Below are 62,711 nucleotides of genomic sequence, written 5' to 3' on the forward strand. Positions count from 1 at the left end.
TTACAGTAGTGTGATGTCGCGGCACATGAGATGCACTTGGCCTTTCATGGACAATGGCCCTGTGCTCTAGTTTCCTTGGCATGCGTGCTTCTCACTTGCCTCCTCATATTTCCCAGTAGGAAGCCAGTGGCCCTCCAGTGAACATCTCTGTGTATCTCTCCCGTCCCCAAACCCCACCCCGTTTACACCCTTAGAACTGGTGTGAAAAGGAGAAATGGTTTTCTTTTAAAGATGAGCATACAGGCTCTCCAAACGGCTTCTATTAGTTGAACAGAAGCCTGAAGATCTGAGTTTAATCACTGGAACCTACGAAGAGACTCCCACAATTGACCTCTTATCTTCATGTGTGCACCATTCATGATGTTAGTGGTTTCCAAGTTAAAGTATAGCCTTGGCTACATATGAAAGTATAGGCCAGCAAGATTCTAACATAAAGATTTATTTATTATTATATGAGTACATTGTAGCTGTCTTCAGACACACCAGAAGAGGGCATCAGATCCCATTAGAGATGGTTGTGAGCCACCATGTGGTTGCTGAGAATTGAACTCAGGACCTCTGGAAGAGCAATCAGTGCTCTTAACTACTGAGCCATCTCTCCAGCCCTCTAATATATTTATTTAACTGGAGGAAAGAAAAGCACATTGCAGGGTTTTGTTTGTTTTTATTGTGCTTGTTTTGTTTGGTTTTGCAGCACTGGGGATCACTCCAGGACCTCAAACATGCTAGGCAAGTTCTGTCCACCACATAAGCCCAACTCTTGGCCTGTTGAAGGAGGCTCTTACTGTGTAGCCCAGGCTAGCCTGGAACTTGCCCTCTTACTGCCTGTTGAGGTAGGCTCTTACTGTGTAGCCCAGGCTAGCCTGGAACTTGCCCTCTTACTGCCTGTTGAGGTAGGCTCTTACTGTGTAGCCCAGGCTAGCCTGGAACTTGCCCTCTTACTGCCTGTTGAGGTAGGCTCTTACTGTGTAGCCCAGGCTAGCCTGGAACTTGCCCTCTTACTGCCTGTTGAGGTAGGCTCTTACTGTGTAGCCCAGGCTAGCCTGGAACTTGTCCTCTTACTGCCTGTTGAGGTAGGCTCTTACTGTGTAAGAGCAAGAGCCAGTCCTACACACAATAACTAAGAACACATAACATCCTGTGTCTTCGTCTTTGTTTTTTCATTTGACAATATGTAACTAATAAATCCAACTTTAACCCATCATTCTAGCTCCCTACTATTCTCAGGGATAAAGACATCACAATTTATTCAGCCATCCCTTTGCTGAAGGGCATTTAGGTGTGTCTAATTTTCTGCCTCTGTGCCCATACCAGCAAGAACCACTTCAAATGTACAGACCTGTGTATTGATGCCTCTGTTTCCCTGAGATATAGCCCCCAGCAGGAACTGTTTAAACAAAGTAGGTTGGAACATGGTTTATTGCAAAAATAAAAATGTACACGGAGATGGCACACAGTCAGAGAAGCTCAGCCAATGAGGCAGGGTGTGGTTGAACGTGCTTTAATCTCAGTGCTTGAGAGACTGAGGCAGGAGGAAGGATCGAGCCCAGCCCGAGCTCCAGAACAAGACCTTGTCTCACAAGAAAACAAAAATGAAAACTCAAAAACACCCTCAGAAAATGGCAATGATGCCTGACTATGGGGGCACCTAGCAGTCTTTGATGGAAGTGTTTCCTAGCACCTGGAAGGCTCTTGTCACTGAAAGAGAATTCATAAGCAAAGAACAGAAGACAGAACCCGGCCCACAGCTTGGGAGTTGCTCTTACAAAGCGTGTTTTCTCTTCTTGCTTGCTAGATTGGAAGGAAAGCAGGGTTATTTGAGGAACTATTAATGGCCACTGAGTCCTGACCCTGACAGCTACTCACTTTGAAGGGACTATGTATGTGGTATAGGACTAACGAATGAGGACTGGGAGTTCAAAGCCCGCAGGAGAATTCAGGCTGAGCTGAAGTGGGGAGCATGTGTGTCTCCATAAGCAGAATCCTAGATGGCTATGGTGATGATGTGATCCCAGCATTCGGCTGGCAGAGGCAAGAGGAAGTAAGAGTGCAAGTTCCATGGGGTTGGGGATTTAGCTCAGTGGTAGAGCGCTTACCTAGGAAGCGTAAGGCCCTGGGTTCGGTCCCCAGCTCCGAAAAAAAGAACTAAAAAAAAAAAAAAAAAAGAACCAATCTCAGCAGGCTAATGTGGTAGACAGAACTTGCCTAGCATACTTGAGGTCTTGCAGTGACCCTAGGTGCTGCAAAAAACTGCAATAGGCTTTTCTTTCCTCCTACTTAAAAAAAATTATTTTAGAAACAGAATCTTGTTAGCCTATATTTTCTTATTTAGCCAAGGCTACTCTCAATTTAGGAACCTTCAGTCCCCTGACAGCTGGATTACAGGCCTGAACTAACATACCCAGCTATAATATGCTTTTAGTCAGCCTGGTTTATATTTCATAATTATTTTGTTTTGAGCAGAGTCTTATGTAGCCAAGGCTGTCTTCAAAGATAATTTGTTGCTAAGGATAGCCCCGGGCTTCTGATCCTCTTGGCTCTGTCTCCCGAGTGTAGGAATCACAAGCATGTTCCAACATTCCATTTTGTCTGGTTGATGAGGGGCTGGAGATCAGACCCAGGGCTTTGTCCCTGCTTGACTAGTCCGGTTGACTCAGCTAACCTCTAACCCAAAAACCTGAGTTCAAGGGTCTCCCTAATTGTGCCAGCTTGAGGCTAGAGACGTGAAACCACGGATGGGTCTATTTAAGGCACTGAAAGAGCACTACGTGAAGAGGCAAAGGTTCTGCCAACCTCAAAGCCACCTCCTTGCAGGACGTAAAGCTAGCAAAGCTCATGTTGCCCGCACGAGAACGCTATTCTCACGTTAGCGTTATTTGTATCTCTCCTTCCTGAATTCATGCTGTACGGATGCAGCGCCATTTTCCTGCACACTGCAGTCACCAGGAAAGAACACAATATCACTTCAAAGATACTGGCTTTGCAGTGAATAGTCGCGGTGTGGACCTCAGAGCACAGTCATCAACAAAAAAAGTAACAGACTCGTGTCGGTCGCTGGCTCTGTCACAGCGGTGGCTTAGCGGATTTCAGCAACTGGGAAAACAGAAATAGAGCTACCTTGGTTTTCAAGGTGGCACAGACAAGCCGAACCCTGTGTTTTCTCCCTTTCCTGCCATCGCTCCTTCACACCTGTTCACAGGAATCTGGCTACATTTTGGGGGATTCCTGTCAGTCAATTTCTGTCACTAAAATGCTAAAGGAACTGGTACATCCATAGGTAAATGCATTTATGTCCATTGTTTACATTCTGGCACAGCTCCACACTGTGGATGGACTTCGGATTTCCTAGTGGGCGTTTGCATTCTGTAAATGTGGCATGGTTGTGGCAGTCACCGTGTAGTTAGAGTGTGGGGATTGGTCCTCCCAAGCTCTTCTTCTCTGTAGGCTGTAAGTGCGATGAATCGTTATGGCTCCAGATGCTAATGTCCACATGTTTCCATGGAGAAGACATGATGTGTTTGCAAGCCTGGTTGGTGTTTATGAAGATCTGCTAGGTGTCAATCATAACTGCCCAGAGCTGGTAATGCTATGGGAAAGATGCCACCCTGTGCAAGGCGTACAAATGGAAGACTACATCGTTAATGTTTCCCCTCACCCCTGCCTCAAGAAAGACACAGAACCCCTGGGTTGTTGAGTTTCAGACTTCTGTGTGGTCTGGGGGAGCCACGGGGGGGGGGGGAGTTGGAGGGGGTTGGCTTGGTTGACAGTGTGTACCTGTAGTGTGAGAGAATAAGCAGAGAGGAAAAGGAAACCTTGAGATTGAAACTGCCTGTAAAAAAAATCCATTTCCCTCTAGATCCTGTTTTCAACATGAGGAGGGTTAAAAAACAGATTGTGATTTAAGCAGGTGACTGAGACAGAAATACAGTGAAGAGCTTGGATCTCCCTTCATCTTCTGCTCAGTTTACTGGTTCATAAAGGAAAATGGGATATATTCATTCATTCATTCATTCATTCATTCATTCATTCACTCTCTCTCTAGCTCTGTTTTGAGACAGGGTTTCTTTGTGTCACCCTGGCTGTCCTGGCATTCACTCTGTAGACCAGGCTGCCTCTGCCTCCTGAGTGCTGGGATTAAAGGCCTGTGCCACCATCTCTTAGCCCATGATTTTTCTCTTATTCCTTCCTTTACAGAAAACTGACCTTTCGAAAATTCTATCTAAGTTATGTGAATAATCAGAGATGAGTTATTTGATTTCCAAACTATAGATTTCATGTAAACAGCCTGGGTTTCTAATATGGGAGTCATAACAAATATTGTGTAATGTTCAGGAAGTTTTATTTACTGAGGAATTCATTTATTGCACACAGTATAATATTCCCATTTCATCAATAAAATTTGAGGCACCTGGGCCCAGTGACCCTGACTCAGTGGGTAAAAATGTTTGGTCGTAAGCCCAGTGACCTAAGTCTGACTCATAAAACCCACATGGTAGGAGAGAGTGGATTACAGCTGCCACATGTTGCCGTGGCACACACATACAGACAGTAAAAGGGGAAAAATGTAAGGCATTGTAAGGGAATTAGGAGTAGAAAAGGTGGGAGAGAGGTTATTGTCTAGCACCTTTACCTACTGAACCATCCTGCCAGCATGGCAGATCTGTTGCATTCACCATCATATATTAATATGTTTAGGTTTTGTTTGTTTTGTTTTGGGACAGTTTGACTATGTGGTGCTGCCAGGCCTTGGACTCACTATGTAGACCAGCCTAAATTCGAACTTACAGCGATCTTGCCACTGTGTCTAGAGACTTTGCCATTAAAGGTGTCTGCTACCCCATCTGGCCAAAGAGATTTAAGGGTGCAATTTATGGCTGGAGAGATGGCTCAGCAGTTAAGAGCACTGGCTGGTCTTCCAGAGATCCTGAGTTCAGTTCCCAGCAACCACATAGAGGCTCACAACCATCTGTAATGAGATCTGATGTCCTCTTCTCTACATATAGATGTACAGGCAGATGGAATACTTATTTACATAAAACGGATAAATAAGTCTTGTTTTGTTTTGTTTTGTTTTTTCTTTTTTTCGGAGCTGGGGACCGAACCCAGGGCCTTGCGCTTGCTAGGCAAGCGCTCTACCACTGAGCTAAATCCCCAACCCCGGATAAATAAGTCTTAAAAGAAATGAGGTTTATTTTGTATTTTATATTTTTTTCTTATTTTTCCTGGTTCTGTGGATTAAATCTAGAGATTCACACATGCTACAAAAGGTGTCTATCACCACACATACCTTTTTGGCATTCAAAACCAGAGCCTTGTGCATGCTAAGTATCCCTTCTACAATATACAACATCTCCAGCCCTTTTAAGTCTTAATTTTAGGAACTAGAGAGATGACTCAACAGGTAAGAGCACTGTCTACTCTTCTAGAGGACCAGGGTTTGGTTCCTAGCATTCACTGGTTTGAAAATGTCTGTAACTCCACTTCCAAGGGATGTGATACCCTCTTCTGACCTCCTTGGCATCAGGCATGCACATGGTGCACGTGTATACAGGGAGGCAAAAACAATCATGCACTTAAGATACAGTTAAAAAAAAATCTAGCCTAGTGCTGGTAGTCGATACCTTTAATCCCAGCACTTAGGAGGCAGAGGCAGGTGGATCTCTGTGAGTTCTAGGAAAACCTGGTCTACAGAGAGAGATCTTGTCTTAAGCAAACATAATCTTTTAAAAATTAAGTGTTTTTAAAAATATTTAGGGGTTGGAGAGATGGCTCAGCCGTTAAGAGCACCGGCTGCTTTTCCAGAGGTCCTGAGTTCAAATTCCAGCAATCACATGGTGGCTCACAACAATCTCTAATGGGTTGCCCTCTTCTGGTGTGCCTGAAGACAGCTACAGTGCACTCATATATAATAAATAAATAAATCTAAAAAAAAAAATCCCTCATACTTCTGGGTGTGGGGGCTTAGCCTGCGATGTCAGTACTTGGAAGGAAGATTATGAGTTGGCTTTACAGTGAGACCGTTTCAAATAGACACTTTGTATTTACCATCTTTTGTGAGGATTTATTTAATGTGTATGACGTTTTTGCCTGCATTCATGTTCGTATACCATTTTTATTCCTGTGGGATCCTCTGGGTGGGTGTTGGGAATCGAACCCAGATCCTATGCAAGAAAAACAAATGCTCTTAACTGCTGAGCTATGTTGAGCTTATGACCTAAGTTTATCTCTTCAGTTTTGAGGGTTTAAAGGAGGTTGGTTGGTTTTCCTGGTACTGGGGTGTAAGCTTATCCACAGTAGGCGACCACAGTACCATTGAACTATGTCAGTAACCTGTAGTGTTCAATGTTTCGATTCTGTTCTAATTTTTTAACTTCAGAGATAATAAGAAATATACTGACGTTGCTGCAGCCCCAGAGTTTAGAAATATTGATAGTTAAGTGTTTCATCATCCAGCTATCTCCTAGAAACTGATATGTTGAATTTCCTAATTATTCTATGTAGTTAGGATACTCTTTTTTATTTTCCATCACCAAAGAATTTACTAGCACAACCAGCGTCAAGCGATGTGCTAGTGTGTTATCATATAAATGCTCAAGGGACAACTTCTAATGGTGAAAGTCGGGAAAATAAATGGGCCTTGATGAAGTGTACCTTCTTTTGTCTGTTCCCAGGAAAGTTTATTTCAGGCATTTCCACTGCCAGAATGCTTAGCACTAACAGCTTACCCCCTCCGTTTTATTTTACAGGGTCTCTTCATCTTCCAGATATATGGGGTGTACAACCTAGAGGTAAGTCTGCTTGGAGAAGCTCAAGGCTGACAGAGTGAATGAGAGAAATGACAGGTTTCTTATCTTGATAACTGTAGAACAAAGTTGGCTTTCACATGAGTGTCGCACTGCCCTTCATGCTTGGACTGGCTTATGCGCATCCAGCTTACTATTAAACACTGACGCCCTGAATGCAGGGACAGCGTCATTTCTCACTGGCATTCACTAATACTTTATTACCGCCTGAAGTTTTCGAATTTTCAGTGTTCAACGCTTAGCTATACTTGATAGTTTCAGAAAACAATTTAAATGGGGTTAGGAAGACACAATGCCTCATGAGACTACTCATAAAATACAGTTTTAAGGTTTCCAGGCAGGCTCAGAGAGGCCTGTGTTGGTAAATAATAATCTTTATGACTTTATTTGCGAAGTTTCTCAGAGAAGCTATTTAATTATAAGAAGTTATCTCTAGAGGCACCATGAGAAAATGGGCATGTGATTTCTTTAAGAAAACACACTAGGTAAATAACTATTCTCCAGATCCTTTTATTAAAATGTCTGTGATGTGTAAGTATTCCTAGAAAAGTTGCTGGTTTAGATTTTTGCATGCTCGCTGTGAATGCCTTTTATACATTATTAGGCACTAAATAAATATCTATTTGGTTTCGTCGGTAGAACTTTTAATTTCACGATTTTACCTAATTCCCCCCAACTGAATAAAGAGCAATTTTGCAAGATTCTAGGCATTATATGGGGGGGGGGAGGGGGTATATATATCCTAGCAGAGATTTTAGAAGGGAACTATGGTCAATATTATACAAATGAGGCTAGTTAGCATCCAACGTGATAAGCAAATTCAGACAACTGAGACAGTATGTGGCATTTAAATACCATCTGATGGGAAGTGTGTGTGGGCGTGTTTTACAGGGCTGCTGCACCTGGGATTACACGTGGTTTCCCTTTGCTGTAGCCTTCAGGTAGGCTGGCAGTGAAACAATTTTCTGCAGCCGTACCTCCTTTATGGCAGTCTCAAAGGCTCCTTCAGTAAACGCAAAGACAAGCGTTATTGCTGTCCCCATTCTGAAAGGAAGGAGTAAAAGCTATCTGTAATCAATACAATATTGTTACAAGTTTAAAGCTTTCAGACAGAATCAAAAGTACCTTAAGGAATCCTTTTCTAGGTCTGATTTTGATTCAATACTTGGATTGCAAACACTAAAGTGAATCAAATCCCAATGTTGAGTCCTCAGTTTCTCCACCTTCTCCAACTCCTTTCTCTGAGGCTCCCACGCCACGCTGCAACACGCTCTCCCGGCGTCCCCCGACTTCCCGCCCCTTGAGTTCCACCTCCCGAGCGACTTTTCCCCAGAAACCCTCAGCCACTTTCTGCTCCTAGGCAGAGCCACCAATCACGTCCCCTCGCTGCGGAAGACCCTCCGCTGTCCGTCTCTTAAGTCCCCGCCCCTCCCGCCTAGCCCCCAGCAGCTCCGCCCAACCGCCCCCTTGATTGACAGGTCTGCCAGGCGGAAACTGAGGCGCAGGCGCACTGAGCTCGCAGAGCTCTCCTCTGGTCCGGTCGAGGAGTTCCCGGCAGACACCGCGCCGCGGCTGCGCAGAAGTGGGGAGGCTTTTAATTCCATTGTGGAGAGGACGGCGTTATTTTTATTAACTGGAGGCGACGGCGGCTGCGGCGGCGGCGGAACCCGTAAGTGTGGCCGGCGGGCCAGGGCGGGCGCGGGGGCGGCCAGGAAGGCCGCGGGGTCGAGCGCGCCGGGCCGGAGGCGGCAGGGCTGCGGACGGGCGCCGGGCGCGGTGAGGGCTGGGCGGCGGCGCGGCGGGTCCCAAACGCTGCGGTGGTCCCGGCCCGGGGCCCGGCCCTACCGCCGTTCCCCCTCTTCCCTCCTCTCCCTCCTCTCCGCAGCCAGGCCTCCTCCGGGGTATGAAAATCGGCAGCGGGTTCCTCAGCGGCGGCGGCGGTCCCGGCAGTAGCGGTGGTAGCGGCTCCAGCGGCAGCTCCGGCAGCGGCGGCAGCAGGAGAGCTGAGATGGAGCCCACCTTCCCCCAGAGTATGGTTATGTTCAACCACCGGCTCCCCCCGGTCACCAGCTTCACCCGGCCTGCGGGGACGGCCGCCCCTCCCCCGCAGTGCGTGTTATCCTCCTCTACCTCCGCAGCCCCGGCCGCTGAGCCCCCCCCTCCACCAGCCCCGGACATGACTTTCAAGAAGGAGCCGGCGGCGTCAGCCGCGGCCTTCCCTTCGCAGAGGACCTCCTGGGGATTCTTGCAGTCCTTGGTGAGCATCAAGCAGGAGAAACCTGCGGATCCTGAGGAGCAGCAGTCCCACCACCATCATCACCACCACCACTATGGGGGGCTGTTCGCTGGGGCTGAAGAGAGATCACCAGGCCTAGGAGGAGGGGAAGGGGGGAGCCACGGCGTCATCCAAGACCTCAGTATTCTCCACCAGCATGTCCAGCAGCAACCAGCCCAGCATCACCGCGATGTATTACTGAGCAGCAGCGGTAGCAGGACTGATGACCATGGCAACGAGGAGCCAAAGCAGGACACTAACGTCAAAAAGGCAAAGAGGCCAAAGCCAGAATCTCAGGGAATCAAAGCCAAGAGGAAGCCAAGTGCATCTTCCAAACCTTTGGTTGGAGAGGGAGAAGGTGCCGTCCTGTCCCCAAGTCAGAAACCTCATATCTGTGATCACTGTAGTGCTGCTTTCAGGAGCTCCTACCACCTGCGGAGACATGTCCTCATTCACACAGGAGAAAGGCCGTTCCAGTGCAGCCAGTGTAGTATGGGTTTCATTCAGAAATACCTACTGCAGAGACACGAGAAAATTCACAGCAGAGAGAAGCCCTTTGGGTGCGATCAGTGCAGCATGAAGTTTATTCAGAAGTACCATATGGAGAGACACAAGAGGACACATAGTGGAGAAAAGCCATATAAGTGTGACACTTGCCAACAGTATTTTTCAAGGACTGACAGATTGTTGAAGCACAGGCGCACGTGTGGTGAAGCCATAGCAAAAGGGGCCGCTAGTGCAGAACCTGGGTCATCAAACCATAATAATATGGGTAATCTGGCTGTGTTGTCTCAGGGAAATACAAGTTCTTCACGGAGAAAATCGAAGTCAAAAAGCATAGCTGTTGAAAATAAGGAACACAAGACTGGCAAAACAAACGAATCACAGATGTCAAACAATATAAACATGCAGAGTTACTCAGTAGAAATGCCTACTGTGTCCACCAGTGGCGGCATCATCGGCACGGGGCTCGATGAGCTACAGAAAAGGGTGCCAAAACTGATCTTTAAGAAAGGAAGCAGAAAGAATACAGATAAAAGCTACCTTAATTTTGTGTCACCGTTACCAGATGTAGCTGGGCAGAAATCCTTGTCTGGTAAACCAAGTGGCTCGCTTGGCATCGTATCGAACAATAGCGTGGAGACCATTAGTCTTCTCCAAAGTGCAAGCGGCAAACCAGGCCCGATAAGTAGTAATTATGATGATGCCATGCAGTTCTCAAAGAAGAGAAGATACTTACCAACTGCCAGCAGCAACAGTGCCTTTTCTATCAATGTAGGACACATGGTCTCCCAGCAGTCAGTCATTCAGTCTGCAGGGGTCAGTGTTTTGGACAATGAGGCGCCATTGTCACTTATTGACTCCTCAGCTCTAAATGCTGAAATTAAGTCTTGTCACGACAAGTCTGGAATTCCTGATGAGGTTCTACAAAGTATTTTGGATCAGTACTCTAGCAAGTCAGAACCACAGAAGGAGGATCCCTTCAACTTAACAGAACCACGAGTGGATTTACACACCTCAGGAGAACACTCTGAATTGGTTCAAGAAGAGCATTTGAGCCCAGGCACCCAGACACCTTCAAATGACAAAGCAAGCGTGTTGCAGGAGTACTCCAAATACCTCCAGCAGGCTTTTGAGAAGTCCACGAATGCAGGTTTTACCCTCGGACATGGTTTCCAGTTTGTCAGCTTATCTTCACCTCTCCACAACCACACTTTGTTTCCAGAAAAACAGATATACACTACATCTCCTTTGGAGTGTGGTTTTGGCCAATCTGTTACCTCAGTGTTGCCATCTTCATTGCCAAAGCCTCCTTTTGGGATGTTGTTTGGATCTCAACCAGGTCTTTATTTATCTGCTTTGGATGCTACACATCAGCAGTTGACACCTTCCCAGGAGCTGGATGATCTGATAGATTCTCAGAAGAACTTAGAGACATCATCAGCCTTCCAGTCCTCATCTCAGAAATTGACTAGCCAGAAGGAACAACAGAAAAATTTAGAGTCCTCAACAAGCTTTCAGATTCCATCTCAGGAGTTAGCTAGCCAGATTGATCCTCAGAAAGACATAGAGCCTAGAACAACGTACCAGATTGAGAACTTTGCACAAGCATTCGGTTCTCAGTTTAAGTCGGGCAGCAGGGTGCCAATGACCTTTATCACTAACTCTAATGGAGAAGTGGACCATAGAGTAAGGACTTCAGTGTCAGATTTCTCAGGGTATACAAATATGATGTCTGATGTAAGTGAGCCATGTAGTACAAGAGTAAAGACACCCACCAGCCAGAGTTACAGGTAAGGTCTCGAGAGTGACCAGGCTGGGAGTCTAATGTAATTTTGTTTTATTTTGAGAACACTGCCATTGGAATGTTTCTACACGATCCTATTAAGAATAATGTAATGCCCTTTCAATGCAACTTTTCATATTTAGTTTATTTTGTTAGTGTGATTTTAGCTCTGTTTGTATTATGATTTTTAATCAAAATCAATAGATTAAAAATAGTTTGACATTCAAAGTGACAATGTTTAGCAATCAAATTTACATGTACAGATTGTCAGGGAATAGCCCAAAAGTTTTAAATGCAAAAACAAAAAAATTTTAAAAAAGCAAAAAAAGTACAGAAAAAAAAGAAAAGAAAAAAGGAAAAAAAAAAGAAACTTTGTTGCTAGGATTAAGGTTATTCTAATTGCTTTACTCTCAGGAAAGTGTAATAACGCATGGGAATTCTGTACGTTATCACCGTAATGGAATATCCAATTTACAAATAGTATGATACACATTTCATTGTTTAAGTTAAGGGATCTTAAACATTTCAAATTGCTCTTTCTGGGCTGATAGAATATACATTTCATCATTTAAGTAAGGGATCGAAAACATTTCAAGTGCTATCTCCATCTGGGCTGATCCAAAATTCTGAGATTGTTGGCTACCTATATTTTGTTGCAGCTTTTTAATGTACTCCAAACTTCCAAACCCAGATTCATTCCAGCTTGGTAGAACAAATATTCTTAGATCTTTGATCAAAGCCTGGAATGGTAGCTTTAATAAAAGAAGAGGAAAAAACACCCTCTTTATCCACCCGTAATGAGGCTGTAATTCCATTAAGTGATTCTGTGAATGTCTATCTAGTACAGTGTTAAAACCCAAGTGGTTGGTTGGTTTCAGTATTAGTAAGTTCAATTCACATAATCTATTGAAATTTGGGGTATGCATTATTCATTATACATGGCCAAAAGCATTCTCTCATTCATGCAATTACGTACCACCTTCACTTCTGGTTTTTGGTACTTGTTCTTAACTTCCTCTTAAAGTTCTGGGCCTTCTTGTTCCTTCTCCCTGTCTTGATGGTTTCAATTTTAGAGTGATTTATCATCTAGTAGATGATTGATTATGCATTTTATATGTCTTATGGCATTCAAATACTAAACAATAGGGTGAACATCCCTGACTTTTTTTTTAAACCCAATATAGACTTCCATGTACAAGCTATAGATGTCAAAGGGTTGTAATCCCACCTGGTGGCATAGCTTGTGTAACAGATAAGAGTGTATATTTAGTAATGACATCAGAACTCTTTGTGAAATTGCAGCCTTTAATGTACATTTTGAAGGGGTGTATTAGTCAGTATTGTACAGGGATCTTGTAAAGTCATCAAAACTTGCTATGAACGCTAATTGCCATTTGCAGCTACTGATATGCAGTGGCTCTGCTCTAAACCACTCTTTAGCAATTGTATTTTTTTCCTGATTATATTTTTTAATGTACTTTGATGTTTATGCTGATGAGTTTTATGTACTTTTGGTGGTGTTTAGTCTTATGAACTCTTCTGACGTCAGGAAAGTACCACTGGTAGTTTGCAGTCTCATTGTGTAACCAGCCTACCACAGGCTTCCATGTATAATAAAGTAATTAATACTGTGCAAGTGTAAAACACTTCTGTTATAAAAGCAGTGTTTGGAAAATAAGAAATTATTAAAAATGGTTACAAAATACTAGTTAATTCCCTTTTCCCACCTCCCACCTTTTAGCTTTAGTTAGCTAAAGGGTACCAACTTGTCATTGAAAGATTTTTAGAAAAGTGTTTAATTCTTTTAATACACTCAGTACTAAAATGTCTGTATGTCTTATTAAGTGCAGTAAGTTCTATTGGGTACAGAGACAAGTGTGATCAAAGATGGAGAGGACCTTTACCCCTGTATCTCTTAAGCTGTATGATTTCTCTCTCTCTTTTGTTTTATACAGGTTTTGAATTTCTTTAACTTTTATTGTGTGTACTGAATACTACATATGTATTATTCTGATTGTTTGCTCTAGTTTACTACCAATAAAAGTCCTGTTAATCACAACATTGAAGAAAGGAGATATCACTTAGTCTCTGTGGATCACATTTCGTAAAATATTCACGTTAATGCTATAAATTGTAATTTAGGAGCTTGCATTTTTATTGTATTTATAATGTATTGTCTTTCTAGGTTTATTTAAATGCATTGAATATTTTGTTTGAGGTGCACAATAATATAAAGAATAGAAATCTAATGTAAATTACATTATGTTGAAACTAGACTAACCCTCCTAAATATTAGGGAGATTATTTATAGAGATTTTATTTAAAATCATATCGATAATTTTTTGGCTTAAGGTGTTATATATCCTTTTGCCTCAAAGGGTTATAATAAAATTACAGAATGATGGATTAAAATGGTCTTGAGCATTTTTAGTTTAAAAAAAAAAGCTAAATTGTAGTTAAAAGGTTAAGAAATTGAGATCATAGGTTAATTAGAAGGAAAGGTGAGATCGTGATATAGATGTAGTAAAGGTGTTTGAAGTAACTTAAAAGACAGAAGCTGACCGTGATGACACGTGCCATTTGTCCCAGGACTAAGGAGGCAAAGGCAGGTGAATCTCAAGGCCACACTGACCTACAGAGTAGGTTTCAAGCCAGCCACAGCACAGTGAAACCTTACCTTGTCTTAAAAAAATTTCTTTTTTAACTTCTCTTGATGTTAAAGAAAACTGCTTTGAGATTTAAGTCTACAAATATTGATGGAATAGGAGTGAGAACACAGAAGGGTAGACTACAGATTGTATATGTGCACTATACGTAATTGGTAGTAAATGTACGCATGGGCCTGTTCATTAGAACATAGTATAGTTTGTCTCCCCATAGTTACTCCCACACTTGCTTGTTTCATGGAGTCAAGTGCCTAAGGGAAGTTTCTTGCAGTCTGCTATGACTCCAGTTACTTGATCCTCTGAACAGCTTGTTTCTCCAGAGTAGCTGAAGCAGATAAGAATTTTCAAAACCCACTTGCCTGCCTTTTGTTTTGTTTTTTGTTTTTTGTTTTTTTTTATGGACAGTATATGAATTGATTAACATCCTTTGTTTTTAAGACATCATAGAGTTTGGCCTATGAATACAGGTAGTCCAGTGGATAGAGGTCTTGCCCAAAGCCTGTGGGTTGGTTCCATTTCTAGTACCAAGTAAGCCAGCTTCTCTGGACTCCTGTAATAAGCACTAACGAGGTGGAGGCATCCAGATCTGAAGTTAAGGGTTGTCTCTGGCAATGTATGAGGTTTGAGGCCAGCCCAGGCTACTTGAGACGCTTGTCTCCAAAAGAAAAAAGGCACTGGGGATGAAGTAGTGATGCTGTGGGTCTCTGTTGCACTATGTAAATTCAGGATAGCCATGCTTTTCAGCAGTTATGACCAATAATGTGTGAGGTAGTGTTTAAGTAATGCAAACATGCTATAAACGTCTACCTCAGATTTTATGTATTGCACTAATTAGGGAGATGTTCTTGTCCATTTTAATATCGTTTTCATCCCTGATAGTCAGCATTTTATAATTATCGTTTGTATAGTGACCTTTAAGCCTGGCTGGGTGGCAGTATGAGCAGCTAACCTCATGAAGATGTGTGCTGCCCTTAGCCTCTGATCTCATAGGTTCTTGTTAAACACAAGAGCTTAAGAAAGAAGGCAACTTTTCAACTACAAACTATTTTTAGAGTAAGCCATCTAAAGGCTATCATTTTCTGAGTTAAGTGATCTTTGTGTTCTCTGCTGATACATAGCGATAGGATTTGATTCTCACAACAGTGCGGGACTGCTTGAGTTGTGACAGGGTCCTTGAGGTGTCCGCAATGTCATGGAGCTCCCTGATTGAGGAGAGAAGGATCTGGGCAGTTGGTTACCTGCTTGGACCCTCTGGGGTGCTAGAGTTCCTGATGGGAGATTGAACCTTAGAATTCTGTTGCCTTGCCCTTAATTTAAAAAACAAAACTAAGGAATTTGAGACAACTTAGTTTTAATGAAGTCACTATCTTTATGAAGATATACACTTTCAAAATTATGTTTTCTTTTATTGCTTAAAATATATTATCTAAATGTGAGTGACCTACTAAGGTTCTAAATTCTTTATAGCTTATGCAGTGAAATGCTACCTGACCGTTCTGGGTTCACAGATTGGTGGAGCCCACACTTGGTAGAGCCAGTGCCTCACTAAGAGCACATTAGTAGGAATACATCTGTACTTAATTTACAAGTCAGTCGGTAAGCATAGATCTTACCGACACATAGTAAGAATCTCTTCCTTAAAAGATGCCTATATACCTAAATTTTATAGTACAAAGAAAAAGTTAATGCCTGAGATGTATCCAGTACAAATTTCTTCATCTGCAGCTTATTTCCTCACCATCTGGGGAAAGCATTGAGGTTATATAAAGCCTTGGAGTTCAGTGATAGGCCGATAGGCTGGTTAAAGAGTAAGCTGTAGAACTTGGAGTTTCCTGCACACTTGCTCATAACTACCTTGCAAATGCTCAGGCTTGACTCTTTTCCATCAACATGAATGTTAGCAAGATATTAGCCATTTATGAAGGTTCTTTAGTTGTACAAAACAGTTTGTGGAGATGTACAGACAGCAAGCAAGCACAGCCAGCCCATACCTTTTTATGTAATGAGTAAGACTACTCAACATAGTCCATGTATGATTTGCTGGGCTAAAGTGTACTGTGCGAGAGAAGACTTGAAGAGCATGCTGTTTTGAAATGGGTCATTCTTAGGACGTATAATGAGGTAGCTACGAGGAAAGTTGATGACTTAGACCTTGTACTCCCAAGGAGAAGATTTGTATTTTCTCTGTTTATAGAGAATAAAGGAAGAGTGGGTAAAGGTTTTATATTAAGTGGTATCTCCTAAAATTAAAAAAAGGAACAGGTTTTGAAGGAGCAAAGGAAATAGAAAATGTTACCATAAAATTAGTAGGGGAATTTATCCGAAAGGGTGAAGGGGATCTTTGGAAATTCGTTCTCTGTCATTCTTTCAGTTCAGACGAATTGTGGTACTTTGGTTTGTTATGAACTTTAGTACTATTGTGGAATAATTAATAAATAACTCTTCAGAGACAGCTGTGGTGAACTTCTGTTTACATTCCTGATCTAGAAAAAAAGGACTAACCTTTGTGTTTATATATTCAATCTGTTCTTTAGTAACTTATGACACAACTTCCAGTGGTTGGTAAGAATTTTAAAGTAATTTATTTTTACCAGGTCGGTCAAAAGTATTGATTATATATGACCAAATAGATATGCATAGAATTTAAGAATTATGATTACAAACTTTTAATCCATATCTCTACCCACAAAAAAAGCAGTTTACAAGTATACTGTATAAAGGCATAGTAAGTTATGACAATGATTTTGAGTGGTTACAAAAACCTGTAATGCCTTGACTATTTTAGTTTTGTCTTGACAAATGTTTTTAAATTTTAATTTGTGACTAGTTCATTTGTGTATTTAACTGTTTACTTTGTGGTTACTGGAGATTGAACCAGGGTCTAACACTGAAGTTGCCAAATGTTCTACCAATGACCTATATCCCCAGGTGTATTCTACTTAAAAAAAAAAAAAAAGGCGTCATAAAAGAATTATTCATTGGAAAACCAAAGTGTAACACGGGATCTAATAGTAGCATACACCTTTTGTCCCATTACTCAGGAACTAGAGGCAGGTGCATCTTTGTGAGTTTGAGGCTAGCCTGGTCTGCATAGTGAGTTCTAGAAAAGCCAGAGTTATGTTGTGAGACTTTCTCAAAAGAAGAAAAAATGTTTTGCATTGTTTAAAGTCCCAAAAGTGTTATTTTCAGGATTAAATTTTAGGGTGGATTGCAAAATTAAGATTAGCAGTATCACCATTTTGTTTGGTCATGTGAAATCTTGCCTTTTTCCTACAAGAAAGCCATGAGCAAGCATTTGAGAGTTCCTTTTTCATAGTTAGTGAGAACTGCACATAGGTGTCATTGTGAGTTCCCTTCAATAGCCAACTGATTGGTTTATGAATTGAGCTGGAAAGCCTTTCTAAGGATCTTAGTGTCCGACTTAGTGACCCAGAACAACTAAATGCATGGTGTGGGTTAGATAACTTGAGAAGTCTTAGTGCATAACAGCTTTAACTGGTCTTCACATGGGTTTCTACTTTTAGTATAAGACTTCCTGCAAGGCATGGTACCTCGTGCCACAGCACTGAGAAGGGCCACACGGGACTGCTGTGAATTTGAGGCTAGCCTAGTTTACAGTGGTTACCCTGCCTCACAACAACAAAAGTATAGCATTTCATTCTGCATCTTAAAATTGAGTTAGGAAAGAGTATTGTTTGTAAGCAATTTTAATTTTTAGATTTGGGGGATAGTACATGAATTCTTTAAGTGTTGAATTGTCTCAGATAAACCCCACTAAGTGCTCGTGTCTTCCTCAGCCGTGTTTGCTGTGGTTGCTTATGTGTATCCTGATCATCTTCCCTGCTAGTTTGGTCTTTAAAGGTTTGTTCTAGAAAATTTGTATGCGGTTATCCAAAGTCATTCCATCATAGTGTTTCCAGTGGCCGCCTATTTTTAATTTAAGAATAGGTTCTGGCCACACTTAATGCAATACTTTTCTGAAACATTTGTTGAGACAGATTTGTCTCAATGTGGCCAGGTTAAAAGGCTCCCAGGTGTGCGATGAGAGGGCTGTACTAGAGGCCCTGGAGTGGCCTGTACGTTCAGTACATTGCCATCTCTTCATTTTGTCTCCTCTTTGATCCCATTAACCCTAAATTAGCTGGACGTGGTGATCCAACACCCATAGTCCCAGCACTAGAGAGGCTAAGGCAGGAAGTGAGTTCAAGGCTATCCTGAGCTACACGGACTCTGTGTATCAATAATAATAATGAGAATACTTTTGCCTTTGAAGTCTGTCAACTCATTCACAAATATAAGTCTTCTGCCACGTGCAAGTAAAGTTTACAGAGATGAGTTATATAATGAAACAATGTCAAGACTTCAATTATGGAAGTAACCAGATTCTCGAGTAAGAAATAGACATCCATTTTATAATTTGGTAAGAAAGGATCTCTTTGGATTATGTTGTCACTCATCCGGCCGAGCCAATTGCTCCATCTGGAGCTACAGAGCAAAATCACCTCAGAGGAGCTCGAAAGTAGTTTGTTAAAATTGTTCAGCACCGAAATAGCTTTTGGAACTTGGGCTGAATGTGAGACAGAAATCCAAATGTATATATAGAACTGCCTTTGATCAGTGATGGCTTATCCACCCCGGTGAGCAGTGATTCAGATGAGTTTATTATCTCACTTCCCCAAGGTAGAACGCGATTCCCGAGGACCCAATATACTTTCTAGTGGGTTTTCAGACGGGACCGTGCAGGACGGTGGGGACATGGCTCACAGTAATGAGATTAATGTGCTTAGCTGTTGGGGCTGTGGTAAGAAAGGGAAGTTGGCCTGTCAGTAGCACACCAGCCACTGCGCAAACCTGACGTGAGTTTTGGAAAAGCTCCTCTCTGATGAGTGTGCAGGGAACTGTGCCTCATCGGAGCGACTGCTCCCCTCCCCCGTTCACATTAGTTATGAACAGTGTCTGGTTTCTCTCGGTTTCAAGAGAAACCACGTCTTCCCAGAGGCTTTCAGGTGTTCAGCATTTTGGGTTTATAGTAAAATGTGAATCAAAAGAACAGGCTTTTCAAGAAAACAAGTGTTTTGTCTACATTTGCTATGTAGACCAGAACAGGCTGGCCTTGAACTCTACCTTCTAGAGCATATATAGCATGTGTGTGTGTGTGTGTGTGTGTGTGGCATGTATATAGCATATACAGTTAGATCCGAATTCTGGGCTTAATAGAATTTCTATTCCAGGATGAAATTAAATAATTTATAGATATTAAGGGAGAGGGAGAGAGAAAGGTGTTAAATTGGGCACCAGGGAGGCTGAGGCAAGAGAATTTTGAATTTGAAACCAGTGTGAAGTACACAGTGAGACCTCCCCCTTGTTAGAAAAAAGTCTCTTTGAGCAGAGTGAAAGAAATGAGAAAGTTGACTCGTACTTTGGAAATGCTGTAACTCTATACATACATTCTGTAAACGTTAATTTATGTGAGGCCCGTCAGTGTATGGCACTCATAAAAACGTTAAATTCTTAAATAGGACATTACTTTTTACGTTAGAGGTAGTTGGAAATACTGTACGGTAAAGAAGCCATAGATAAAGCTTGAGCCCACTGGTTTGGTGGCAGTTTGTCTACCCGGGAGTGCTGGGCAGTCCTGGCTGAACTCTTAGTGGACAGCGATTATGTGCTAATAGGTTCTATTGGGGAGGGCAGGGGAAACTTCTTTGAGTAGATGGGCAGCGTTAAAAAGGTGAGCAGTGGGGCTGGGGATTTAGCTCAGTGGTAGAGCGCTTACCTAGGAAGCACAAGGCCCTGGGTTCGGTCCCCAGCTCCGAAAAAAAAAAAAAAAAAAAAAAAAAAAAAAAAAAAAAAAGGTGAGCAGTTAGGGAACTGGTGCTGTGGAAGGGTGTGTGTGTCTCAGTGGTAGAACGCTTACCTGCTAAGCAGAAGCTCTAGTGTCTGCTCTCCAGCACTAGGGAGTTTAAAATAACAAAAAGGCTGGGTGTGGTGACGCACACCTGGAACCCCAGCCTTCAGGGATGGAGATGGGAGAGCGAGCGAGCCTTAGGTCACAGGCCATGCTGTCTCAGAAGCAGGGAGGGACAAGAGTGATTAGAGTTTATACCATGAGACTCCTTGGGGTCTGGGTAGGGAAATGGCTCAGTTGGGAAAGCTCCTCCAGCACGAGAACCTGAGTTTCAACAGCCAGCACCCATGTAAAGACAAGCATGAGACTGGTTGTCTGAAATCCCAGCGGCTCTATAGTGTAAGTGCTGTGCTGCAGGCCCAGGGAGAGAGTACAGAGCAATGGAGGGAGACAGCTGACACTGACCTCTGACCTCTATATACTGTACCGCATGCATATGCCACATACACATGTGCACACACAGGAGTAAAAACAGGCTTCCGTACACACACACACACACACACGCACACACACGAAGAAAGACCCACTACTTGGGCCTGCCCGTTTAGATCACCGAGTTTTCAAGCTCACTTTGGTATTACTCTGTCATTACTGTGTGAGTTAATTGAAAGAATATATTGGCACAGTGGGAGAACTTAGGGTTTTTGTTTTTGTGACTTTTCCTTTGTTTTGTTTTGTTTTGTTTTGTTTTTCAGACAGTTTTGCTATATAGGTCTGGCTGTCCTAGACCAGGTTGGTCTCAAACTCCGAGATCTGACTGCCTCTGCCTCTGGAGTACTGAGATCAAAGACTGTGTGCCACCACACCCAGTGTCCTACATGTTTAGATAAATATTTGTAACCAAACTTCGTTTAAAGATTTGTTTGTATTTTTTTTTTCCTTTTTTTGGTTCTTTTTTTCGGAGCTGGGGACCGAACCCAGAGCCTTGTGCTTGCTAGGCAAGCGCTCTACCACTGAGCTAAATCCCCAGCCCCTGTTTGTATTTTTAAATTATGTCTGTGTGTATGCAGTACGTGCGTTTGAGTTTGAGTGCCTGCGGAGACCAGAGGTGCTCAGACCCCTGGAACTGAAGTTACAGGCTCTTGGGAGCCACCCCAGGTGGGTCCTGGAAACTGAACTCAGTCCTTCCAAAGAGCAGCAAGTGCTCTTAACCACTGAGCTTACCTCCCCAGCCTCAAACCTTATTTATAATCGTTTATATTTAGAGTTAGTCTTTTAAAAATTAGACAAACTATAATTGCTTAGTATTTCTTATCCCAAGGTTCTTCCTTTAAAGAAGTAATCGTCTCACTCGGAGACGGGTCTGATTTTGTAGGCATTGTGGAGAGACAACTATAGCATGCAGCAGTGACAAGGGGGTTGAGTCATAAATCCCAGCCTCATGCCAACAGGAGCTTCCGCCATTGGCTGAGGCGGGAAGAGTCGGGTGCATCTGACTCAGACCCTAGCCCATTGGTTAGAGAGTCTCAGAGCTGTGAGAACCTAAGGAACTCCCAGACTGAGAGGGCATCTATCGATAGACTGAGCCTGAAGAACAGGCTGCTTGTCGGGGATATAACTGTCCATTGGACATCCACTCTGCTGGTGTTACCTCATTAACTCTGCAGACAAAGGTAAAGACGAAGACAGACAGGGATGAACACAGTGGGTTAGGAAACTCTTGAGCAGAGAATCACCAGAAATGATGGTGCTAGACTGCAAATATGCTTGGCTTTGAGCTCCATTGCTTCCCACAGTACTCAGGATCTAGTCGGGCACCAACCTTCAGTGCCAGGTTTAGAAAGAACACAAGCCTCAGGGCACCAGTGTCGCTCTGCTCGTGCCTCTGCAACGGTTTAAGTCACATGATTCTGAAAAAACGATGCGTCTGTTCGTTTGTCTAAAAATGTTATTATGATAGGGATTTTGTGCACACATGCTCGTCTGTCTGTGTGTCTGTGTGTGTATGTACATGTACATGTGTACCTCAGTGTGCGTGGATAGAGGTCAGAAGACAACCTGTGGACTTGGTTCTTTCCTTCCCTGTGTAGCTTCTACAAATGGGATGCAGGTTGCTGGGCTTTGCAGCAACTGCCTTTACCCTCTGAGCCATCTTGCCGGCCTTGGCTGTTTTTATCACCACGTGCATTAATAAAAAAAATTATAAACACACATGTCTGCTTGCTTTTCAGGACTTCTGCGACCACGGGAGCCGAGAACAGTGTGACAGGTTAGGCTTAGAGCCCAGGAAATGCTAACTGCCGGTGTTACATTAAAGCAGTTGGCCAGCAGAACTAGGCTGACTGAACGCTTGGGAGTGAAGCTCCTATTTTTATTTACTCCTTTTATAGGATCCAACTCTGTCCCACTGGTGATTCTTTTGTTGAACAGATGCTGTGGTATTCAGCCATTTGCAACTTTCACTGTGTATGCTTTGCAATGCTAATGGCTGGAATTTGCAAGCTGGAAAACACTTTGTTGCAGAAAAAATAATTTATAGTATCCATGATAGAGCACAAGCACACCCAGAATCCCAGCATTTGAGAGTTGAAGCCAGAGGATTGCCCAAAGTTCAAAGTTCAAGGCCATTCTGGACTACAAATATCTGACTAAACAGTGTGAGAAACTCTGTCTCAGGAACAAAAAAAAAAAATAGATTTTTCCTCCATCTTCATAATGCCACGGATATTTTTGTAGTGTCTATGGAAAGATGGATGTAAGGAAATTTAGCATAAATGTTGTCTTCCTCAATTTGCTTCCTCCAAATGTAACAGTAAAACACTTGCTGCTTACTATCCTGTTACAGGGCTTTATTCTTGTTTAATGTGTGTTAGTAAGTAGATGACAAGAAGTAGAGCTTCCTGAGTCGTGATAGCCTGTTCTCTGACGACAGAGGCAAGTACAGCTCTGTGAGTTTGAGGCTAACCTGGTCTATACAGCAAGTTCAAGACAGCCAGGGCTGGATAGTAAGACTTTTTTTTTTTTTTTAAAGTAGTTTTATGTGTCTTCAGAATGAAAGAAAACTTAGAAAGTAGCCAGGCTAGGACCTAGCTTAGGTAGGAAGATACTTGCCTAGCATGTGCAGGGGCCTGGCTTTCACTGACAGCACTGAAAATGACTTTTTAAAAAAAAAATTCAAAGACAGGGCCTAGAGGTGTGGCTCATTTGGCGAATGCTTGAACAGAGCATGAAGCCCTGGGTTTGGTCCCTGCACACCACACACCAGAAGCTACCACACTCAGGAGGTGGGGAAAAGACAATCAGAAATTAAATGCCATACTCTGCTACATAGGCAGTGTGACAGCAGTCAGGGCTACCTGAGACACACACACACACACACACACACACACACACACACACACACACACACACACACACACGGGGGGGGGAGGTGAAGGAGGAGGAAGAATTAGAATATTTTTAAAGGTTTTAATAAGAGAGCCACATGACTGCTCAACTTTTTCCAAAAAAAGCCCTCCTCTACCCACTGAGACATCTCCCCAACACTTTTATTTTGAGAAAGGGTTTCAGTATGTAACCCCAAACAGACCTGAAACTCACTTCACTACATAGCTCAGGCTAGCCCAAACTTCTTCAAATCTTGCCTGTACCACCGTGGCTGATGGGAGTTGACCTTGGTATCATAAATACATGAGTCTCAAGCAGGTGGTATTCCTGACAATGAACACTTCTGCGTGAAAGCCTGTAATCTATTGTTATTAAGAAAAGACTCACACTTTTATTTTAAGGTGTTGATACTTTTTAGCATGTTTTGTACAGGATGAAGATTGAATATAATTTTATGGAGCACATTTAGTCCGTTGTGGGGACCTCACACTTTCTAACACATTGTCAGTAACTATTTAGTGTTTTCCTGCAGATTTCAGGATTTTAAAAGGGTAATTAGGACCTACCTGGTGGCCCAGGTCTGTAATCACAGCCACAGGGGAGGCTGAGATAGGGAGATCAAAAGTTCAAGGCTAGTCAAGGCAACTTAATGAGGTCCTGTTTTAAAATAAAAATTGAACAGGCTGGCAGTGTAGCTCAGTGTCCTAGTGCTTGCCGATATGTACAAGGCCTGCATTCAGCTCCCAGTACCAGGAAAATCGACATGAGCTTCAGCATTCAGCATCAGAAGATGGATAATGAATGAATGGGACTTAGAGTAAGCGGTGGTTTGCTTGGTTAGTTGGCTGGTCGGCTTTTGGTTTTTTGTTTTGTTTTTGAGAGGGTTTCTCTCTGTAGCCCAGGCTGTCCTGGCACTTGCTTTGTAGACCATGCTGGCCTCGAACTCGAGGAGATCCGCCTATCTGTCTCAGCCTCTAAATGCTGAGATTAAAGGCATGCACCACCACTGCCTGGCCTGTTAGCTTGTTTTAAGGTAGTGTGGCCCAGGCTAGCGTCAGACTCCACTCAGACTCCATCCAGTTCCTTCCTCGTCGTTGCTGGAATTCTAGGCATGTACCACTTGATATTCCATACTTCAGACCTTCTGTGTGGATGAGCAGACCTTGACATCAGCCAACCGCGTTGTAGAACTAAACTAACAGTCATAAGGCCACGACTCATACCCCCTCTTTGTAGGACCATATTTCCTTTATGCACAAGTCAATGGCTAGGTAAAGACAGGGAAAGGTCTGACGTTGTGATTTGACTTTTCCACACAGGAATAACTCTGCTTTCAGGGTCTCCATTTTAAAAATATGACATCACTCCATAACTGTATTTATTGAGTGCCAGGTACTGTTAGCTGCCCATAGCAATAAAGAGTCAGATGGGTGGGGGATAGTCTAATACATTATCTCTGTATTTAACACACATTCAAACACTGTGCACGTGTGTGTGTGTGTGTGTGTGTGTGTGTGTGTGTGTGTGTGTGATGCATATAATGAAATTGTACAAAAAAAAAGATTGAAAAAGATTTTCTTCCTCTCAAGTTTTTAAGTAAGGTCTGTGACAAAGAATGGCTTAAGGTGGTAGTGTCCACCTTTAATCTCGAACTTTGGAGGCAGAGGCCAGTGAATCTTTGACTTCTAGGGTAGCCTGGTTTACATATAGAGCTTCAGGCCAGCCTAGGCTACACTGTGAGACCGTCTCTAAAAAGCAAAACAACAACATAATAATAATAAAATAAAATAAAATAAAAAACCCTAAATGAATAGATAGAATTTTAAAGTGGGTGAAACAGGTGTTAAGAGAGGTGAGGACACCGAGGTCTATGCAGCCGGAACTCGCCTTAGTTTAGAATTGCGGAGACTTGAAATACATGAAGGAGTTAGGCAAGCCAAGAGCATACAGAAGACAAGGATCAAAGCCAGGAAGGCAGCATGGGATGAGAGGGCCCTGGTCCCACCGACTCCCCCAACCTTTTACCATCGCTCCGTCCCTAGAATATGTCTGCAGTTGGTTCTGTCACTATGTGGGAGCAAACCAGCATTCTCTCGCTTTCATACTGTTTGAACGTCCTAACTGTCCTCATTTATATCTCACACTGCAATCCATTCCGCTCTGAATCCCTCGCAAACTGCAGCCAGCCCCGGCAGCTGCCACCCCCCCTGGGCGTAGCAGCCACCCTTCCTGTGAGGCCTGCACAGCCACTCCTAGATGGCCCCTCTCAGCCTCCATCCTACTCTTCCTATCCCCACAGGAAGGCAAGCCCAGGGACACCTGGGAACACCGCATCTGTTTGTCTTGTTCATGGCCATGCCAGTGGCATTTGCACAGTGGCACTGGCTCATGGGAGAAGGTACTCCACGTCTGTCAGTGTGGAGAACAGCCTCTTACTGGACAGTGAGGAGAGGAGCTTGAAGGAGTGCCAGCGGCCAGCTGTGGTTGTAGGAAGTGAGTACCAGAGCACACAGAGGAAGCATTAAATGGAAATGATTGTGGCTAGAAGTAGGGAAGCCCAGAGGGTCTGAGGTTTGTGGTAGAAGCTGGCTATTGAGCTGTAGCATTGCAGGTAGACTGAAAACAAAGAGCTGGAGTCGCGTTAAACAGGGCGCTGTCAGCACTCCCGGGAATCTGGGCATCTGCTCTAAGTCGGTTACTCTTTCTAGAAATACTTGGTTAGAGAACTTAGTATTTTCTTCTTTGCTTTTTGAAATAGCGTTATCATTTAGTTCAGGATGGCCTAGAATTTGCTATGAAGTCCATGCTGGCCTCAAACTTGTGATCCTCCTGCCTCTGTTTCCTAAATGCCTACATCTCAAGTCTGTACCACTAAGCCTGCTACTACATAGAGATTTAAGGTGAGTACTGGTGGTATAGTGGCAGGCATAGCTGCCTTCCAGAGGAAATGTGATTTCTAATTGTAGGAGGGAAAGAATAGTTTACTATTGATATCGTGGAATGCTTTTTCTGTGAGCTGCACAGTAAAGAAAGACACTTAAATCACCCAGAATGTACACCGTAAACTTACCAAGCTGTTACAGAAATGTTATGTCTGTTATTAACGTCTGATACAATTTATCCTATTTTAACTTTAGTATTGGCTAAAATTCACTAGAAAATAGCTTATAGCTTGAAATTCACAGTTGGAGGTGCTGAAGAGTCCAAACAAGAGAAGGGATGATACGATAAGGTCTTGACTTTGCCCTTTCAAGACCTGACGAGTGTACATGCGTGCATGCGTGCGCGAGTGTGTGTGTGTGTGTGTGTGTGTGTGTGCTGTGTGTGTGTGTGTGTGTGTGTGTGCTGGGATTGGAGCCCAGACCTTGTAGATACTTAGCAAGCTCTCTCTACTACTGGATTGTACTCCCAGCTCATTCTGTATTTTATTTTCAAACAAGGTTTCACCAAGTTACCCAGGCTGGCCTTGAATATGTAATTCTCCTGTAGTCCTGTAGTCTAATCCCTAGTAGCTGAGATGATAATCCCAACCCCCACCATCATCAACCTAATCCTTTCTAGAGAGAGGAAAACAAAATCAGACCTTTCATTTGGGACTCTAGTTTTTAACGTCAGTCCTTAGAACAAGGTCTTAATATTGTTTAATGAGGAAGCAAATAAATTCAGGTTCTGTCCCAATTCCTTTTCCTTCCTCTGTTTCCAAATGTCTGACAGTTACAAGGGGTGGTGAAAGGGAGTAAATGATGGACTCCTTATTGTCTGCCAGTGTTCTTCATTGTCTTTTTGTTTTTGTTGTCTCTGTGTAGCTCTCCTTGTCCTGGAACTCTCTCTATAGTCCAGGCTGGTCTTGAACTCAGAGATGTGCCTGTCGAAGAGTACAAGAACACATCAGCATGTGCCACCACCGCCTGGAATTTGTCTTGAGGGAGGTGTCTCTGTCATAGACAGGCCTTCAATCCAAAAGCTATTTTAATTATCCTTTTTCTCTGTTTGAGACATAGCCTAGTCTAGTGCTGCCTTCTAGCCAAGGATGACCTTGAGCTGTTTGTTTGTTTGTTTGTTTTATGCATATGAGTACACTATTGATATCTTCAGACACACCAGAAGAGGGCATTACCATGTGCTTTGCTGGGAATTGAACTCAGGACTTCTGAAAGAGCAGTCACTGCTCTTAACCACTGAGCCGTCTCTCCCATCCAACCCTGAACTTCTGATCCTCCTGCCTCTGCCTAAATACCATGGAGACTTCGATGCTGGGGCCCACACCCAGCAAATGCTCTATCAATCTTAGCTACCACCAAGGCTCTACCTCTTCTTTGAGAAGGGCATCTTTTTTTTTTTTTTAAGATTTATTCATTTATTACATATAAGTACACTGTAGCTGTCTTCAGATACACCAGAAGAGGGTATCGGATCTCTTTACAGATGGTTGTGAGCCACCATGTGGTTGCTGGGAATTGAACTCAGGACCTCGGGAAGAGCAGTCAGTGCTCTTAACCATTGAGCCATCTCTCCAGCCGAGAAGGGCATCTTTTAAGTATTTTCATAAAACTATGGGACAACATTTAGAATAAAGACATTTTAAATTCTAGTCCTTTTAATGCACAATTCCCACTAACAGTAAAAGTTAACATGCTAGAGACAAATGCCCAGAATTATTAGATTAGGATTTAGTGTCATTGTTATACGGAAAAACAAGACTCAATGGCTACAGACATGTTTCTGCTTCTGTTGTGTTTATTAAGGAATTGGAGCCTGACAAGGTAGCCCACACCCAGAATTCCAACTCTTGGGAGTCGAGGGCTACAAACATGAAGCCAGTGAACTACAGGCCAACCAGGGCTGCCTGGTGAGCCTACATCTTAAAAACAAACAGAAACAAAGCCTGGGGTGTGCTGTGCAGCGAGTCAGGCCCGGGAGTACTGCTCCCCGCCTATAATGCCAGTATTCAGAAGACAGGCAGGTAAACTGAGCCTCTGCTACATAAGAAGTCCAGCCTGGGCCAGGTAGCAAGACCTTGTCTCAAAAATAGACAAAAATCCTTTATTTGGAATGTGTATATGGAAGTACTCATCCTGCTTCTACCTCGTTAATAACTATGTCCTCCGTGTGTGTGGTGTGTTTGTGTTCACGTGGGGGCTTCGGGGGTTGTGCGTGTGTACTTTAGTGCATGTAGAAGCATGACGTTGACCTCAGGTGGATTTCTGGGTTATTCAACACCTTGTGTTTTGAGACTGGGTCTTTCATGGAGCCCAGAAAGCACTGATTTAGCTACCCTGACTGGCCAGTAAGCCCAGGAGATCGTCACCTCCCCAGTGCTGGAATCGCAGGCGCACGCCCACACCTGACTTTTCTTTGAGTGATGGGAATCAGAATTTATGCCCTCCACTGAGTGTTTACTCCCCCATCCGCTTTTTTCAGTTCTTTGAAACAGGGTCTCTCTATGTAGCCTGGCTGTCCTAGAACTCACTCTGTAGCCCAGGATTGCCTTAATCTCACAGAGATCCGCCTGCCTCTGCCTCCTGAGTGCTGGCGTTTTCTTATGTTTATAAGTGTTTTCCTTTTGTTAGTTGACTCTGATGTAAGAGGCTTTTTAAAATTAAATATATCACTGATGTAACACCCCTTAAAACATGCCCTGTATCCTGACATTTCGATGAGTCCTAATGGAAGAGGGTGAAGGGGGAGGGAGGACCACACTTAATCTCTGTGAGGTGGAGCCTAGAATGGTAGACATAGGGAGTTCCAAACCAGCCAAAGCTATCACGTATGACCCTGTCTCAAAAATCAACAACAAAGTCACCCAACTTTTCTGGAGGTCAGGTCTGAGATCATTATGAGTACTGTGTGACCAGCTGACTCAAGGACCTCTCCTGTCCCATTCAGAAGTGGGAGCTGCCCACATCCTTGTGACTTAGATAGTAAGAGTAGCCCACCAAACACACAGCCCCATGCTTGCGTGTTTTATTTGTCTGTGTTTGGTTTGACTCCTTTCTTCGAAGGGAGCAAGTTTGTTGAAACAGGGTCTCCTGAAATCCACAGTGAATCATTGTGTAATGATTCAATCTTCTGACCCTCCTCTCCCAAGTGCTAGGTTTACAAGCGTCAGCCATCTTGCCTTGCTTTAACACACACCCCCTTCTTCTTTCTCTTTTCTCGATTTCTCTCCCTCCCTCTCTCCTTCCTTCCTTCCTTCTTTCCTTCTTTTCTTTCTTCCTTCCTTCCTTTCCCCTTCCTTTCTTTGAAACTCACTATGTAATCCAGTCTGACCTCAGCATTTGTTGACTTTTAATACAGTGTATTTAACACTCATTCATTATTAAAAGCCCACACTTTAATATTAAATGCACAGAAAAGAATGTTTCTCAACTCAGCTAACCAAGAGGCTGCGGCAGGAGGATCAATATCTACCTGGGATTCAGAGTTAGTTCAAAGCTGGTCAGGGCAACTCAGGAGGTCTTATAACAAAATAAAAGAGGTGGGGAGACAGAGATCCCACACTCTAGAAATAAGTAAGAGAGAGCACTTCATGGGGCTGAGAAAAGAACAGCATTTGCTGAGGTCCTTGAGCATATTTCTAAGAACAATCAGAAAGAGCATTGTTTTCATAAAGATTCATGCAGTTAAACCCACAGCAACTGCAGGCCACTTGCAGGGAGAACCAGGCACTGTTTAGCAGTTGGCTAAAGCTTCTTTCTCCCCCTGCAGCCTCAGTTGCGTTTCCTTCTCCTCTGTCCCCTTTACTTCAGATCCACATTGGCCCTGGATCACCGTGGCACCAATAGTTGCAGTTGGCGCATGGATCCAGCGTGGTGGAGTTTGCCCTTCCTCAAGGACATTTGGTTTGGTGTGTCTATCCTCCTGGCTTCCTTGCGTAAGAGTTCCCTGTGGTTCCTGCCATGGTTTATTTCTTCCTAGGAAACGTATTTGCTATGCTTGGTGTAAATTTTGATTTTTTTTTTTTTAAGAAATAGAAAAATACAAAACATCAGCAAACAAGGTAGTTATGTATGAGGTGATTGTGCGTGTGTGTGTATGTGTGTGTGTTGGGGAGGGACACAGTTTTTTCAATGAGACAGGGTCTCTCTGTCTCTCTCTGTCTCTGTCTCTCTCTCTCTGTCTCTGTCTCTCTCTCTCTCTCTCTCTCTCTCCCCATAGCCCTAGCTGTCCTAAAACTCACTATGTAGACCATGCTGGTCTCACACTCTCAGAAGTCCATCTGCCCCTGCCTCCTCAGTTCTGGGATCGTGCACCACCATGCTGGGCCAGGAAGAGACTTTTTAAGTGTGGTAGAAATGGTGAGGCCTCAGAACAAGCACACTTTCCCTCAAATGCCAGGACTCAGTGCTCCTCAGTTCTCTCTGTCTGTGGACTGGATTCTGACCAAGAGATTTGTTAAATGCATGCACCCATAAATTGAGATTCCCTGAGTGGAAAGGAAGCAATTTTCCTCATGAGTCTGTTTATACAAACTTCTGTCTTCTTAGCACTCATTAAACAGATTCAACAAATGATATGCAGAGATGCAGAGGTGGACACAATCAGTTCTGCTTTGCTCCCAGAGCCTGTAGCAGGCATCTTGAAATCCGTGTTCTTAATACTGAAGGAGACTAAGATGTCTTAGACAGGATCTTGCTCTACCCTAGTCCTTAGAACTTACTGTATATTCAGTCTGGCCCTGAACTGGTAGCAGCCCTCTTGCCTTCCTGAGTGTTGGCATTTCATACCATCCCACCTGGCTATTCTTTCTTCATTGTTCTCGCCAGGTTTTGGGTTGCCATGAGACTGTATGGAATACCGGTATGTATACTGTGTCTGAGTAGAGTGTGACACACATTCTGTGACAAGAGACATGGGAGGTTCTTCTGGGTTGCTGTGGCCCCAAATTCAACAAATTACTATGATTAGCATTAACACATCTTTTTTTCCCCCTATGTCAAATTTTCTTCTTTGTTTACTTATTTACTTAATGGGTGAGGGAGAGAGGGAGAGAGAGGGAGAGGGAGAGGGAGAGGAATGCTGTGTCAGCACATGGTGCGTGTGTGGACATCAGATCAGAGGACAACTTGCAGGATTTGGTTCTCAGGACCATGAGTGTCCTGAGACTTGAACTCATGTCTTCGGGCTTGTCTGCAGACACCATTACTTGCTGAGCCATCTTACCAGCGCTGAACACCATCTTTCATCCATAAGGTCAAAGTAGATTTCGTTCTGCAGATGCAGCACACCTAAAGAACCTGGGTTACAAGGTCATGCAGTAACTGAGGGAGTGCAGAGCAATGGAATAGTTAAGCCAGACTGAACCGGTCACAGCAGGGAGGTCTAGCGGGAGCTCATTGCAGATGTTGTGCAATGACACTTAGGACCCCTACAGGACTCGGAGACCACAGAGCAGTGTGATTCTCTAATGGGGTTGGGGAGCCTGCTGTTTGCCCCATGATAATTTTTGTTGATGGTTTTCTTTGTTCTGGGTTGGGGTGGGAGTCTTGGCTTTCTGTTTTCCTTCTTTCCTTTTTCTTGTTTTAAGATGGAGCCTCACTCACGCTTGTAGCCCATCCAGGCCAGCCTGGGGTTTGCAGCAGTCCCCCTGCCTCAGTTTTTCAAGCACCGCCATAGGCATGCATGACTATTCCTGATGGAACACTCATCCGTGAATAATATGTCAATTACTTAGAAAGCCTTTCATCAAATCTTAATTATGGGGTTGGGGATTTAGCTCAGTGGTAGAGCGCTTGCTTAGGAAGCGCAAGGCCCTGGGTTCGGTCCCCAGCTCCAAAAAAAAGAACCAAAAAAAAAAAATCTTAATTTTAAAACCGAATTCTGAGGGGCTAGGCGTGGAGCTCAGTCAGAGGTACCACACTACCTCAAACAACAACAGCAAAGTAAGAACAAATAAAACCAAATCCAGAGCCAACTATGGTGGCTCACAGCTGGACTCTGCAACTGGACAGAATGAGGCAGGAGGATTGCTATGAATTTTATGTTTGCCTGGGCTGCATAGTTCCTGACTGGGCTGGATAAGTGAATGAAATCCAGACTGAAAAAGGCAAGGAGCCTTGAAGTGGTGGTGCAGGCCTTTAATCCCAGGACTCCAGAGGCAGAGGCAGGTAGATCTGTGAGTTCAAGGCCAGCCTGGTCTACAGAGTGAATTACAGGACAGCCAGGGCTACACAGAGAAACCCTGTCTTGAAAAACAAACAAAAAGGAAAGAAATCAACAACAACAAAGCAAGACCCCATCCCGTTTTGTGTGTAGCAACATGGAAGGTCTTTGCAGTACACTGTGAGCTCTGTCACTCAACCACTGTTGGCTTAAGCATTCATTCGTTCACTTTCAGAATCTGAATCTTCTAGGTAGCAGGTACCTTGTCCAGGGTTGGGGTCAGAGAAGAAACCGAGGCCGTCTAGGTTCTTGCCCTCCCGGAGAGCACATTCTGGTGAGAGAAATCAGGCAGACACAAGGCAAGCAAACCGACTGGATGGTGTAAACGCTACAAAGGAAGTTCAGGATGGACCAGAGAATGGAGGTCGGCTGCTCTTTGGGTTGCTGCTCTAGGAGTTAGGAGGCCACTCGGCCTGTGTCTCACTTCCTTCTCCCAGAGAAGCAACCTCAGCTGATGCACACAATTGGAACAGCAAACTGGGAGGTAGAGGAATGGTGCGTGCGTGCGTGCGTGCGTGCGTGCGTGCGTGCGTGCGTGCGTGCGTGTATTAATTTAAGGAAGAAACTTCCAAAACTCTAACATGATTGACTGACTCTTCAGAGATGAATTTTTCGGGTGATCCCAGAGGGCTATTTGCATATCTTAGCCATGTTCTAAATGTGGAGCCCATAGCTAAACTTTGACACCCAGTATCTAAATGCAATGTGTGGTGAACATAGCCACTTCTCTGATTTGAGCTAAGGTTGCATGGATCTTTAGTCTCACAGGAAAGCAATCATATTGGCGAATGCTCTTACCTTCTTTGTGCACTCATGCATTCAACCATTCATTCAACCATTCATTCATTCATTCATTCATTCATTCATTCATTCATTCATTCATTCATTCATTCAGAGAACCTTTCTCAGGCCTGAGAATGCTACAGTGAACACGATAACCAGCAGTCTCTGCTGAAGCCCAGAGCGCCCCTCCTCCTCTCCCCTCCCGACTCAGTACTAACACACAGTAATACCATTGCTGCCTGTCACCCATGGTAGGAAGACAATGTTTATGCGTTGGTCATAGATCTGCTTTATGTTCTGCTGCTCCTAATTTAAACGTTAGTGTTGTTGGTGTCGTTTCATTCTTGAGGATGTGGGTAATTTAACTCTTATTAAGGTAATTTTAGTATGTTAGGTCCTCAGCTCCTCTGGACACTTGACTGCTCCCCTTTGCTCAGGAGTGAGACTCCTGACTGATGTGCAGTTGTGACGGAGCAGGAGTGAAGATCCGACTTCGCCATCAGGAGATAAATCCTTTCCACATTCTTGCTTAAGTGGCCATTTTCGTGCAGAGCAGCACATTTTCTGCTGAAAGCCAACTGGGCTGTCTCCTTGACCCAAGGTCTCCACAGTTTTTAAGCAACGTGGGTGTGATGGATTGGATAGATAGATACATATTTTTATCTTGTAAAAGTAAGGTTTTTTTCTCCTCAAATAATCATTGACAAATATTCATTTGGAGAAGTGCAATTCATATAGATCAATAACGAAATTAATAGGGTCTGCTTTTCTTTCTTATTGTTTCCTAACGTGGGAGCAATCAGGAGTTGGGTAGGAACTCGCTCATCCATGGCTGTGCTGGCCTATGTACCCTAATTCTTTTTTTAGACTATTACTTATTATTGTTGCTTGTGTGTGAGAGCCTGTGCACATGCTATAGCATGCATGTGGAGGTTAGGAGACAATTGTGCGGGGTTCATTGTCTTTTCCTGAAATCAAACTCTGGGTGTGCACGCGTATGGCAAGAATGGCAGCCGCTGAGCCATCTCCTGGGCCCACCTCTCGGCCTCATCAACATTTTGGTCCCAGACAGTGAGGCAGATCTGTAGTGGAAGCTAATCTGTCCCTCTATTTATATTTATTTGACATAAACACACGAAGAACCAGTTTATGTGGAGCAGAACTGAAAGCTATGTTCAAGTCCACCAGTTTCCACTTCTTCATCTTCCCATGGAGAACGGAGCCCAGAGTCTGCAAGGTGGTGTGTGTGTGTATCTGTGTATGTATGATGTATGTATGTATGGTATGTATGTATGTATGCAAATCCTTTTTTTTTTTTGAGAAGCAAACATCAAAACAACGATCTCATGGTTGTGCTACCCTGTGTTTATTTAGTAGAGGGTCCAAAGTCCAGACTAGGAAACTTTGGTGTCATTCAGAGAAACAGGAGCTGGTGAAGGGAGTGCAGTGAGCCCTGTGCTTTCATGGTTTTGTTTCTGTTTCTGTTGGCTGTCAACAGATGGGCAAGGTCCAAACACCCATTACTTACTTGTTAAATACTTTAGAAAGAGGGATGTGAAGCACTTTTATATATAAACCTCTCTCTCTCTCTCTCCCTCTCCCTCTCTCTCTCTCTCTCTCTCTCTCTCTCTCTCTCTCTCTCTCTCTCTCTCTCTCTGGTTTGTTTTGAGATAAGGTCTTTGCATTTTGCATGCAGTCCAGACTTCTGAGCCTCCTACCACAAGTACTGGGATTACCGATTACCGTGGGCCAGCTTTTGGAATGACCACCATCCTAGCTCCTCCTCCTCCTAAAAATATTAAAACCATAGATTGACATTTTAAAAAGCGGTGGGAGAGCAGGAAGCTCTCATACTCTTGTTCTTCCACACTGATAAATTGTAATGGATTGGAATTCTAAAATGCACGTGACTATATAATTGGCATTCTGCGTCTCACGTTGTCCTTGGCAATTTTGCTATATAGTGACAGTTTCCTGATTAATTTGTAATGGCTGTATAATAGTTCATTAGCAAGATAGACAATAATTTCCACTTTCCCTATTACTGAGTGCTTAGATTGATTCAGATTTTATATCAAATATCGTCTCATTTGCATCCCGTTTAGGGTTTCAGTAAGACTACTGTGTGGAACGGAGCAGGCATCCCTAGGACCCCTGATACACATTAGAAATCGTCTTGCAAACCATTTGGCCCTATTTTCCTTTGTGGACCTTAAAGGTGAACCACCAGTTGTGATCCAATGCTAGCATCTTAGTTGTTGTTCCTAGATTAGGGAGAGAGCAGTTCTGCGCACGTCTGAACTTCCATTTGCTTTCATTCTATAGAGTCTGCCTGTTAAGAAAAGTGCCTGGCCCTGAGACACTGCAGACAACAAAGCCATCACTTCTGGAGAGTTTGGACCCATCCCAAGTTCTTTATCAGTTCCCAGAGTTGTTCATATTTCTTTTGGCAAAGATATCCATTACCAAGGTCAGATGCAGCTGTGTGGTTCGAGTCCCAGGGTGAACCGATCAAGGTGCCCATTTTAGCACTAGGCTGGCAGTCTGCGGCCAGGTGTCTGGGTATTTTGAGAGAAGTGATTTGCAATTCATAGATGAATGGTGTCATGAGAGATGTACGTAGGTCTTCTGTGAAGACTCATTCTGTTTCTGCCCCTGTCTCTCACACGCGCGCGCACACACACACACACACACACACACACACACACACACACGTCCTATTGAAGGATCCTCACTGGGTTTGGATGAGGATGTGCTGACCTCAGGAGGCCTTGATCTTTGCCTCCTGTGTCACAGTGTCACAGTGTCTGTATTGTGCAGCAAATCGCTTTACCTGTCACCTGCAGTTGACGAGCAAGGGAGCAGGAGTCCTTACAGCCCTGCAATTCCCTTTCTGTCCGGTGACTTACAGTTGCACACTTATTTGTCTGTCTATTTTTGTAGCCAAAGACGTAATTTTTCTACTCGTTGGTTCTTCTTTGAGGTAACAGCAGAACCCAGCAGGATCTGAAAACCAACCAATGTATGTTTTGACATTTCCAACAGGAGTCTTCATGGTATACATAATCAGGGCTAATCACACAAGATACTTCACTCCCTGTTGCTTGAACTGGCTATTGCTCACCAACGTGTAAAATCGAGGGGGAGGGGGAAAGGTGCCTTTACTTTCCTTGGGCAGGTTAGGAGGAAGCTAATTCACTCTGTTGACCTGGCTCTGAGCTTACTGGCCAGTACTTTATTTGCTGACTGTAAAAACTCTGGAATAAACAATAGCCCTCTCAGAGGGATAGTTTCCAAACATCGGCCTGACAGTATTTAGCATGGCATTTTGAAAATCTAATGGCAACGTGTAAGAAGAGCTCGGGACACTTAGATGAGAAAGAAAAGATAAACGGCCAAGCTGTGTGGTCAATCAGTACCTCTGCAGCTGCCCTCGGAAACCTTTCCTATTGGCTGTGAGGACCAATGAGAAGCAGGCGAAGGTCACCCCAGTTGAGCCTGAGCAGTTGATCTCGGCTGTCTGTTTGCACTGGGGAGAAGAGCTGACTGGAGTAGGGCCGAGGTAGGGCTGCCCTAGTGTAAGTGAAGACACTGCATTTAAGGAATCCCCTCTCGACCTCTTCCCCAAGGAGCGACTGCAGAAACAAGCTCCCTCCCAGGCTCGAGTGGAGAGTGTGGGAAATCATTACACCATGAAGCCATCCTGCAGTCATTAATTTCAGCACCTTTACTGTTATTGAGTGCCTGTTCTGTGCTGGAGACTATTTGGGGGTTAGTATTTTGTGAACTCTACGCTTGCCAGGGAGAAAGCCGACTCCCAAAGATAAAATACATCAGAGGGAGCTAAGCTGGAAAGAATGGGGTGGGAGGCTGCTTTTTGACACATTTTAGTTGGGGTAGGCCTGGGTCAGCTTGGAGGAAGTGAGGAAGCGCTGATCAGACCTTATCAATATTGGGCAGGGAGTATTCAAAGGAGAAAGAACAGCGTGAGCATAAGCCCAAGGCAACAGCCCCAGTGATGTACTCCTCTAAGTAGGACAGTGTTGGGGCTAAAGGAGAGCGGACGTGGAAGACCAGACCGTGGGGTAGGGACTGACGTCAGGGATGGGTGGAGTCTCCGGGTCACCTAAAGCGTTGGAGAGAAAGATGAGAAATGTCTTTGCCTATCATTCATTTATTTATCCAGCACTGTTCGGGATGGATGTAGGGCCACATGGATGCTAGGCGCTCTACCACAGCCCCAGTCCTGATCTCTGAGAGGATGGAAGCTGTAGAGGAAATCATGGCAAAGCAGTGTAGGGTAGATGTGTGTAGATCACGTGGGCTGTGCTTTTTTTGTGTGGTAACCTGGAACCAGGTGGTTAAATGTCAGCCGATTGAAAAGCAAAGAATTAGGGCTGGGTATGCTGCTCAGTAGGTAGTGTACTTGTAGAGCATACCAAAGAGCAAAACCCTGGATTTGGTCCACATTGCATAAAACCGAGTGTGGTGGCACATGCCTGTTAAACTAGTACTGGGGACGATAAAAAGCTCAAGGTCACAGGGTCTGAGTCTGAGGCCAGTCAGAGATATGTAGTGAGACCTTGTTTCAAAAAAAATAAAGAACGAAAAGGAAGTCCAAGGTCATTTTTGTCTACATAACAGAATTTGAGGCTTTCCTGGGATTCATAAGACTGTCTAAACACAAAAGGGGAAAAAACGATTCCCTTCCTTGGTCACATCAGCACACTTCCAGTGCTCAGCTGCTGACCAGAAGAAAAACACGTTCTGTTTTCCACCCTGATGGAAAGTTCGTATCAGATAGCCTTGGTAGGACCCAGTGGACCTAGAGAGACTGGCTTTTCCTCTGAGTAAGTTAGGGTCTTGAACAGAGGAGAAGCCTGCTTTGATTTGATCCCAGAAGGTAGTGCGATCTAGCCAAGGAAGCCTGGAAGAAGCATTATTCAGTGCAGAGATCAAGGTCTGGAGGTGACCTCTCTTATGCTAAAGGGAAGTTGCTGGGCTTGGGGTATTTTTTTGAAGGCACTACCAGGAGCATTTCTCCTGGAATTGAGGTGCTGTGTGAGAGAGAGAAGCAATGTGTTGTGCGGATGATGTCAAGGACAGAAGGCAGAGCCCAGACAGGGTTGACCTCAGGGGAGAGGCGCTTGCCTTGAGCCAGGAGGGAAGAAGGCCGCTCTGGGCCATAGAGGAAGTCTAGAGCCCTAAACATCAGGAAAGACTGGTGTGTTAGACATTTGACAATGAGGGAGAAGCCTTGAAACAGCCACTGCAGAGAGTTAGAGAGAAACACTACCACACTGTTATTGGGGTCAAGGCCCACCAGAGTAGGTGACCATGATCTTTGTCACCATGTCCACCGGAGCCTGACTGATGGGGAGTGAGGAAGGGAAGAAGCGGTGGCTGGACTACTCCAGGGGTGGAGTTACTGTGTAGATGGAGTTGTAGAAAATACAAACTGGGGAGGTTGGGGGGCTTAAGGGACTGGCAGGGCTGTCACAGTAACAGAGCACCTTGGAGTCTAAACATAGCAAAGTGAGAGGAAGCAGGAATCCAACTGGGAAAAAAGCCATCTACAGACTGGTGGCTCCAACATGTCCAGAACCTTCCAAGTTGTCCATTGCACAGGTTGGAAGGAGAGACGCTTCAAGTGGATGCGTCGGGATGACCAAGGGAGCTCTTTGACTCTGAGTCCATCTTCACTATATGCTGACTTGCCAAGTGTGCCCACTAATTTTATGCCAACTTGACACAGGCTACAGCCATCGGAGAGGAGGGAACCCCGATAGAGAGAAGGCCTTCATAAGACTGGACCGTAGGCAAGCCTGTAGAGTATTTTCTTAAGTCGTGATTGATGTAGAGGGCCCAGACCATCGTGAGTTGTCCCACCCCTGGGTTGATGGTTCTTGGTTCTATTACAATGCAGTTTAGCAGCCATGAGAGGCAAGCCAGTAAGCAGCACCTCTCCGTGGCCTCTGTATCAGCTCCTGCCTTCATAGGACCCTGTCCTGTTTGACTTCCTGTCATCACTTCCTTCAGTGAAGGACTACAATATGGAAATTTAAACCAAATAAACCCTTCTCTCCCCAAATTTCTTTTGGTCATGGTGTTTTATCCCAGCAATAGAAACCCTAGCTAAGACACCAAGCCTCAGAACTCCCTGTGATATATTCTCACCACAGAGTCTGTTAGCAAGTCTGGTGACCAAGAACCCAAGAAGGCACGACTGGGAGTCCTGAGGGCTGCCTAGATTTCCAGACCTGCCACAGCACAAGTCTGTACCTGAGAAGTTGGTAAAACAAACCTAGCACTGGAACCTCTAGTCTATGTCTCTGTGGCCTCATCATCATGGAGAATTCACTCAAATGCTGACCTTCCGCACGAACCGGAGGATTTTTCTATGAAAAAAAAAAAAAAATGCAACCATGCAGACTTTCAACTGTGATGGCTTTTGGGATACCAGTGGCTTAGAAAACCACCCTCTGGGGCATGTCCTGAAAATCTGACAGCACAGTTGTCTGAATGAATGGGTGAGACCAGGACTTACACACCAGCACAGCTTTGGCCGGATGGTTGACCCTTACTCTACCCTTCCCTGGTCTCTCCACTCTGCCACACACTGGTCTCTTAGGTTAGAGCTTAGTCAGCAGAAATGATGGAGGTTGCCCCTCTCAAAAGCAGATGCTGTGGGACCTGTGAATTCCTCAGAGCATCTCAACACTCTAAGGATATCTATTTATCCAAGAGAGAATCCAGGAGTGAGACCTGCACCCATCCCCATCACTCTTCCCTCCTTGTAGCCCAGAGAGAGAGAGAGGAACACTCTAAAGTAAGTTTTTAGCAAGATGGTCTTGCTTCAGCTTGGTGCAGTTTGACAGATGAAGTGAGTGGTTGATTGTGCTTTACAGAAAATAGCCACACTGCTTGACCATTTCTTCCTAGACGATTCTAGGGTCGTTAGAGTGATCCAATTGCCCTACCTGATGTTTGAACTGGTTGAACCTCTTGAGGGGTGGAAAACAAAAGACTGGGGTTGAAATGCAAACAGAGAGCTCCGGGTTTCAGTCAGACAGGCTGCAAAATGAGGCTTCCACCATCCAGACTGGACTCTTCAGAAATCTCACCAGAGGTATTCCTTTGCATGGATTCCTGGCCTAAGGTAGGTAAGAAAAACAAAGGCGAAATAAAAACAAAGAAATCTCATCCTTGGAGCTTACCCAGTGCCAGCTGAATGGCGAATTGTTTCTTGTGTTCATCCCCTCCCCCATCTTTTTCTGCCTGAATAGATAATCCTTACAAAACGGCTATTCATTCTACTAGCGAAAATTTCCAAGAATTACGTGATACCGACCTTGGCACGAGTCACGGATGGGATGGAGATGGGCTTCTGTATGCTGTGGCTGTGTGTGTTGGAGCTCTGTCAATTTACGAATATCTCAGTAACATAGGAAAAGAAGATTTACAACGTTTTAATTAATGAGTACCTATAAATAAATGTATAAAATAAAATATTTTTATAACTTGCCTTTGGGCCAAACTCAATCTTCTTCTTGTTCTTCTTGTTCTTGTTCTTGTTCTTGTTCTTCTTGTTCTTGTTCTTGTTCTTCTTCTTCTTCTTCTTCTTCTTCTTCTTCTTCTTCTTCTTCCTCTTCCTCCTCCACCTCTTCCTCCTCTTCCTCTTCTTTCTTTTCCTCCTCCTCCTTCTCTTCCTCCTCTTCCTCCACCAGCACTACCTTCTTTCAAAAGCCCTTTAGGGGTGGTGGTGGTGGGGACAAACAAAAGGCCTTTAGGGGTGCTCAGTAGGGTGCTTGTTCAGTGAGCTTGAAGCCCTGGGGTTTGGTCCTTAGTCCCTCACATTCTGGGTATGATAGTACTTTGTATTCCCAGTCCTCAAAAGTAGAGGCAGGGGCATCCCAAGTTTGAGGTCATCCTTAGCGATATAAGGAGTTTGAGGCCAGTTTGTGACATATGAGATGCTCTCTAAATTAATGACAGATAAGAAAGTATCTGCAAGGACTAGGATGGAGCTGCGTTGGTAGATATGAAGTCCTAGGCTCGCCCCCAGGACTGCATATAACAGGCAGCCGGGATGCCGGGACGTGTGCCTGGAATCACAGTGTTCTGGAAATGGAGGCAGGATGAAAGATGGGAAGTTCCGGTCAGCCTTGGCTGCATAGTGGGCCAGAGCTATGCAGAAAGACTCAACAAAATTAATGACGGCTTTTTGTCATATTTCCATGGGACCACGTTAGTTGATGTGTAAATTATTTTTCCTTTTTTTCCCCTCCCAAGGAGGGAGGAGGAGGAGGGGGAGGAGGAGAAGGACAGGGTTTCTCTGTGTAGCCTGATGCCCTGGAACTTGATCTGTAGACTAGGCTGACCTCTAACTCACAGAGACCCACCTGTCTCTGCCTCCCTTGGAGGACATTGCCACCACACTGCTAAACTATTCTTTTTTTGTTCTTGTTTCGAGGTTAGGCCTAGATATGTAGCCCAGGTTAGCCTTATACTCTCAGTGATCCTCCAGCTTTAGCCTTTCTAGTGTATGTCACCATGGCTACCCAGCTAGCAACAAGTTTTGATTTTAGTTTTAAGTTGGAAAAGAAGGAGGAGAGGAGGGGGAAGGAGGAAGAGGGGAAGGAGGAGGAAGAGGAGGAGGAGAAGAAGAGGAAGAAGAGGAAGAAGAAGAGGAAGGAGGAGGAGGAGAAGGAGGAGGAGGAGGAGGAGGAGGAGGAGGAGGAGGAGAAGAAGAAGAAGAAGAAGAAGAAGAAGAAGAAGAAGAAGAAGAAGAAGAAGAAGAAGAAGAAGAAGAAGAAGAAGAAGAAGAAGAAGAAGAAATGTGGGATATGGAAAACAGTGAATGTGGGGTTTTGTTGTTGTTTGTTTGTTCTGTTGTTGTTGAAACAATGTCCCCGTATGTAACTCTGACTGTCGTGGAACTGTATGTAGACCAAGCTGACCTCGAATTCACAGAGATGCTCACCACATCTGGGCTGTAAGTGTGTTTTAAAGTCTGCATTAAAGACATGCTCAGAAACCACAGCGGGTTTTTAAACTGAAGTCACTCGATTCTATCAGGACCCCGATTGCTTTGGCCTACCTATTTGCTTTTTTGTAAGCCTCCATTTAATTTTAGGTGCTTATAAGCTCTTCAATTTGTTAATGGCGAGACATGCCATTCATGCCAGCATCTACACAGTAACTTTATTCTGGTAGAATAATCTCTTAAATCCTTATATACACAGTCCTAACTGTTGGCTCTCTGAGGTCAGTGCGGGCAGAGCAGCCTGCGGCTGTCAGGGGCTCAGGTGTCCAAGATAACATTAACTTGAACAAACACACAGAAAGCAAATGCTTTAAACTCTCCTCTTTGATTTGAGTGTCACAAGTCTGAACTGAGGGCCCTAAAAAAAAAAATCATTAACCAAGTTACATTAATTATAAAAACTGGTAGGTTGCACCAATACAATTCAGCTATGTTTTTGCAAAGGGGACAGCCGGAGAATGATACTTAAAAGTCAGATTTAACTTTCTCCTGCCAACTTGTAGGCTATTTATTTCTGACTGCTGTTGCAAAGGGAAAAGCTTTGCAAACTGACATGTGCTCCCACGGGGGCCTCCAAGAATCACAGCCCCTTAAAAGAGGGGGGCTGGTGGGATTAGTCAGAGGCAGAAGGCCTTAGGAGCTGGGCTCCCGGGGCCCAAGGTTCAGAGCTCCAATATTGACTCTGCCCGAGTCACCCTGACCCAGGCACCTGGGCTCTCATGTTTCTGTCTGGAGAAGCGCTGAGACTGTTGACTTTCCAGGGGTTGCAGAACACATTATAAAAGGATAGGAAAGTGCTGTGCAAACATGTAAATCCTGGGAACTATTAGAGAGGCGCATTGTACTACTAATAAACTACATTCTTTTGATAATGGGAAGTTGATCAGCCTCATGTAGGAATGAGAGCGTTGGTCTCAGAATAGAGGGAAGTTTACTTTGAACAGTATAAATTTGGGTCTGGGCTACTGGTTTGTGCTAGATGCTGAAAGCCTGAGAATAGTATTGTTTGATTATTTGATATCAGACCTCCAGGCACTCTGGAAATCTGTATTAAAGTCACACATGCAGTGACTGCCTGACATTTCAAGAGGGAGACTAATGTCTGCTGAACATCTACACTGGGCCTGGGCTTCTCTATATGTTGAAAACAAGCCCAAGAGACAAAGTGAATTCTCAAGGACTCTAAGGGATGGTGGTGTAACCCTAGGATTTGGGGGATCTTGAGAAGGAGACCAGTTTCAGTTCTGTGGTAAAATGGGGCTGGTGACGTGACGTAGCTCAGTGGTTGAGAGCACTGGCTGCTCTTCCAAAAGAACCTAGTTTAATTCCCAGCACCTACATGGTGACCCATAATCATATGTAACTCCAATTCCATGTGAACTAGCTGCCTTAGACACCGGGCATGTATGTAATGCATGGATACGCATGCAGGCAAAACACCCATATACATAAAAATGAAAAAATATAGGGGCTGGGGATTTAGCTCAGTGGTAGAGCGCTTACCTAGGAAGCGCAAGGCCCTGGGTTCGGTCCCCAGCTCCGAAAAAAAAAGAACCAAAAAAGAAAAAATACAAAAACAAATAGATACTTGAGTAAGATAGATGAGTAAGTCCAGTCTCTAAAGAAAGGTAGACATAGACTGATGGGGCTGGAGAGAAGGCTCAGCAGATAAGAGCACTGGCTGCTCTTCCAGAGGTCCTGAGTTCAAATCCCAGCAACCACATAGTGGCTCACAACTGTCTTTTAACTGCAAAGCCTTCTCGACCTCAGTCAGCCCTCAGATACATGTTACACATATGTACTTACAGGCAAAATACCTATACACATAAAATAAGAAAATCGATGGAGACAGACATAATGACATGTGCCCTTAGTCCCAGCGCTTGGGAGGAAGGTGGATCTCTGGGAGTGCAAGGCTAGCCTGGTCTACATAGTGAGTGCCAGGCTACATGGAGAGACCTTGTGCTGGATAGGTTTATGTCACCTTGGCACATACTGAAAATCATTTGAGAGGAGGGGGCCTCCGTTGAGAAAATGCGTCAATAAGAGCTGGCGCAGGCAAGCCTATAGGCCATTTTTTAAAATTAGCAATTGATGGGGGAGGGCCCAGCCCGTTGTGGGTGCTGCCATCCTGGGCTGGTGGTCCTGGGTTCTATAAGAGAGCAGACTGTGCAAGCCTTGAGAACAAGACAGTAGGCAGCCTCTGCATCAGCTCCTGCCACCAGGTTCCTGTCCTGCTTGAGTCCCTGCCCTCTCCGCTTTCGATGATTGACTGTTCTATGGAACTGAGAAATAAAGCTGGTCCTTCAGAGGTTGTTGGGTAATGGTGTGTCGTCACAGCAGTAGTGACCCTAACTAAAGTAGACCCAGTCAAAATGAGGAGGGAGGAAGGAAGGAAGGAAGGAGGGAGGGAGGGAAGGAAGGAAGGAAGGAAGGAAGGGAAATTGAGACAATTGATTTTCTCCCTCAGTTTCTTATTGTTTCAGTAATATCTTTAGGTTTTTCTTTACACTTCTCTCTCTCTCTCTCTCTCTCTCTCTCTCTCTCTCTCTCTCTCGTGTGTGTGTGTGTGTGTGTGTGTGTGTGTGTGCGCCTGTGTAACATGGGATGAAAATTGGCTCCCTCCTGCTATTATGTAGGTCCCAGGTTCATACTCAGGCCTTCAGGATTGGTAACAGAAGGCTCTGTCCGATGAGCTAGCCTCCCATGGTCTCCCACTTCATTTTATTTTTTTTTTTTTTTCCCACTTCATTTTAAATACTGATTTCTTGCTTTCTCGCTCACCAACACTTAGCTGTGTCATGAATACAGAGGACATTTCTAAAACAGAGCGCTGTTTTTACAGCTCTTAATGACGTGATCACCCCATGCCCACCCATAGGGTCTCTCTCTCCCCCACCCTCTCTCTAACCCCCTCCCTCCTTCCTTCTCTCTTTCCCTCCCCCTTCTAATCCCCTCCCTCTCCCTTCTTCCCTCTCTCCCTCCCTCTCTCTTTTTCTTTCCATTTGGTTTTTCTTTAAATTTATTTATTTTATGTATATAGGCACACTGTAGCTGTCCTCAGACACACCAGAAGAGGGCATCAGATCTCATTACAGATGGTTGTGAGCCACCATGTGGTTGCTGGGATTTGAACTCAGGACCTCTGGAAGAACAGTCAGCGCTCCCAACCGCTGAGCCATCTCTCCAGCCCTCCATTTGGTTTTTCAAGACAGGCTTTCTCTGTGTATCCCTGGCTGTCCTGGAACTCACTGTAGGTCAGGTTAGCCCACAACTCAGAGATCCGCCTGCCCCTGCCTCCCGTGTGATGGGGTTAAAGGCCTGTGCCACCAGCATGGCCTTAATAGGATCAGGTTTTCTTTCTTTTAATCAGATATACATACATGATTTTTAACTCATTGCTTCCTGGATCTTTTATACTGCTCACTTATCCAACCAGCCCTGAAATTTTTTTTTTCTTTTCTTTTTTTCGGAGCTGGGGACCGAACCCAGGGCCTTGTGCTTCCTAGGCAAGCGCTCTACCACTGAGCTAAATCCCCAACCCCCAGCCCTGAAATTTTGCTAATTTTTCTGTGAGTATTTAGCACCCCTCCCTTCCCACACTTCTCTCCCCACTCCACCTTTTCCTCTTTTTCTTCTTTGCCCACTTTTGCAGTGTTGGGGTGAAAGATGGAGCCCCGCTCCTGCTATGTAAAAGTTCTGCCGCTGAGCTACAAGCCCAGCCCAGCCCGCTTCAGTTCCCACTATTGTAATCCAGAATGAGTTACATTGTTTTTGTCATGGCTGCTTTAACAAAACAAAACACTGGAAACCTGGCAAACTGTCCCATGTCTATAATTCCAGAGGAAGCTGAGGCAGGAGGATTTAGAATTCAAAATCCTGGACTGTCCCAGAAAACAAAACAAATGAACAAATAAAACATCAGCAACATTCAAGCTCCTCGTGGATCCTAGACCTAGTTCCATTTTCTGCCGTCCCAACTTCTCAGAGCCCATGTGAAGTTTGACGTGTCCTTGTAAAGGTATTATAGTTACTTCTATTCGCTTGTAGCCAATTGCTAAATGGGTTTGAATGTATACAGAAATGATTTCATAAATACCTACTGCTCTGATTCTCTCTCTCTCTCTCTCTCTCTCTCTCTCTCTCTCTCTCTCTCTCTTCACTCCCTCCCCCCTCCCCCCTCTCTTCTCACCTCTCTCCTGAGACTGGGCTTTAAGTAGTCCAGCTAGCCTTGAACTTCTGAACGTCCTGCGTCTACTTCCCAAGGGCTGGGCTATGGGCATGCACTACCACCCCAGGCTCTCTCCTTTTAACATTGTTAAGATTTACCCTGGGTCTCTATGGGCATGTGCATGTGTGGTTCATAGTATGATATATGTTATTTATATAGTCCAGTCATCAGCAGGTATGTGATTACTTGCATTTCACTACTGTGAGCAATGCTTGTGTTAGTTTTGCATGTCGTGCATTTGCACAGTAATTCAAGTGACTTTTTAGGTGCAGAATCGATCATCCTGAATATGCATGATTTAACTTTAAGAGTTATGTTATTCACTCGTTGGTTTATCTGTCGTTGAGTATAGGTCTCTCTGTGTCCTGGAACTCACTGTGTAGACCGGGCTGGCCTCAGACGTCCTGAGGACCTGTGTCTGCCTCTGAGTGTTGGGAGTGAAGGTGAGCCCCTGTCATACCTGGCTGACATCCTTGGTTTCTAGTGTCTGAAACCAGTTCTCCAAATAGTACAGCACTTGGTAGATACCTTGGTTTTGCCAGTTCCCAAATAGCAAATGATTTCTCTCGGGCTTTTTTGCCTTGCTCCCTCTCATGCTGTTTGGTTACTGGGCCAATACCTTCTAGGCCCAGGCCTGCTCAGTGCTGTCCTGGCTACACAGCCAGGATGCCTCATTCTCTCCGATTCACACTGTGTCAGGCCCTTTCTTTGAAGCATGCAAGCATCCCCTTTTACCTCATCTCTCCATGCCCCGCCGGACCAGAATGAGTGACCCACTATTTTCTCAAACTCAGCTTTAACTTTTTGCCTCTGTAACTTGATCGTGTTCTTCTGCATCCCTTTATTGATTCAATAAATATTTATTGAGCCCTGAACTTCCGGCCAGGTGCCGGGAACGTAAGGGCAAACAGGAAAGACAATATCTTGGTGTTTACGAAGCTTACGGATTTTACCTGCAATCCTGCGGGTGGAGATGGGCAGGAAAGACACCTGTAAAAAAAAAATGAAAATTGAACAAGACAGCTTTGCATAGTTTTAAGCATTACAAAGTAACATGTCGTATCGATGCTGAGCTTGGCAGGTCGCGTTAGTGGCAGAGGACATGAGCAAGTCCAGGTGGGAACAGAAAAGGCCTGGGCTCAAGGAAGGCCTTAGAGGGATTCCATCTCTCCTGAGAGTAGCAGTGAGAAGCTCTTTCACACCAGAAGCGTCTCTGAGCCCGAGCAAGTGCAGATGCCTCCCTCGGAATGGCTTCAGTGTGCTAAAGAACAGAGCGGCCCTTGTGGCTGGGTGGTCAGCCCAGGGAGAGTTGCAGGCCCAGGGACCAGAGGCGAGCTCAGCTGCTCTGCTAGTCTTGCTGCTGTTCTCTGTGCAGCCTGGTGGCTCTCCTCAGAGCCTTGTGGGAGGGGGCCTGGGTAGCTCCGAAGCACTTAGCATAGCACTTAGGGATCTCGTCCTTTTCCTAGGAGCCGGCTTGCTTTCACCTTACTGTTCTGTTTGGGACTCACAAGGGACAGCACTGTGATTGTCTAGAAAGAGGAAGGTCAGGGACAAAAAAGTAAAACCCAGGAGCAGCCTGTCCCGTTCGCCCGGGCGGCTGTGGAACGATTGTCAGTGAGCAAAACTTGTCTGTGGAGCCCCTGAGCAAATTCTCACGGTGTCAGGCAAGACAAATTGACGTAGAGCTGTAAGACTGTGGAGGGCTTTTTCCCTCTCAAGAGTCCCAGTTTGTGGACTGTCACCTGACATGGCCCCATTGAATATTCAATGTTCTGCTCACCCTAAGCCTCCCTCATAGAAAGGAAGTACTCTACCACTGAGCTGTCCAGCCCTGAGCCTTACCGTTTATGAGGTAACGCCGTGTTATTGCCCAGCCCCTGAAGGTGTTGTTGCATGCTAGAGGCTGAGGCACGGTGAGGTGATTATCTTCTCCCCAGGCTAGTCTTTGAGTGGTGTATTTACAGATCAAAACAAATCAAAACCAAAAACTGTGTCATCTGTAACTTTCTTTGTCCCCGGTCACTGAACAAAGCTGGTATTTGTAACTCCATTTTGCTTAAGTCTGTATGAAGCGCCCACCCTGGAAGTAATAACACAGCATTGCTAATATGTCCAGATGATATTCCTGGACATATTCCTTTTCACAAACAAGACAGTCTGTGCTCTCAGGTTCTGTCTGCGTCTGGCCTGCCTGGGCCAGAGGATCTTTACCAACTGTTCATAAGTTGTGGTATTTCTAAGGTCAGGATAATGAGAATACCTGTCTCATTGGGTGGTGAGGATTAAATAGGGTACACACTTAAAAGGCTCACCTGAGCCTTGCACTTATGGAGCCCTGGGTTAAAGATCTCCTAATCTCAGCTGTCAGCTCAAATGTTGCCTGACCCTTAAGAGCTAGTGTGGGGTATGATCCCCCTGGGTATTGAGCATCTCTCCTTCTCTCATAGGTGTTTCCCAGCACTCTGTCTGTGGGACTTATTGGCTGGTTCTTCCCCATGACAATGTGAAATCTCTGTGGATGGCCTTTTTGTTCCAGTTTCCGGCCCCAAGGTCGCGCCTGGCACGCAATTTGTTTAATGGCTCTCCGCTCCTGGCAACCTTGAGCTAGAACTTTCATTCTGGTCCAAGCAATCACCCCTCCGCTTCCCCTGGATGTGCCCCATGGATTGTCGGTCCCTGTAATTCCATCTCCCGGGCTTCAGACTGGATTGTGATTAAGCCGTGGCTGTCACCTCTCTTCATCTGTGTTTCTGTCTTCAGTAGCCACCCTAAGTACAACTCTGGGGTGGCTCCTCCTCCTGGGTGAAGTGGGCCCTCATCCAGCCTTCACCTACCCACTTAGAAACCTGAGAGCTAGCCTTCGGTCTCTGCCTATCGCCATGTTGTCACACTGCCCCATCCAGCTCGAGAATCTTGTACACAGGAGCCTGGCCTCACCCTGTTTACACAGTGGCCGGGAGGGCAGATTCCTTCCATAGAAAATAAACAAGGTGAAGTTTTAAAGAAGTTAGGGACTGGCCCAATAGCCCGGCGACCCACCTGCCTCGGAAGCTCCGGGAAGCAGGCCTTGGTTCGGTGTTAGTCTCGGCTCTGTCCGCCCTCTGCCCTCATTTAGCGTTATCTTCCTAAATCCACATCCAGTCCTAAGGCCCTTCTGAAGGACTGCAAGACGGCCATGCTTGGCTCTCTCTTAAGCCCTGTGTAGTGTGCTATCTGCAGTTAGCTCTCCTCCTGGCCCCTACCTCCGTCCCCTGGTCCACATCCCCAACCGCACTGCTACCACGGACCCACAATGCCTTTCTCTCTGCTTAACGGAATCTTTGTGGTCCTTTCACGTTCTACTTTATGAGCCACATCCTCTGTGGCAGCCTTCAAAGAGTGCCCTAGACTGCCACTCTCACCTGGGTTCCTCTGAGCTGTAACTCAAGTCAACAGTTTCTGAATCTGAGGTGGAGATGCGAAGCTCTAGCCTAGAGAGCGCTCCGGGGGACGACGGGATACCTAATCAAGCAAATCCAAGAAAATGCCCCTTGCCCCTCCACTGCCCTGTGAAGCTCAGGGCAAAACTAAAGTCTGGAGCCATCTGCCTGCACCTGACAGGCTGTCCAGTGTGCCGAGTTATTTGTATGAAGACCGTGAAGGTTTTTCTGTTGTTGGTAAGGTTTTTTTTTTTTAATTGAATTTATTATTTGTTATTGAGACAAGGTCTTCTGTATCCCAGGTTGGCCTTGAACTGGCAATATGGCTGGGGATGACCTTGAATTCGTGACCCTTCTGTCTGCCTCCCAAGTGCTGGAACTCAGACATGTGCCACCATGCCTGGTTTATTTAGTGCCAAGGATCTAAGCCAGGGCCTCAGGGATGCTAGGTAAGTACTGCCTCCCCTGCCCCAAACGGCTTTTCCTAAAAGGCTGCCCAGAGTCAGCAGGTGAGCACCAGGCCTCCTCATTCTGTTTTCCCTCCTGGACACTTCTCTCAGCCTCTGGATCCTTATGTCTGACAGGGAGAATAGTAGCTTCTTGTAGGGGTTGGGCTTCTGAGAGGATCACAGGAGTGAACTGAATGAAGGAAGTTAGCAAACACAGGTCTGGCTAAGGCGTCTGTCACAGGCACAGAAATATGTGTGGCCCACAGCTAAAACAGGGAACTGGAAAGGCAAGGTCATATTCTACAATAACCTTAATGTTAGGATTTCATGGGGGATTTTTTGTTTTGTTTTATTAAATATTTTTTAAAATTACATGCATGTGTTTGTGTCTGTTTGTGTCTGTGAGTTTGTGCACATGATTGCAATGCCTCTGGAGGCTGAAATTATATTATATTATATTATATTATATTATATTAGCAGCCAGAAAAGGGTACTCACATCTCTCCAAGGGTCCCCAGTCTGTATTTTTTTTTTTTTTTGGTTCTTTTTTTCGGAGCTGGGGACCGAACCCAGGGCCTTGCGCTTCCTAGGTAAGCGCTCTACCACTGAGCTAAATCCCCAGCCCACTGAGCTAAATCCCCAGCCCTGTATTTTTTTTAATGTAGAGTCTCAGTTGTGTGCCCTGGTGGGCCTGAAATATGCTATGCTGTCCTGTAACTCAAATATCCGCTTTCCTCTGCTTCCGGAGTGCTGGGATTAAAGACCTAAGGCACTATGCCTGGCCTGCCCTTAAATATATATATATATATATATATATATATATATATATGAGAGAGAGAGAGAGAGAGAGAGAGAGAGCGCTAGGCATGTCGGTGTAAACCTTTAATCACAGCCTTTAGGGGACAGAGGCAAGTGGATTTTTACGAGTTAGACGCTAACCTTGGTGTGTTCCAGACAGCCAAAAGGCTACACAGTGAGACTATGTCTCAAAACCAAATATACAGACACAAAAAGACGGACAGACAGACACACACACACACACACACACACACACACACACCAAACAACAACAAGCAAACTCAAAGAGACAAAGCCAGGAGATCACGGTGCAGGCCTTTACTCCAGCACTCGGGAGGCAGAGGCAGGTGGAGCTGGGAGTTTAAGGCCAACCTGGTCTACAGAGTGAGTTCCAGGACAGCCGGGGACTCAGAGAAACCCTGTTTAAAAAAAAAATCAAGACAATTTTTTACGTTGTCTGTTTTGTAGGTGTGTCTGTGTATATATTGGGGGTGTGTGTGCATATATGAAGGTTAGAGGACAATCTATGGAGTTCGTCCTCTCCCCCCTCAGGGACTGAACTGCCTTTCTTCAGGCCTGGCAGCAAGCACCTGTACCCAGTGAGTTGTTCCATCAACCATCACTGGGGATCCTAAGAGTTAAGGCCGTGGAGAATATCGTTGATATTTGCTCTGGTTTGCAAGGCCTTGAAAAGGCTGGTTCCTAGCCAGTCAAATCCTACCCGACGTGTGCTGGAATCACCTGGTGAGTGTTTTAGACTGCAGGTCTCCACCTCAAAGCCCCTGAATCAGAACTAGGAATGATAAATGTGCCCTTCCAAAAGCTGCCCCCGTGGCTTTGATAGTCAGCAAGGATTGAGCACCGAGGGTCGGTCCACACTCCACTCAAAGGGCTGGCGCTCCACAAGGAGGCCTCCTCAGCATTTTTCGGGAGAAAGCATTCTCAGCAATTTCCCCGTGGTCTGCAGGTCTGCGGAGGGGGCGGGGGGGGGGATATACCGGTACCGCCCAAACAATAGGAGAGAAGAGGAGCGGACCACAGCGGCCTTCCCACCTGCTTTGCATCCTGGAGTATTTTCCCAGGTCCTACTGTGGCAATTTAAATGCTAATACGTAGTTAAGCACGGCCATCTTTTAGGCATCTGAAAGAATGGTGTTTATGAGAGCCCTAATTCTTACTAGCTTTCTCTATGGTTAGAGAGTCACGTGTTAGATTCTTTGACCTTTCAAACTTAGGGGGAAAAAATCCCTTTTTGTTATTTTCTCAGCAGATCTTGTAATAGGGGAGGAAGGCCTCCCCACCCCACCCCCCAGCTGAACCCGAGCTCGGCCATTTCAATGTGCTGAGTCACCTAGTCTTCTCAGGGTCAGACACTTTCACCCAGGAAAAGTCCTGCAGAGAACCACGGCGGGGAGCTTCGAGCTGGTATGTTGCTATTTGAATATGAACGGGGAGACCCGAGAAGAGGTCGTGCCTAGCTAAGCACTGGCTTATTGTGACTCTTAGCTAGTGTCTAAGAGGCTTCTGACAGCAGAAGCTGGCTCTCTGGTTGGTAGTTTTGTTGAACAGTGTTTCTTCCCAGGGCTGGAGATGACTCAGTAGTTAAGAAGTCAGCTGCTCTTCCGGAACCCCAAGGTTCACTTCCCAGCACACGCACGCCGGGGCTCACAACTGCAGCCCCAGTTCCAGAGGATCCGGCGTGAGGACTTCTGGCTTATGAGGCATGCATGTGCTGCACACACACATGTGCGTGAAACACCACATGCTGCTCCTGTAAAATGAACATGAAGGCAGAAGGGCTGTCTTAGAGTGTTTAGAGGGGAAGATAATCTCTGCTTTTTAAATCTCTGCTTTTTTTTAAATCACGTAAGATTCTCAAGTTAGTTAAAATAAAAAAAAACTAGAAAAAAAATACAAGAATAAACTAGAGCTTATACCAGCTCAACTTTTAGGAGGTCTGTTTTTGTATTTCGAACATGTCATTGAGTGTACCGGAAATATCACTGCTGTATTAGTGAGGAGAAGTGTTGGGTGAACAGCTGGGGAGCGGGGTACGGCAGGAAGCTTCAGTTCGGGATTGGGGGGGGTAGGGTGAATATAGAGAGCAGAAAGACACAAGATTGAGCAGTCTGGTCACGTGGGGTAGCACATGCCTTTAGGCTCAGCACTTGGATGCAGAGGCAGGGGGATCTCTTGATTTCCAGACATGGAGAACTACACAGAGAAACCCTGTCTCGAGAAGAAAAAAAAAAAAAAAAAAAAGGAAAAAAGACTGAACCATTTGTATTTAGAATGGCTCTACTGGTTTGTTTGTTTTTTTTTTTATAACAAATGTTTTTTTTTATCCCCCCTAAAATCATTTGGGGTCCTCCAACAGGAAGCTGCTTGGTCTTTTTCCACAAGGTGACTCTAGAAGGCCAGCGTTTCCTTCTGATGGCTTCGAGTAGGAATGGGAACAACGGGTCTCTCCAAGCACGGGCATACTGAGAACCGCAGTCCTGGGACCAACCAGCGCCTGCAAAGGACCAGAAGCAGCTACTGGCCAGCGGGTGCCTCCATCCCGCGTGCCGCACTGGCGATGGGTGCTTTGTGTTTCACTCCATCCTCTTGTGTCCCGTAAAGGAGGAATTGTTGTTTTTCAGCCTCCTGGAGCAGCCGCGCCTTCCCACAGCACTCAGAGTTGATAAAGAGTAAGAAATGGAGACCAGAGAGGGTGACCCGCACCCTGGTGACTAAGCCCTCTAGAGGCTGCCTCCACTCTTAGAAAAGTGACCAGTCACCAGCAAGTCATGTTAAGAACAGGAAGAATGTCGCCAGCTGAATGAAGTTCTTGCTTTCCCTGGTGAACAATGAAGGGGAAAGGGTGGAGTGGGGTGAAAGAGAGGGCAAAAGGGATGCCAGTGTCCTTTTTGTCCCTGGCGCGCCGCCACCCCTCAGCCCAGAAAGATTTCAAATACTTTCCTGGAAGTGGCAGCTAAGGATAAAACGAGATGACTTGGCTGCCTATCATGGTCTTTACCTAGTTATATCGATGGATATAAGATAATATGGCATTTAAAAAACAAAGACAGGGCCAGTAAGATGGCTCAGCGATTAAAGGTGCCCACTGCCAAGGTGAGTTTCTTCACCGGGACTTATGCAGTGAGAAGAATGGATTCCTGCATGCTGTGTGCTGATGTCCACATACACGTTAGGCCTCCTAATCTAACCTTTTCTATTCCTTACTCTGCCTGTGACTAGACCTGGAAGGGGCTAGAGAACAAGGATCTTCCTGAGACAAAGCAAGGACCCAGAACTACCCAGAATGCATCAGGGCGGTACAGCACCGCAGACCTATTACCTAACCTGCAAAGTGGGTTTTCTATTTCCACTGCCTGAGAGGGGTCAGGTAAGAATAGCTCAGAGACTGAGCACAGAGGGGGCACCTTGTACAGGACTGGAGGTTGCTCTGGGGTTTGGGGTCACAAGCTTGATAGAAACTGAGACTAGAGTGGAGATAAAATGTGGCTGAGTGAGGCAGCTGTGGGAATACTCTGGTAGAGACAAGGAAACGGTTAAAGACATTGCCTCTGGCAAAACTTAGGAAGATCCAGGAAGTCTTGTGGCTAAGCCCAGTGAGTGTGGCCCAAGAGGTGAAGGGTCAAGCTGGTTAGGATGGAGTTTCCTGCCAGAAGCCAGGGCTCACAGGTGCTGGGTGAAGGCCGTCCACTGTACTTTGCTTTCTAAAAAAAAATTAATAACATCTATTAGGAGCTGGAGAGACTGCTCAGTGGTTAAGAGCACTCGTTGCTCCTATAGGGTGCCTAGGTTCAGTTACTAGGACCCACATGGTGGCTCAGAGCCATCCATCCATAACTCCAGTTCCAGGCAATCCAGTGCCCTCTTTGGGTACCAGGCGTGCATTTGGGTACAAAGACATATGTGCAAGCCAACCAGCACTTACATACATAAAATAAATTAAAGAAAGAAAAGCATTTATTTGTGTGTAAGTGTGTGTGAGTGTGTGTATGTGAAAGAGTGTGTGTATGTGCATGCATGTGTGTGTATATGTGTGTGAGTGTGTGTATGTGAAAGTGTGTGTGTATGTGTGTGTGTATATGTGTGTAGCTTGTGTAGATCAGAGGACAACCTGCAGGAGTCCATTTTGTCTTTCCACCTTTAAATAGGGGAGGAAAGAGATGGACACAGCATGAGGAAAGTTCAAAAAAATTGCTCTGGGCATGGGCGAATGGCTTAGTAGTAGGTAAGTGTTTGTCTCATAAGCATGAGACCTGAGTTCAAATCCCTAGCACCCATGTAAAAAGCTGGGCATAGCTGTGTGTCGTGTAACTCCACTGTGTGGAGGTCGGGGGAGGGGAGGACAGCCATAAGCTGAGGACGGTGGTGGGTGGGCAGTTACTCACTGGCTTATCCAGCCTGCAAAATAGCAACCTTCAGGTTCAGGTGGAGCGGTGGTTCTCAACGTTCCCAATGCTGCAACAGCCCTTTAATGCAGTTCCCCATGTTGTGGTGACCCCCAGCCATAAGAAATATTTTTGTTGCTTCATAATTGTAATTTGCTACTGTTATGAATCATCATGTAAATATTTTTGGAGATAGAAGGGTTGCTAGAGGGGTCGCCATCCACAGGGTGAGAACCACAGAACTGGAGCCTCTGTCTGAGGAGAAGAAAGTATTGAGTGCAGGGCAGGAGACCTGACCCCCTCCTCTGTGCTCTGGAGGCACATGTGTGGGTACCCACACCCTACATCCATGCGTGTTTTCTCTGTCTCACTGCTCCGACTACTGTGAGAAGCTGGGCATAGTGGCCGATGCCTATTTTAATATCCAAACCCGAGAGGCAGGGGTGAGGTTGTAAATTCCAGGACAGCTCATATAGGCTACTGGGTGAAACCCTGCTTAATTTGTTTCCCTCACACAGGGTTTCTCTGTGTAGCCTTGGCTGCCCTGAAACTCACTCTGTAGACCAGGCTGGTCTCAAACTCAGAGAGCTGCCTGCCTCTCTGCCTCCCGAGTGCTGGGATCAAAGGCATGTGTCACCACTAACACCCAGTCTGTTTTAACTTTTAAAAGAGATTTATTGCTGTTTTATGCTTGTGGATAATTTTCCTGCATGGATGTCTGTGTATGCTTAGTTTTTATGGAGGCTAGAAGAGGGTGTCTGATCCCCTGGAATGAGAGTCACAGACAGTTGTACGGTTGTGAGCCACCATATGGGTGCTGGAACTCCAGGTCCTCTGGAGAAGCAGCCAGTATTCTTAACAGCAGAGCTGCCTCTCCACACCTGAGACCCTACTTAAAACATTTAAACTGAAGCCATTGTTCTCTCCTCACACAACCACCAAAAGCAACAAGAAAGTGAGACATCGGCAGAACCTTGAAAAAAGGGTGATGGCTTCGGCCAGGGCTCAGGACGATTAGGGCAGATTCTGGACCTGCACATAGAACCAACAGGTATTATGTCCTAGCGGGATGCAGAGTCGAGAGGAAAGAACAAGCCGAGAATCTCTCTAGTTCTGGCTAAGCATTTGGGTTGGCAGGAAAGGCACAAGTTGGTGCCTACCTGTATCCACTCAGTACCCATGGAGACCAGCACACGGGGAGGGGGAGGGGCTGATGTAATGACACATGGTAGAAACCACCAGCACATAACCACAGCGATCCTAAAGGGGGCACTTGCTGCTTGCTAAGAGCGGGGTCAAAGGGCAGAACTCTGAGGCACACCAGTGCTCAAAGCTCTAGAAGAGGTGTGATCAGCGGGTGGGTGCTCTTGAAGTAAGGCATCCAGTGGCCATTTTGGGGGCATTCACCAGGCTGTGGACCGGGAAAGAATTCTAGGTGAGGAAAGTAATGAGCTTAAGGATCCAGAGCTAGGAAAGCCTCGCTTGGGAGGAGAGAGGAGGTACCAGGAGGTACCGGAAGCTGAGGAGGGGAGAGGAGGAACGTGGTTGGAGATGAGGCTGAAAATGCGCTTCTGTGCCTGTCAACTGAAAACCGAGTTCATTTCCTGACGAAGGTAAGGATGATGCTGGCTACAGCTTACTGAAGACTTTGCTCTGACGCGTTCAAGCTAGCTCCTCTGTAACGCCTGTCGCATGTATACGTTGTTCAGTTAAGTATGTGCCGAGTGAAAAAAAGGCTTGTTGAGGTCTTCAGCCTCCCGCCTGGTAACATTACCGATGTTACCTCCCTCAGTCTTTACACATTAAGTTTTATTTTTTAAAGATTTATTTATTTTATTTATATGTGTACACTGTAGCTGTCTTCAGACACACCAGAAGAGGGCATCGGATCCCATCACAGATGGTTGTGAGCCACCATGTGGTTGCTGGGAATTGAACTCAGGACCTCTGGAAGAGCAGTCAGTGCTCTTAACCACTGAGCCATCTCTCCAGCCCACACATTATGTTTTTTTTTTTTTAAACTACAGTAGTATTGAGATGCCAAATCTTTTAAATTCAGACTCCATTCTAGAGAACCTGACCTACGTTTGAACTCAGGTAAACTAACAGGCTGGTACCTAACATTAGTTTCTAAGTTGCACCTCCCACCTCCCCGGGCTAATCCTCAGCAAGACAGAATTTCCAGGTTACACCCTCAACAAGACCAGCATCTTCAGGTTATTCCCCCAACAAAACCTGCACCCCCAGGTTACAAGCCCACCTCTTACCTAATAACCACCAATGCAGAGGAGAACAGAAGTTTAGTTTATGATATGACTCCCAGCACCAGCCAATTACGTTAAAGGCCACAGTAGCTCTCCAATTAGATGCTTGCACATGTACTCCCTGCTTGCTGCTTACTATAAAGCCTTGCCCCATAGACATTTGGGGCTTCCCCACCCCAAAACCGTCCTGCATGTTGGTGGTGCATGAAGGGGCACGGGCTAGACCAAATAGAATAAAGACTCTGCCATGAGTAGCATCAGATCGGCTCCTGTCTGTTTTCTTGGGGTTCACTAACATTTCTCTGGCACAATAGTATAGGAGAAACAGCAAAGAGAAGCAAAGAGACCTGGCTTCAAACAAGGGAGAAGGAGAAGGCTGATATCCAAGTTACCCTCACACACACACACACACACACACACACACACACACACACACTGTGGCATACATCTGTGGGAGCAGATGCTTACATCTCATACACATCATACACATACACAAACATATCATGTATACATAGGCACATAACACATCCACATGTAAATATATCATGTATTCTTCTACACAGACAAGGAGAGAGAAATGTAGCTATATTACCCTGGGTCAGAGGGTCAAGGATTTAACTAAAGATTACTTCGTGAGGTAGATCTCTGTGAGTTCGAGGCCAGCCTGGTCTACATAGTTCCAGGACAGCCAGGGCTTCATAGTATGACGCTGTCTTTAAAAAATAAAAAGTCTACCTTTAACACAGGTGGCTTCACTTTGGCATCTCTCATTTTAACTCCAAACTGTATTTTCTCTTGGAGGCTAGCACTTCTTCCCGGGACCCTGTGTGCTTTTCCTGGAAAGGCTCTGACTCTGTTCTTTCTCACTGGAGGGTTGGTCCCTACAGGGGTTAGGGCTGCTCTGTAACCTTAGCCAGGACACTGGCTTCCTGGATAGGCTTGGATATGGTGTTGATCTGGGAGCAGGCTAGTGAGTTGAGTTAACCTGAGACTTGCTGAAGGTCTTGTTGTGCCTTGGGCTATCTCAAGAAGCCCAAGTAATTAAATCAGCAGTTCTGGTGGAGGAAGCAATTTTCAGATCTCCAGTGTCCAGATAGATATCCCTTTTCTGAAATGAGACTTCATCGCCACACCCCAACCAGGAACAAATTCATACCCACTTGACAGGAAGCACATTCAGTACGTCCCTTTCCAAGTCAAGCATCCATCTGCTTCCAATCCACTGGAAGAGATGGCTTTGCAGTGCCATTTGAAAGTTGTGACTTGCGAAGGGGTTAAACAGTTCCTGTGACATTGCTCTATCCATGATGCTTCCATTCGTCCCCATATTTAAGAGAGAACGTCTCAAGGATGACATTTGTAAGTGAAATTTCTGACACAGTTATACTAAACGGTCCCTAATAATCTCTCCAGAGACCCAGGTACTCACCATAAGAACTGTGCTGAATCCAGTTTAGCCTGTTAAAGAATGCATTTCTCAGGCTAGAGAGATGGCTCTTGCTTTGCAAATCTGGTGATCTGAATTCAATCCCCAGAAACCATACAGAGAAGGATGAAGCAACTCCTGAGGTAATCTACCCTCTGACCTCCACATGCAAGCCATGTGGCATAAGCACCCCCCCCACATGCACACATATCATGCACAAACACACAATAAAACCTTAACAACAAAAAGAGCATTTCTCATGTGGGAGGCACAGGCAGGTGGTGTCTCTGTAAGTTCAAGGCCAGCCTGGTCTAGAGACCCTGTCTCAAACAAACAAATGAGTATTTCTCAATAAGCTGTCATACCCTTTTCTTTCTACACACACACAAACACACACACGCATGTATGTAGGTATTGTGTGTACTTTGATGCCAATGATGAAACCAGGACCTTGTTCATGCTGGGAAACTCGATAGCTCTGAGTCACGATCCCAGCAGTTATCAGACTTTGGTTTTGTTTTGTTTTTTTTTTTTTTTTGGTTTTTTTTTTTCGGAGCTGGGGACCGAACCCAGGGCCTTGCGCTTGGTAGGCAAGCGCTCTACCACTGAGCTAAATCCCCAACCCCGTTATCAGACTTTGTAATATGTCTTTGATTAGTTGTGTACTACTGATAGTGGGGGTTTACTATGAGCAGAACATTTTTTCGGTATATATGTGTGTGAATGCTTTGCCTGCATTTGCGTGTGTGCGCACCACATGTGTGTCTGTTGGATGCCTTAGACCTGGAGTTATGGGTGGTTGTGAGACACCATGTGGATGCTGGGGATTGAGTCTAGGCCCTCTGCAAGGGTAGCAAGTGTCCCTCTTTAACTGCTGAGCCACCTTTCCAGCTCCAAAGTCCTATCTTTGAACATTTACTTTTATTCTTTGATTTTATGCGTATAGGTGCAAGTCTATACCAAGTGCACACCTAGTTCCCTTGCAGGCCAGAAAGGGGGCGTCAGATCCCCAGGAACCATAGTTCCAGATGGCTGTGAGTTACTGTATAGATGCTGGGGAATCGAACCTAGGTCCTCTGGAACAGCTGCCAGTACTTTTAACTACTGAGCCATCTCCCAAGCCCCCTGTATTTTTGAAAAAGGTCTTACTCTGTAACTAAGGACAGCCAGGAACTCACTATGTAGCCCAGGGTGACCTGGAACCTCCAGAGTGCTTGGATTTTTGCTACAAGCTGTCACATCTGGATTTTAAAATTTTAGTCATGTTCGTAGTTGGTGGGTTTGATTTTGCTATAGTTTTGGTTTTGGTCTTAGAAACTTGCTGTGTACCTTGGGCTGATGGTTACGGAATTCTCTCTCCTGCTTTAGCACTTCCTCAGTGCTTCGATTGCACGCACTACTACACCGAACCACAGAAAGGATATGAAAGAAAATTACCCATTAAGTACCATTAAAAATTTAATTGATTATTAGTGTGAATGTGCAAAATATGGGGTGTTTGTGAGCATGAGCCTGCACATGTAACATTGTGTGTGTGGACGTCAGAGGACAGCCCTCCAGAGTTGGTTTTCTCTTCCCATCACATAGAGGTCAGGGTCACTTGTTTCCGTCGCGCTGCATGCTCCAGTCTCCCTGGACAATTTTGTCTCCGTCTGCCGTCTGACCCTAGGAGTGCTGTGATGGCAGGCCTGTGCTGTGGTATCTGGAATCGAATTCTGGCCCTTGGGTTTACACATAAGCACTTTTACTAGCTAAATCATCTGTCTGTCTGTCTGCCTGTCTGTCTTTTGAGACAAGTCTCATGTAGCCCAACCTGGCCTGGAATTCTCTATGTAACTGCAAGTGACCTTGACTTTCTGAGCCTTTCTCCGCCTTCATGTACTAGGATTACCGATGTGTGTACCGCCATAACTAGTTTATGAGGTAATGGGGATTAATCTCAGGGCTTGATATATGCTAGGTATCCACTATCTACTTATATATATATACTGTATATATACAGTAATATATTACTGTATATATATTAATACAGGCTTATGCTCACAAACACCACATATTTTGCACATGCACACTAATAATTAATATACACATATACATATATACATACATGTATATGTATGTATATGTGTATATATATATATAGTCTTAAGATAGAACAGAAAGACATCAAATATCCAAGAAAATAAAATTATAAAAAATAAGAAGGTAGAATAGAGAGATAAAAGACAGGTAGTGTGGTGGTAACTCCAGGAAGTGGTATAAAGGGCGCTGTCCCTATGCTGACCATGATGTGAACATGTTTACAGGTCAAAGGTGAAAAAGCCGGTGCGGAAGGGTGAAGGGCGGAGAACCAGCCCACTTCTGCAGCATGCGAAGTGTGCTGTCAGGCTCGGAATCCTTGCTTCAGAACTGTGGCCCCAGTGTCCCAGCAAGCTGGGAATTTTACTCAGTGTTTCTGCAGGAATTTTACAGGAATGTCTCATTCAGGCAATGAGCCACTATTTTCTGACACACAGTTTCCAAAACTGCTTATTTCTACATAGCTTTTTTTTTTTTTTTATGTTGCAGATGTTTAAACCTCAGACAGGATAGGGCTGGGGCTGGGGCTGGGCCAACAACTTGCTCAACATTCTTTTGAGTCTGACTGGCTGGTGGAGCGTGAGTGTGGCTCCCTAATTTCTTGGGTCAGGCTGAAGAAGCACTTTTAAGGTAAAATATTTTTCCTGGCATTCATTCTTGAGGATGATGCTGGCGGTTACTAACCGGTCCACCTCAAATCTGAAGAGGGGCAGACAGGGGAAGGGGGCGGAGTTGCCTCACGTCCAGCTGCTGCAGGATGGAGAAGGGCCTGGGTGTGTGCACAGCTGCGGGGCTCAGGTATAGGTGGTCCAGTGTGCCCTGGAAGGCCCTGAGGAATGTCCCAGTAAGCAAGGCCCATTCTCCACAGACTCTGTACTGTTACTTCAGTTTGCTCCAATTTTATTTCTTTATTTTTACGATCTTATGAAATGCTGTCGACCAGAACTGCAGCAATAAAAAGAGAAGAAAGGAAGTATTTGGAAATGTTAAGAGAGACCCGTGGTTGGGCTGAAACATCTTGCATTAGTCACTGCTGCCGTGGGAAGCCAAAGACTGTGAAATGTATCTTTTTGCATTTCTTTCATATTTAGAGACGCTGCCCTTTTCAAGATCCCATTGCGCATGGCAAGGGGGTTGTTAGGGAACTGGCTCTCTCCTCCAGATATGTGTGTGTGTGTATTTCTGGCTAAGCTTTTATGCTAATGCTTTGAGGAACGGACTAGGTTGTCCCGTAGCCAGGTAGGGATGTGGTTCCAGCTAGATGTGCCTGAAGATCCTCTGTCATCAGTGAGCCATTTTCCAAGATCTACTTTGGTGTGAGCCCTCCAAAGAAACAAAGGCTTTTACCTTTGAGTCTGTGCTCATATTTAATGTTGTTGTGGTGG

General features: G+C 45.0%; 1 protein-coding gene and 2 long non-coding RNA genes across 9 annotated transcripts; 2 read left to right on the forward strand and 1 right to left on the reverse strand.

Moving 5' to 3' along the window:
- The first annotated feature begins 8,359 nt into the window (after nucleotides 1–8,359).
- On the forward strand, nucleotides 8,360–13,424 carry Zfp281 (zinc finger protein 281). Of its 2 annotated transcripts, none has more exons than XM_087581073.1 (2): nucleotides 8,360–8,472; nucleotides 8,689–13,424. In XM_087581073.1, exon 2 carries the CDS (start codon nucleotides 8,707–8,709, stop codon nucleotides 11,374–11,376), a length of 2,670 nt encoding a protein of 889 aa, XP_087437199.1. In that variant the 5' UTR covers nucleotides 8,360–8,472; nucleotides 8,689–8,706; the 3' UTR covers nucleotides 11,377–13,424. The 2 variants fall into 2 exon arrangements, with proteins under 2 accessions (XP_087437199.1, NP_001012030.1); NM_001012030.1 differs by having other exon boundaries at nucleotides 8,393–8,472; nucleotides 8,693–11,707.
- A 21,131-nt stretch (nucleotides 13,425–34,555) lies between these two features.
- LOC102547588 (uncharacterized) lies at nucleotides 34,556–49,807 on the reverse strand. 5 transcript variants are annotated; one of them, XR_015635482.1, is made up of 8 exons: nucleotides 49,731–49,786; nucleotides 48,331–48,568; nucleotides 47,442–47,478; nucleotides 40,737–40,959; nucleotides 40,563–40,628; nucleotides 40,192–40,365; nucleotides 39,516–39,609; nucleotides 34,556–36,217 (listed from the first exon to the last, which is right to left on the reverse strand). It is a non-coding gene; the product is annotated as an uncharacterized LOC102547588 (long non-coding RNA). The 5 variants fall into 5 exon arrangements; XR_015635479.1 differs by lacking the exon at nucleotides 48,331–48,568 and having other exon boundaries at nucleotides 49,528–49,782; XR_015635480.1 differs by lacking the exons at nucleotides 34,556–36,217; nucleotides 48,331–48,568 and adding an exon at nucleotides 36,916–39,036 and having other exon boundaries at nucleotides 49,528–49,807.
- Nucleotides 49,808–49,891: 84 nt separating this feature from the next.
- On the forward strand, nucleotides 49,892–58,081 carry LOC120096258 (uncharacterized). 2 transcript variants are annotated; one of them, NR_190606.1, is made up of 5 exons: nucleotides 49,892–50,144; nucleotides 51,707–51,898; nucleotides 52,422–52,579; nucleotides 52,737–52,900; nucleotides 53,532–58,081. It is a non-coding gene; the product is annotated as an uncharacterized LOC120096258 (long non-coding RNA). The 2 variants fall into 2 exon arrangements; NR_190605.1 differs by lacking the exon at nucleotides 52,737–52,900.
- Nucleotides 58,082–62,711: the final 4,630 nt, after the last annotated feature.

Source organism: Rattus norvegicus, chromosome 13, assembly GCF_021556685.1.
Source record: "Rattus norvegicus strain SHRSP/BbbUtx chromosome 13, alternate assembly SHRSP_T2T, whole genome shotgun sequence".
NCBI lineage: Eukaryota > Metazoa > Chordata > Mammalia > Rodentia > Muridae > Rattus > Rattus norvegicus.

Bases quoted from the DNA above. Each gene is read 5' to 3' on its own strand.
- Zfp281 (XM_087581073.1), top strand. From the start codon at position 8,707: ATGAAAATCGGCAGCGGGTTCCTCAGCGGCGGCGGCGGTCCCGGCAGT.